The sequence below is a fragment of the Pistacia vera genome, unplaced genomic scaffold (genome assembly GCF_008641045.1).
Source record: "Pistacia vera cultivar Batoury unplaced genomic scaffold, PisVer_v2 Contig757, whole genome shotgun sequence".
Taxonomy (NCBI): Eukaryota; Viridiplantae; Streptophyta; class Magnoliopsida; order Sapindales; family Anacardiaceae; genus Pistacia; species Pistacia vera.
The window spans coordinates 205420-276119 of NW_022196620.1; the positions used below are offsets into that span (position 1 = coordinate 205420).

General features: G+C 36.2%; 7 protein-coding genes and 3 pseudogenes across 13 annotated transcripts; 4 read left to right on the top strand and 6 right to left on the bottom strand.

Moving 5' to 3' along the window:
- Positions 1-1247: 1247 nt before the first annotated feature.
- On the bottom strand, positions 1248-10305 carry LOC116115913 (disease resistance-like protein DSC1). Of its 7 annotated transcripts, none has more exons than XM_031402046.1 (7): positions 9618-10305; positions 8289-9369; positions 7768-8073; positions 6877-7617; positions 6660-6768; positions 6111-6296; positions 1248-2068 (listed from the first exon to the last, which is right to left on the bottom strand). In XM_031402046.1, the coding sequence occupies exons 1-6, from the start codon at positions 10082-10084 to the stop codon at positions 6187-6189; spliced, it is 2814 nt and encodes a 937-aa protein (XP_031257906.1). In that variant the 5' UTR covers positions 10085-10305; the 3' UTR covers positions 1248-2068; positions 6111-6186. The 7 variants fall into 7 exon arrangements, with proteins under 7 accessions (XP_031257906.1, XP_031257904.1, XP_031257903.1 ...); XM_031402044.1 differs by having other exon boundaries at positions 6507-6768; XM_031402043.1 differs by having other exon boundaries at positions 1249-2065; positions 6111-6768.
- A 7685-nt stretch (positions 10306-17990) lies between these two features.
- LOC116115948 (polygalacturonase-like) lies at positions 17991-20831 on the bottom strand. Its single transcript, XM_031402077.1, has 5 exons — positions 20824-20831; positions 19147-19549; positions 18756-19045; positions 18417-18644; positions 17991-18213 (listed from the first exon to the last, which is right to left on the bottom strand). The coding sequence occupies exons 1-5, from the start codon at positions 20829-20831 to the stop codon at positions 17991-17993; spliced, it is 1152 nt and encodes a 383-aa protein (XP_031257937.1).
- A 1801-nt stretch (positions 20832-22632) lies between these two features.
- LOC116115912 lies at positions 22633-24652 on the top strand (annotated as a pseudogene).
- A 5733-nt stretch (positions 24653-30385) lies between these two features.
- On the top strand, positions 30386-32373 carry LOC116115928 (annotated as a pseudogene).
- An 803-nt stretch (positions 32374-33176) lies between these two features.
- On the top strand, positions 33177-34688 carry LOC116115949 (uncharacterized mitochondrial protein AtMg00810-like). The gene is made up of 3 exons (XM_031402078.1): positions 33177-33212; positions 34018-34356; positions 34422-34688. The coding sequence occupies exons 1-3, from the start codon at positions 33177-33179 to the stop codon at positions 34686-34688; spliced, it is 642 nt and encodes a 213-aa protein (XP_031257938.1).
- Positions 34689-35391: 703 nt separating this feature from the next.
- LOC116115929 (probably inactive leucine-rich repeat receptor-like protein kinase At5g48380) lies at positions 35392-37024 on the bottom strand. The gene is made up of 2 exons (XM_031402065.1): positions 36730-37024; positions 35392-36350 (listed from the first exon to the last, which is right to left on the bottom strand). Exons 1-2 carry the CDS (start codon positions 36841-36843, stop codon positions 35451-35453), a joined length of 1014 nt encoding a protein of 337 aa, XP_031257925.1. The 5' UTR covers positions 36844-37024; the 3' UTR covers positions 35392-35450.
- A 1768-nt stretch (positions 37025-38792) lies between these two features.
- LOC116115950 (probably inactive leucine-rich repeat receptor-like protein kinase At5g48380) lies at positions 38793-41504 on the top strand. The gene is made up of 2 exons (XM_031402079.1): positions 38793-39713; positions 40413-41504. Exons 1-2 carry the CDS (start codon positions 38793-38795, stop codon positions 41328-41330), a joined length of 1839 nt encoding a protein of 612 aa, XP_031257939.1. The 3' UTR covers positions 41331-41504.
- A 35-nt stretch (positions 41505-41539) lies between these two features.
- Positions 41540-43733, bottom strand: LOC116115923 (2-alkenal reductase (NADP(+)-dependent)-like). The gene is made up of 5 exons (XM_031402060.1): positions 43333-43733; positions 42989-43166; positions 42579-42745; positions 42326-42408; positions 41540-42214 (listed from the first exon to the last, which is right to left on the bottom strand). Exons 1-5 carry the CDS (start codon positions 43588-43590, stop codon positions 41836-41838), a joined length of 1065 nt encoding a protein of 354 aa, XP_031257920.1. The 5' UTR covers positions 43591-43733; the 3' UTR covers positions 41540-41835.
- Positions 43734-46010: 2277 nt separating this feature from the next.
- LOC116115910 (2-alkenal reductase (NADP(+)-dependent)-like) lies at positions 46011-47649 on the bottom strand. Its single transcript, XM_031402038.1, has 5 exons — positions 47399-47649; positions 47070-47247; positions 46760-46926; positions 46547-46629; positions 46011-46435 (listed from the first exon to the last, which is right to left on the bottom strand). Exons 1-5 carry the CDS (start codon positions 47630-47632, stop codon positions 46066-46068), a joined length of 1032 nt encoding a protein of 343 aa, XP_031257898.1. The 5' UTR covers positions 47633-47649; the 3' UTR covers positions 46011-46065.
- A 6191-nt stretch (positions 47650-53840) lies between these two features.
- Positions 53841-58945, bottom strand: LOC116115952 (annotated as a pseudogene).
- Positions 58946-70700: the final 11755 nt, after the last annotated feature.

Here is a 70700-nt window from a genome sequence, read left to right on the forward strand (position 1 = left end):
AAGAAGTGATAGATGTTTGTTTTTAGCTTCATCTATACCTCTTTTAGTTAATTTATTATCGATATGATGAATTTATTTTACTAGAGGGAACTTTATTTTTTCAACATGACAATGATAAAACTTCAAGCAAAAATTAAAACTTGAGCAATTAAAAACATAGAATGATAATTACTGATAAGTTATTATAATTATAACTATTATTATTTAATAATAATAATAATAATTGTTGGGTTGAAAATAACAGGACCAGATCCGATTGCGAAAAAGGCCCAAAGAAAAGGGATTAGATCCAAATTAAAGGTTAAAGGCCTAGAGGCTTACTAACCAAAGAATTTGGGTCAATAGTCATTACCCAAATAAAAGCGAAGTGGAGACAAAAAGGATAGCATACAGAACAGGCATGCCCGCTGACTTAAAGAGTAATGCTAGCCTTACTCAGTCCCCCTACTCACTTCTCGTACTCACCTGTGAATAAGGCTAGCATTTTAACAAAGGTGATTAAGAGAAGTGAGTAGAGGGAGTGAGTAAGGCTAATATTACTCCTGACTTAAAAGAGGTAGTATGCACCCATGACTTTAAGTTTAGGAATTAAGGAAACCACCCATGACTGCCCACTGGTAGGCCGAGCGGATAAGGGCCAAATAGTTACGAATAACGAGTAAACAGGCACAGGTAAAAATTTTTCACAAGTAGGAAAATGCATGACTTGTGCCCGCCCGTGTGGGTATGGGTCGACCCGTAGGTCACCCGCAAAAAAATGTAAGTTTTTTCATTTATTTTACTAGGTTTTACTGTTACCAATGGCATCTTGAGCCCCCAAAGTCTTCTTTTTAATTCCTTGTTCTTCTATCACCAAAACAAGGAGACATGCAAAAGTGTAAAAAATTTTGAAGAAAAAATTGTCAACCAAGTCTTCAATTTTTCCCATGCTTGAGCATCAACACTTCAATGACTATGGCTTTGACCCTCAAACCGATTACTTTCAAGTCTAATTTACTTGTTTTCTTGGTCTGTCTTTTTCTTATTTGTTGCACAAGCTTTGTAGTGTATTGTTATTAACTCGTTTGTTGAAAACAAGGTGTTAGAAGAAGCGAGGAAGCAGAAGAAAGAGTCATCTGTGATAAAAGCTGCTGTTACGGTATTTCAAAATACCAAATTTTAATTGCTTCGGACTGTTATGTGATTTGGACTGTTATGTGTTAAAAACAATTGAAACTTTAAATGCTTTTGGACTGTTATGTGCAATTGATATTGAAGATTGCTTTTTTGTTGGACTGTTACGTAGTAAAGGCAATTGAATTGTTCCAAGTTATTGCAATTCAAAATGGGCAGTTATGGTTTTAAAAGCCATTGATTGACTTCGGTTACAGCAAGGGAAACGGGCAGAATTTCAAGTATAAAAAGGGGGTGGTTTTCTCATTTGAAAGACACAACTTTTCACTTGAAAATTCTTTGTTTCTCTGTGGTTTTTAACTTTCCAGCTCTCCTTCACCACTGTTATTTTTCTTATATTGTTCTAAATCTCTTTTAGAGTGTGCACTCTAACAGAATATTCGTCATTGTATCCCGGAGGTCAATCCGCTGTTGAGCCTTGTTGCACCACGAAGATTCTTCCAGTAGGGACGGAATTCTGATCTTAAGGACAGTGCTTTTGCACGCCTTGACGCTGCTGTCTTGCTGCTATTTTGTTGTTGTGTTCGTTGCTGTTTCACTGCTGTATTGCTGCTGTCTCTCTGCTGTTCTTGCTGCTGTTTTTCCTGCTTTTTCACTGCTGTTCTTTTGTTGTATCACTGCTGTATCTCTGCTGTTTTTCCTGCAGTTCTCTTGCAATTTTCTTGCTGTTTCACTGTTGTTCTTCTGCTGTTTCGTTACTGTTCTTTCACTGGTTTGCTGCTGATGTTTTGCTGCCAATTTTTTGAATTAAAATCAAACATCATCAAGATCCATAGACTTGTTGCGCTTCAAGCTTCAGAAACCCATTTCAAAAGAAGAGTCCAAGGTCAAGAATACCCTCCGCAATCCACAAGAAGGCCAAGAAATATTGGTGGAGAAATGCTATGTGAGGCTGCTGCAATACGACAGAGGTGAGAGTGAGAGTTGAGTGAGTTAGGTTTTTAATTTTTACATTTATATTTTTCAGCTCTTTTTTTTTTTTTTTTTTTAAATTAAGTGCAAGTAGCTGCAGTTATTACCCGACCCATCCATTTTTTTCACAGGCGAGCTGAGTACGGAGTGATTTTCAGACGGGTAATTAATGATGTTACCCATACCCGCTCGTTTGGACCGGGTACCCGTTTACTCATGGGTATTGGCAACACTTGGCTGGGTCTACCAAGCGTGCCTATATAAAGGAGAATAAGCCAAGGGAAAATGACAGGACGAAGAGACCAATTTCCTTCCATTCTATGTTAATTTCTAGTTCAATATCTATGTTAATTTCTAGTTCAATATTGTTAATTCCTCATTGTCAATATAATCAGTTCTCCATTCTTTGTACCTTCTTTAATTAGAGAGGCAATACAAAAACTACTTATCTTGGGGGTTACAAATTTGACTCCAATAACAATATTAACAATAATAATAATTATTATTATTACATCATCATCTCAAAACAGGACCCATCAAATTCAAAAACCGAGCAAAATAATCGTTAACATAAAGAATCGAATGCCTTTTACGTAGGCAACGGATAACTAATCTCATCATCCTCATCTCCTGAAATTGGCTAAAGTTAGACTTATGTTCAAACATGAACTGAGACACATTAACATTAGATATTTGCAGGTTTCGACTAGCAACAAGTTATATGATGCATTTCAAAGAGTAATTAGTTTAAGATATGAACCCCCAAACAATTACACTGAACAAAAAAAGAAAAGCTTCTTCACATGGCAACAATCAGTCAATCATTTTTCCAAGCAGTACTGATTCAACAGTCGGACGAGCTCAACATCTATGAAAAGAATCACACATACACAATTTTAAGAAACACAACTAAGTAGAAATAGAAAATACAAAAGGTTAACATTGACACAAAATCTGAATGAGTAAAAAGAAAATAAAATTATGAAGAGATGCCACACCAGATGAATGAGAACAAATTCTAAAAAGAGGTTTCGATTGAATTTCACTCTGCGTGCCTTAATTCAGAAAAAAATAAAATAAAACATCAAAACAGTGCTAATGAAGAACTGAACATTGAAAAAATAAATAAAATACAACCATTTCTTAAAGAACTCATGCTGGACACCAATTATAAATGATGCACTCCAGGACACACAAAAACACTCGGACAATAAATTGTCGACTGCCACATGATTATCAAACAATAAAAACTTGGTCCCTTCATTTCAATTTTTTTTTTTTTTTTTTTTTTTTTTTTTTTTTATAGGTGACAAAAGTTCATTATAAATAAATTACAAAACTTCTATGGGGTATCCTATAATCTAAATCATCCATGATTCAAACTTTCACATACAAACAGATTTAAAGATCTGTCATTATCATGCCTTCCCTCATATCATACATTGCCCCATGCACTGGTTGCTACGTGCACAATTATGTTCTTCATTTGGGTAGAAAAACAACAACTGGAAGCTAGAAATATACACCGGGAAAACGCAACCCCTTTGATACTAGATTGACCAAGTTTGGAAAAAGTTTAAAACTATTTTCATTCTGATACTTCTCTTTCTATAAAAGTAATTGGCATCAAATTCTCACAACCCCCCTTTAAATAAAAAAAATAGAACACACCAAGCAAACACCAAATATACATATACCCAGTTTTGCTAGCTAAAATCTAAATATTAAATCACAAATTCACAAGTTCAAACAAGTAAAAGGACTGAACACAAGCCATCCCCACGGCTCACAAATGACTTCAAGAATGCATTCTCGCAGGCCAAAACTTAGCCATTCTAATTATTGCAAATTGTTTCATTCTATTGCATAAACTTAACATTCACCTATAAACAAGAGCAGAACGGATGAAAAAGAAGATATATGTTGTTGATTTCAAATTTGAGAAGAAATGAAATAAATGAAATTGAATCAAGGAACAAAAAGTTTTTTTTTTTTTAAAAAAAGAAGTACAAGAAAAATACGAGAAAGACTTTTAAAATTTTGACTTGAGGAACAGTTGAATCGGATGTTTTCTTGCTAAGCCTGAGATGCTCTAAAATATGGAAAGATTATAATGGTATTTTTCAAATTTGAGAAATCAGGATATACGATTTTAGGTGAACATGTTCATGATTTCAAGTTGAAAGAGAAATAAGAAATAATCTCCATTGTTCTCTATTAGAGGATATAAAAGGAAAATGTTGAAAACAAAAGAAAGTTGTTCTCACCTTTCTTTTGCAAAATGTAAAAGAAAATTGATTATTTTTCCATTTTACACAGAAAAAAAAAATGAAGACAATAACCAAACATACATGTCATAAACTCCAAGGACTAAATCTGGCCAAAAGAAGGAAAATGAAAACAAAACCGAACAAGACCTACTATCTATTAAAATAAACAACTTAAGAATTACATTCAGACATTACAAAAGGAAAAATAAGCATAGTGTAAAACTTATACAATCAAGATGCATTCAATTTTTATTCAAATTCAGACGCATTCAATTTTCAAAAATAAATACCACGTTAGGGATGTAAATACCCCAGGCCTGGGCCGGACACACCTGGCCTTCAGGCCCGGGTTTGGTTACAATGAACAGGGTTTTTTTTTGAAATTTTACTTCATAGTTGGGGTCTGGATGTAACTTTTAGGGAGTTATTAAAACTTTTACAATAAAGAAGGCAGCTGAATATAATTTTTGGGGGGTTTTAAAAACTTTTTAGGGGGTTTTATGTAATTTTACACAGGGCTATATAAGTTTTACAAATCTTATATAATGTACCTGGCCCAGGCTTACTGGCTAAACCCGATCCCGGGGCAGGAGATTATACATACCCGGGCTGAGCCAAATACGAGCCAGGTTTTTTTCACATCCCTATACAACATTAGCTAAGTGCTTAGAATTTTATTTAATTAAAAGCCACCAATTCAACTGGTTGTGAGGTTGGGAACATCCAAATTTACACCAAAATTTTTATAGGTAGTTTAAACTATTGGATGAGGGCTTCTGGAATTATATTATAATCTTAAAATGAAAAAATGAAAAACCTTATGACAATATACAAATGTTTTTCTATAAATATATGTAACCTCATTATTCATAACTTAGGTGGGGTTTGTGACAATAACGATCATACCTATCCAGAAAGTCAACACACATGCACACATCGAGAAGGGGGCTTTTTATCATATCCCACAAGCTCCCAAATCTCTCAGGCAAAGCAAACTTGTGACATCATACTAGGCGAAATGTTCATTATACATGCAAAGCTTAACTCTATCTGTTCTACTAGGCAGAGATCCAACCTAAATAATAGCGGGAAGGCTACACCCTTGTTGATTTGAGAACCATTAACTAACTATTTAATTAAGATATAGTTTCTCTCCAGAATTTCTAAATTTTGACATCATTTTTTTTTTTTTTTTAATATTACTTGTGTTGAAATCACAGATAACTTGTAAACTTATCTACACTACTCCGATAACAAGTACTTTTTTACGTAACGTATGCCCATCTTTTATGCAACTGACCAATCAAGAGGAGTGTGTATGCCACACGTCATGACGTTGTATACTCTAATTGGTCGGTCACACGTAGGACAAGCATATTGAAGATGTTATTCTTATAATCGCTTGATTAATTACATGAAAATGAACTTTGAGTTGTGGTTCGGTAAGAGTTTCAATTTTTGTGAAGGGACACTATTATCATCTTGACAAAAGGCTTTATAAATTAACTATAACATTATCCATACCAATATTTACCAAAAAGAAAATATCAACATAGTAATGCTATCTAGACATTACTTTTACCTTAACTTCATACACAAAATATCAATTGACTTAATTCATGAACTTTTCAGAGAAACAGCAAAGGCACATTAATTCATCATTATGCAAAATCCATTGCTTAATACTCAATACATGAAACAAAAATCATAGAACTCAAATAACAAAATGGAACATATATGAAACGAGTAACTTACCACTTTATATGTTGCGGTGTAACCAGACATACAAAGTTGTGATGCTCCAAAAGGAAGTAAAGCAAGTAACTGAGATCTATAAAGAAGCAACATTTTGCTTCTTGCGTGGTAGTTTCTCTTCCTCATCATCTGATTTCTCACATGGCAATTTCTCCCAGATTGCAACTTTCAAAGGCTTCCTAGTCTCTGGAGAATACACCAAAGAGACCCCGCACTTTATCACCTTGCAACAATCTATGCGTTTATTATTTAAATCCTCAACATAAAATTGCATATACACCTCATTATAGGAAAGGTAATCCCATTTATTAATATTTGAAGAAAGCATATTGGAATCATATCCCAAAAATATGTGATCTGAGTCAATGTAAAGGGATTCAATATCATAGTACCAACCCTTCAAGGTGCCACGGTAAAGGACCGTCATGTCATTTTTACTTCTGAGCTTGCAATCATAGTGAACAACCAAACCATGGCCTTCGTCGTAATAGTTTCGAAACTCTACAACAACGCATATGATGAAACTAACAAAGTCAGGATTGAACCAACCTGATGGCAGCTGGATATTTATAGACGACCCCAAACTTATATAGTTAAACCACTGTGGGATTTCAGTTCCAGGGAAACAGATACAAACACTAGGTCTTGAGTAAAGTTCCTGTACAAAAAGAAAAATCATTCACTTTAACATCAAACTTCTTTTCAAAGAAATTAAATCATGTTAAATGAGCAAGAGTAAAGAGACATAATACTCTTTCAGGCTTACCATTGTCATATGCGGTCCTTTCTGTATAGCATCTTCAACAATATTTTTTACAGCACTTTGATCTAGTTTGAAACAATTGCTAAAGTTAACTCTCACTGATCTTCGATTAGTAGCTGGGAGAACTGATAAACCCGATTCCAATGCCGAGCAACCTGGTGCATCAAGAGATTCTAAACTACAAGGAAGCTCTGGTAAGGATTTAAGCAGCTCGCAATAGCCTAACTCAAGATAAGATAACTTAGAAAGGTGATTGATGCTTGTTGGAATGCTCTTGAAATTATTCCCACCTAGAAGTAAAATACTAAGTGAGGATAACTGGCTGAAAGTATTGGGTAACTCCATGAGACAACAATTAGCAAGATCTAGTTCCGTCAAATAACGCAAATTTACAATGGATGACGGTATTTCTTTTATAGCAAGTGTCTTTGCTTCAAGCACTTTCAATGCTTCTAAATCTCCTACATAGTCGGGCAATCTATCAAGTTCTGCACATCCTGATACATTAAGATGTTCAAGAGACTTCAGCTTAGAAATACTGCTTGGAAGACTCTTAAGACTTTTGCAATGCCTAAGATTCAAGATAGCAAGCTTATTGAGATGCCCAATAGATGAGGAAATTTCAAACAAACTTGTGCACCCTTCTAGAATCAAGTTCTGCAACTTTGGTGCGAATGAGAGATTTGGAATTTGGATTAGATGCTTGGAGTGGCTGAGGTTCATATCCCTTAAGTTATCAAAATGCTGTAAAAAAAAAAAGGAGAGTAATGGAAATAAATTAATTAGCAATTTGATTTTCATAATTAAAACAGAAGAATACCATGTAAAATATCATTAGCACTTTGATCTTTATAATTAAAACAGAAGAATACCATGTAAAATATCAACATATACCTGCACAACAGTCCAAAGTTGTTCAACATTGCTATAAGACATGTCAAGTGCAACAAGATTCTCTGGACGAAAATTTGACTCCAATGACTTCAATGGGCATCCATGCCAACAAAGGTACCTTAAGTTAGAGAAAACAGATTCAAGGCCTTGGGAAACATGCACCTTACTGATATTGTCCTCTTCAGAGTGTGAGTTATATAATTTCAGGAATCTCAGTTTACGCATCCTGGAGAAAGCATGACGATTTAAATGTATATCTCTTACTTTAGACATGTCCAAGCATATGCCTTCAATTGCTTTACTCCCCTAATATTCAAGAAAAGACGATAAGTTAGCAACATAAATTTAAACAATTAAGTGGTAAAGGTGTCAAATAATCTATTCTTTTCAACTTTTCTTTCATTATAATTAAATATAAGGCATGTAACTAAACCTACCCAAACCCTTTATTGCAAACTGATGTATTACTAGACCTGACATAAACAAAACAAGAATGTGAAGTTCATGCCTTCAACTCTTACCGTATTTTTTTTCAATACATTAAATATATCCACATGCTGCCACAAACGACTGCGTTTGCCAGGATCTATTGAGGATTCTCTCCGGATAATTTCTTGACCCATTTCTTGAAGCAAATCATGCATTGTTACCTTGTTGTTTGATACCATTAGAAGACACTTATCAATGAGAACACTAATTCCAATTTCTGCAAAGAAGCCACTTGCATTCAAGAACTTTATTACAAAATCTCTATTCTCCCATTTAAGGAAACATGCAATATCCAAGAATATATTCTTCTCATCATTATCTAGTCCATCATAACTTATTTTTAACACCTCATAGACATCATAACAAGAAGTTCTCTCTAGTGTATTTATTGCACTTAACCATACTGTATTTCTCTTGCCACGTAGAAAGGAACCCAACACTTTAAGACCTAATGGTATGCCTTTAGCATATTTTACAACCATATTCGACAGGTCATCATAAACAAAAGTTGGATGACTTTGTTGAAAGGCATACCAACTAAAAAGGCAAAGAGCTTCACGATGAGATAATGCCTTAAGCTCGTATATATTTTCCACTCCATAATTTGTAAGCAATTGTTTATCCCTTGTTGTTATAATAATTCGACTACCTAGACCCAAGCAATTAAGATCTCCAACTAAAATTTTTATTTGTTCAAAAGATGTCACATCATCGAAAACAATGAGAACCTTTCTATGGGAAAGCTTTTGTTTTATAAATGTGAATCCTATGTTGGAATGTTTCTCCTTTAATATTTCAGAGAAAAGTTCTTGTCGCAAGGGAGTTAACCCGTTAGGACTCTCTGATTCTTCCCTAACATTAAGAGCAAAGTAAGAATCATCAAATTGATCCAAAACTTCATCAAATACAGCTTTGGCAAGAGTTGTCTTGCCTATACCACTTCTTCCCCAAATTCCTACAATGCAAATATCTTTCGACCCAATACGTAGCAGAGAATTAATTCTTTTTATGCTTGGTTTCACTCCAATCAGGTCCTTGTCATCACTTGAGCACATATCATTCAATTTCTTCAAAGATAATTCAACAATTTCCGCTATAGCTTTAGATTCATCCCTAAAAATGTTGAAAACAAACAATATCAAAATATAAAATAAATCAAAAAGAAACAAACGTAGTTTTAATTCGAATAGGTGATTTCAATTAAGATTATACTTATTAACAATGTGGTATATAAGAACTTTAATTTCACAAAATCGGGAATACGAACTATAGAAACGAAAAGTATATGAAAGAGTAAATAGCAAAAAAAAAAAATAATAATAATAATAATTTAAAAGAATCAATTGTAAGTTAGCTTTTACCTATCCTTTACAACAAAGCCAGCTAGATTCCCCACTTCCCGCAAAGCATTCCGCCAACTCTTCTTCTTATGCTCATCAAATGCATCCCCAAATTTCCCAGATAGGTTCCTCACATCTGATGGATCTACATAACAGTAAACTGGTACCACAATCTGACCGTACATGTTCTTGCATTCAATAATCTCTACAAGTTCCTCAAGACACCATGCGGAAGATGCATAGCCTTCTGAGAATACAACAAAAGAAATTTTCGATTCTTTAATTTCATTGAAAAGAGGTTGCGAATATTCATCTCCTCTCTCAATTTGGTAATCACAGAAAGTTTCAATGTGACTGCGACACAAAGCTTCATAAAGATGACTGATAAATTTTTTATGGGTATCGACGCCCGTAAAACTTAGGTAAACATCATACTTCCCTGATGCACGAGAAGAAGAAGGACAATCAGAAGCCGCCATGAAGTTCATTCACTTAAAAGACTTCAATAATCAAAACAGCGGCATCCCTTCTTGAGAGATTCTTCAGGTAGAGAGATTCTTCAGATCGAGCTTCAAAGACTCTTCAAATAATCGAAGACGTTGTCAAGTTGAAAGATTCTTTTCAGATCGAGTCTCGGATCTTCAGATCAAGTCTTCGAGCTTCACATTTTTACCCTTACAAGCAAGACAATATATAGACAAGTTTCTGGAAGCTTAACTGCATTTTGCATTTTCCTGTGGACCATTACCATATATATAATATAAAATCAAAAATATATAATTGATTATCTAATTAATTATTAATATATCCATTTTGTAAAATTAAATATACAGCCGACCAAGTCAACCGTTTGTCATAGACAAGAGGGTTTTTATACCCACCCCAGGGAGATAAAAACAAGTCTTCGATGGCCCATGGGCCATGGTTTCTTAAAATAGGGAATTTTTTTGTCCATTTTAGGCTGCTGCGTACAGTTACGAGGTTACATTTGGTTCCAAGTGATATAAAAGTAATGATATAGGCTTTGCTTGATTGTATTTTGGGAATACTATTTTTAGTATTTTTAAAAAAGTTAAACAGTTAAATACTTAAAAACTTTTAATATTATTTAATTTTTTTAAACCTTTTAAATTTATTAATTTAATTAAATACCCCTAAATATTTTTAAAAAAATTATAAAAACACCCTAACAATCCACATTTATCCGATTTCAGCCACCACTATCGGAATCTGGTAGAATGGCGCACTATCGGCTAAATCTGGCCGGTAATGCTCACCGAAAAAGGCTAGATCTTTGGCCGTAACCAGTCGGTAACGACGGCCAACAGACGGTCGTCGTTGACCATCAACGATGACCGTTTGTTAGCCGTCGTTGACAAGCAAATACGGCCAAATCTGGCCGTCAAGGGCCAGATCTAGCCGATCTGGCCGGAAAAGGCCATATCGGCGCATGACCGGCAAGATCCAGCCGATCATGGGCCGATACGGCGACTCCGGCCACCCTCCGGCGGTGGTGGCCGGCTGTCCGTATTTGAGGGTGGGTTGGGGGTATTTTTGTTAACTTTTAATGTTTTATTATAGGGGGTATTTTGTAAAAAAATAAATATAGGGGGTATTTTATTAATTTATAAATCTTACATAGTAATACCCGCCCAATTCAACTTTTTTTTAACTTTTTTCAAAAAACTTTTCCCAAAAACACAAAATTGTGAACCAAACAGAGCCATAATCTTTGCTTAATTTTTAAAATTCTCTTATTTAGTTATCAAATAATAAAATACTACGTAATCTTTTATTGCAAATAGTATTTATAGTTAGTAATATTGGGAATAACTAGATTACCTTCTCAAGGGGTGTTAATATAAAATTACTAGGGTTATCTTAATTTTGACCCTATTTTGCCTTTAATCTTTTATCATTTCGGACACATTTGCCCTCATATATCTACCAAATAACAATTACTCAAACCCCTTACATTTGAGAATTTAGCCAAAACATCCCAAGCACAAAAAAGTTTAAAATTTGACAAAATACCCCCAATCATCCAAGACCACCACAAGCCGCTAGCCGCCACCATTAGCTGCCGACGAAAGTCGTCATATCGGTGCAAGATCGGCAAGATCTTCCTAGTTGTGTGCCAGTAAGGATGTTTCTGACCATCGATTTGTGATCCATGGCTAGAAACGTCCAGATCTAGCTATTTTATGGCCAAAGATGTGGCCATGAAATGCCATAGATCTTGCTGTGAAAAGGCCAGATCTTTGGCTGTGAAACTGTCAAAGATCTAGCCTTTTCACGATCACATCTTTGGCCGTGAGACGGTCATATTCACGACTAGATCTAGCCATTTTTTATCCATGATCCATGGTCGGAATAGGCCTTACCGACGTACAACCAACCAGATCTAGCCGATTGTGTGTCATTACAGGGGTTGTCGAGAGTGGCTTTGGGTGGATGGGGGTGATTTTGCTACAAATTAAAGTTTTATATAGTTGGGATATTTTAGCAAAATTTCAAATATAGGGGGTTAAAAAAATAATTTAAAAAACAATATTATAATAATAATAATAATAATATTATTATTATTATTTAAAAAGGAAGGCAATTTAGTAATCTACATAACATACCCACTTATTTATCCTCCAAATCAAATATATTATTATAACATACCCACCAATTTATTCTAACCAATTAAACACATTTCTCTAAAGATTCCTTAGTAATCTATCTTTCCAGTGATATAATATTCCCTGAATCAAACGCACCCTAATAGTCTATCTTTCAATTCGGTATATTTTGTCATTATAGACATCGAGGATGGTATTTTAATATTATTGTAGTAATCCTATTTTTGTTCCAATTTTACTCTTAATAAAAATTCAATCCCCCTTTTTGATATCAATAATAATTAAACATTTCAACTTGTTGAATGACTTCTTTAACCTCGTTAATTAATTATTTGGAACAAAATGTGTCGATACTATATATATATATAATATCTAGATATTATATATATATATATAATATCTAAATATTTTGTAATTGTTGCCAACCAAACACCCCACATGAATCAAACACAGTAATAATTTATACATATTAATCTTTAGGGGCCATTTGGATTAGGGGTATAAAAGATAACTAAGGTAATCTTCTTTTATTTTACAAGATTTTTGTGTTTGGTTCACAAGTAATAAAATATTGTGGTAATCTTTTATTGCAAATAGTGTTTACTGTTGGTAATGTGGGAGGTAATCTTATTACCTTATTAGAGGGTGTTATTAAACATTATTGAGGTAATATGAATTTTCTACCTATTTTGCCCTTAATTAAAAACCATTTTAGACACAATTTATCTCAAATGTCTACCAAATAACAATTTATCTAGCCCCCTTATATTTGAGAAATTAGCTAAAATACCCCAACTATAAAAAAGTTTAAAAGTTAACAAAATACCCCTAACCACCCAAGACCACTGCTGACATCAATTGCCGTATTGGTGCACAGCTAGCGGGATCTGGTCGGTTGTGCTCCCGTACCGAAAATGGCCAGATCTATGGTTGTTTGACTGTAAAGATGTGGCCGTGAAACGGCCACAGATCTAGCCTTTTCACGACCAAATTTGTGCCCATTTTACGGCCACATCTTTGGCTGTGAAATGGCCATAAATCTGGCTATTTTCTAGCCATGGATTTGGGATCCATGGCTATTTCTGACTTTGCCAGTGCACGGCCAGCCATACACGACCAGTCGTGTTCCATTTCATTGACTGTCGACGGCGGCCAGCGGTGGTGGCTGGCTGCCGGCAATGGCTTTGGGTAGGTGAAGGTGATTTTGCTACAAATTAAAGTTCTATATGGCTGGGTTGTTTTAGCAAAATTTCAAATGTAGGGGGTTAAAAAAATGATTCAAATAATAATAATAAAAAATACTATTATATTAATAGGCAATTTAATAATCTATATAAGATACTTACCCATTTACCTCCTAACCAAAATATATTATTCACCAATTTATTTGAATCAACCAAACACATTTTTTAAGCATTCCTAGTAATCTTCAAGGTGATCTTTCTTTCCGTTAATTATAATATATCCTTATAATAGAATATTATATGATTCAAACGCCCCCTTAAGGTTATCAATCTCAGTGGTATTCCTATATTTTTGTTAATAAAACATTGTCCGAACCAAATGTCCCTATATACACACACACACACCCCACACGAATCAAACACAATAATAATTTATACCCATTTATCTTTACAATTATCTATCTGAGTGGTATTCTTATATTTTTGTTAATAAAACATTGTTGGAACCAAATGTTCCCAAGGGCAACTAATGATTTAGGGAGGTACATAATATATTTGCAAAATCTTGAGGGGCTTTAAAACTTCCTTATCTCATTGTTGGTAAATTATAAAAACCCCAGATAAGAACAATAAAGCACGTCAAATAATACCTCTAATGAACAAATGATTGACAACAGTTGATCTAGGGTTTTTTTCATGTTGTTTTGTAACTACAGAAACTACCAAAAACACCCATTGACGCTAGTTTTGCTGATTTTCATCTGCATGTAAAATATGAAATGGCAATAAACATTTATAAAATAGCATTTAGCATTGTTGATGCTTGATTTTGACACCAACGACTCGTATGTGTAAAGTGCTAAGTTATTCTTAAAAATTACACATGAATGATTCATGAGAAGTGTTTAGGGTGCTGAGATTATATATGTTTGTAGAAACATAAATAAAAGATTGACAAGAGAGGTTTTTAAAGTGATTCAGATATTTAAAGTGAATTCTACATCCATTGTTATTTTATTATTCTCTGACTATTCCTTTGATATTGTCTGTAAGATGTAAAAAAATGGAGAAAAGCTTTGTTTACAGAAAAAATTAATAAAGTTCAAATCTATGCCCAGCTCTCATATGCCCAGTCCCCCTTTTTGTGAAGAGAAGTGCCCATTTATACCTTTGAAGTCAATGTAATGAGTGATTTTATAAGTTGCTTTGACACATGCATGGGGATCACTCCTTAATCCTTATCTTATAATGAGATAGGATTGATATAAAATATTTATTAGAGACAGTTTGGGTTTTGACCGCTAATAAACTTTGTCTTTTAGGTGCTTGTAAAGCTCTAATTGGTGTTGTTAACATCAATGTGTATTTTTAGCACAACAAACATTATATATATATATATATATATATCTATATAATATATATTATATATAATATATATATATTGTGTATTTTTAGCACAACAACATAATATATTATATATAATATATTATATATATATATTATATATATGTTATATAAAACGCAATTGAAATTGGAACAATGTAACTTTTTATTTCTTTAAATAATCGAACAAATCTCTTTATGATAATATCGAGGCAAGCTTTAACCAAGCATTTAAAAATACAATAATAAATAAGATTAAATTGCAGTAACTATTTTGAATTGCAAAATAATCTTTTTCGGCAACTCAGATGCTTCAATCTCTAAGTTGTGAGGAAACCTCGATACTATTTAACAGAGTCTTTGGGGATACGGGTTACACTAACATTGTTATCAGCATAATAATCAAGACCAAATTTTGCACTATCATCATATAAACTCCAATAGAAATATCATTTCACATTTGCTCCTCTCCTGCATTAGTAATGGACAACATTAAGTATTTATGTGAATAAATAAAACTTAGAATTAGTTGTATATATTAATCTACTTACTTGGTTGCACTATGGACGGAATACAAATGTTCACGAATAAAATCAATCCGAAATTGATCTTTTAATATAACATCAAGGGATAGGTCCGGATTATTGGGAATACCTAAATAGAAAAGGACACAAAAACATATTGTTAATGTTGTTTTAATGTTTTATCATAATAAATTTAATCACATAAAATTAAATACTTTAGAATCCAATATATAATTACTAGAGCTCCATTTACGATTCTCAGTAATGCAGATCTGGCGGTGGTGGTTGGAATCTGGCACTGCGGGTGGTGGGGGTGCTTTTGTTATTTTATAAAATTTTTATATATTAGGATGTTTAGTTAAATTAGCAAACCTAGGGGGTTTTTTTTGAAATTTTTAAATTTATAAAAAACTAAAATATCAAACTTTCAAGGGCATTATAGTCTTTTCACCATTACCAAACAAAAATCACTAATAGGCTAATAGCACATGACAGAAGGTACCTATTTGTCATTTCAAAACTTTTTGGATACCAATTCGTCGTTACGGCAAACCTTGGGTATTTGTAAGTCATTCAGCCTAAATAAAAATGTATCCACCCGCTCCTTCACCCTAAAAATGTGAAGAAGTGCTGATTAGTACAAAAAAAAAAAAAAAAAAAAAAAAAAATTAAAAATTAAAAACTAAAAAATAAAAAATAAAAATGGTTATTAATTAGAAATAATAATATAATTTCATATCCACATATATACCTGTGGACCAATAGGAACTCCATTTTTCTCTCCGATGCCACAATTACACAATATAAAGAAAATAAATCATCCAATTTCTTGAAATTTTTAGATAAATATAATTATTTGAATATAAAGTAAAGTCATTTTTATAATTTAAACTTACTTGTAGTATTAACGAACTGGTCAAGGGCCTCACTGCCAACAGTCATATTGACTAGTGTCGGGGCAATTAAATTTATTGGAATGTTTTTAGCATAGCGACTTGTGTTAAAATTGATTCCGATAAAATCATAAGATTTTTTAATACCATCTTTTTCTCTTCATCGGTGAAGCTTGGTAGCCTATCCCTTACAATTTCTTTCATAATTTTTGGATAATCTCCATATACAAGTGGGTCCATATACCATCCCCATTCAAAGTCCATTCCTCTTTTGGCAGCTTGTTTATCTTCCAATGAATCTGAAAATGGCACATAATATGGTCCTATAATCATAATCCCAATTGTACCCCTTGTTTTGTCTGGAAATGGTCTTTGTAGAGCCTAGCAGCAGGTGCATGGGCAAGTAGAAGGTTGTGAGACACATTATAAGGTTCTATAGATGAATTTCCTTCTTGACATCTTGTTCTATCTGAGCATCTATAAAATTGACCCAATTCCGTATCAAAGCTGAATCTTGCCAAAAAAAAAAAAAAAAAAAATTGGCTCAACCATTATAATCCAATACTATACTCTAGCTCCAAATGCTTTGAAACAAATTTCAGCAAAGTTTTTGAAATCATCCACTTGTATATGGTACCAAAGAGCAATGGACTCTGAATTGGGATGGTATATGGACCCACTTGTATATGGAGATTATCCAAAAATTATGAAAGAAATTGCAAGGGATAGGCTACCAAGCTTCATCGATGAAGAGAAAAAGATGGTTAAAAAATCTTATGATTTCATCGGAATCACTTTTTATACAAGTCGCTACGCTGAGAACATTCCAATAAATTTAGCTGTCCCACCACGAGTCAATATGATTGTTGGCAGTGAGGCGCTTGACCAATTCGGTAATACTACAGGTAAGTATTTAATTATAAAAATCTTATTATTTTATATTCAAATAATTATATTTATCTCAAATTTTCAAGAAATTCGATGATTTACATTCTTTGTATTGTATGATTGTGGCAGCGGAGAGAAACGGAGTTCCTATTGGTCCACAAGTATGCATATGGATATGAAATATATATTGATTTCTAATTAATAACCCTCTTTAATTCTAGTAATTTGTCTTGTGTGCGGGCTACTTCTTCAGATTTTCCGGCCTAAGGGGTTGGATTCATTTTTGTTTATCCAAAAGGGCTCGAAATACTTCTAATTTATATCAAGTAAAAATATCAAAACCCTCCAATCTATATTACTAAGAATAGTACATGGAGCTTTTGTTATTAGATATTGGTTCTATAGTACTTAATTTATGCAATTAAAATTTGTTCTGATAAATTATTTAGACAATGCTAACAATATATATATATATTAATTTTTTGAGTAGGTATTACGATAATTCAGACGTACCCTTGATGTTGCTCTTACATATCAAATTCTAAGTTTTATATTTGTTCTTATAAATGCTTATTGATGTCCATTACTGATGCAGGCCAGGAGCGAATGTTAAAGGGTATTTCTATTGGAGTTTATATGATGATAGTGCAAAATTTGGACTTTATTAATATGCTGATACAAATGGTAGCATAACCCATATCCCCCCAGACTTTGCTAAATGGTACAAAGATTTCCTCACAACATAGAGATTAAAGCTTATGGATTATTTTGTTTCGTTATTATCAGACAATGATTTGTTTGATTGTTTAGAGAAATAAAGATTATTTCCAACTTATTATTAATATTTTAAAACAATACGAATACACAACTCTCAATAAATTCTATAACATTTTCACTACACCAAACAATTATTGGGCTGAATAAAACCAGAAGAAGATCCATCAGCATGGCTACATGAAGCTTCAGCTGGTTCATTCTTATAAGTGAGCTTTACATCTTCCAAGCTTATCCCAGAACATGGATTCTCCAGGCTGCAATCAAACTTCACCGCAACTTTGGTTGCTGATGTTCCATGAATATCTTGGTATGTCACATCATTTATTTTCACCCGTGAAGCCTGTTACATAATCCAAGTACACAGAAGGGTAAAGAGTTATAAGATTATACATTACAAAATATTCTCAGGTTGAAACTTTAAATTTAGGCTTAAAATACAGACAGTTATGTGAAGTGAGAAACAGATAATGAAGACGTAAGTCTGCGTTAGAGAATAACTTTATTATATATAGTTTATATTCGTAATTAAATGTAGCGTTCATACCTGCCAGGGCAACTTTTGTTGTCAGGGCAGTAATTTTGATCGATAACGATAGGATTCTGGACATTGTTCATGGTGGCATGTTGAAAAAGAATGTTCCTAGCAAAACCACTGCTAGGTCTCCCCCAAGATTTTATCCTAACGCCATTTTGAGTGCCTGAAAATGTAACAGTTTTTGCTGTCACATTTTGTACTCCAGCCTCTTCTTGTTCCTTGCCAAGACTACCAATGCTACAATAAGATCATAACATTACAAATTTAGTACCAGATATACAAACAATAATGCTAAAAGCAGTTAGAAATAATCATTTCAGGATGTCTTGTTTTGACAATAACTTTCACCTGATCCCATGGCCAGGGCCACATGCAACATTCTCAATCCACAAATTGGTAGTACCAGGGCCAATCGACACACAATCATCACCAGTGCCAATCCTGGAGTTCAAGATTGTGACGCTGCTCGATGATTGCACATGAATTCCATCGGTGTTAGGACTATCGCCTGAGGCTGAAATCTTAACCCCTTGTGCTTTCACATTGTTGCATTCGTTGATAACAATATGAAACTTCTGGCTATTTAACGATGTTAATCCATTTCTCATAATATTATTGGAGTTGGTAAACTCTAGCGTCTGCACATCAAACACAAGAATAAAAACTTGTTATGAAAATAAATTTACCGAAAAATTCTCTGCAGCAACTCTAGTACTTAAACATCAATCTTTAAACTTACCGTGGCGCCACTGGGGCACCTTTCGCCTGTCTTTATACAAGTCCACAAGCCAGCACCTTGGCCATCAAGAGTGCCACCATTAATGGAAACTCCATTAACATGCTCAAAGACTAACCAGTTATCAGCATTTCCAATAACGTTATAATCTGCTGGAGCCACAAGAGTGCCATCAATACGTAAGGTAATATCATTGTTCTTGCATTGGCCTTTAAACTCAACTTTGCCTAGCAAGAACCTCCCTTGTGGCACATAAACGGTGGCGGCCTCAGTGGAGCCACAGGCTTTAGTCCATGCATCAAGAAAGGCTTGTGTTGAGTCAGTTTTGGCATCGAGTTTAGCTCCTAAGCTGACCACATTGTAACTCACAGGACTCCCTAAAGATGAAGTAATGAAGAGGATTAAACTAAGTAGAAAATGACAGAATTCATTGGTTTTGCCATTTCTTCTTTGATGATTATAAGATAGAAGGATAGAGAATTTGAGGATTTGAAGGTTTTCTGATGGAGTTGAAATGTTTTAGTTCATGGCGTATTTATAAGAGTGCGTGTTGTCCATTTTCAACATATACACATGGCAATTTGTTGAACAGTGTATTGTTGCTTGACAAAATAAATTTCATTAACCACGGGCAATTTAATTCATTGGAAGGTTAGATTACTTCCATTTGAATAGGTTAATTTTTCAACCATAGGCATGTGGACATGGATATGGATTCACATATAACATGCAAATGAATGTGGTTTTACATTATGAATAATCTTTTATCATGTCAAAAATATTTTAATTGTTTAAAATATTTTGATGATGAGAAAACATTTGAAATACTTCTTATAGCAATATTCCACTGTTCAACAATATAGGATCCTCAATTTTTGGGATTATATAAGTTTATAAACATAATTTTTTATAACATTCTCACATATAAGACATAAGAAACTTTTCAAAACATAGATAAGACTTTGCTCTGGAATATTGAAAGTTTCTGGAGGTTGCGTTACCTTTGATCCGAGAAGGGAAGGTTGTTTATCTTGAAGACATTGATGGAGGTCTTGAAAATGCTTCTGCTGCTCTTGCAGGTTTATTTAATGGACACAATATTGGGAAACAAGTAGTTCTAGTTTCCAGGGAGTAATATAATTCAAGCCTTCTTTTAATGTTGTAGAACAAAAAGAATATTTCCAGGGAGTAATATTCTTTTTGTTTTTATTTTTAAGTTTTTGAATAAGTAATACTTTAATTTCAACCATAGGCATGTGGACATAGGTTTACATATAACATGCAAATGAATGTGGTTTTACATTATGAATAATCTTTCAACATGTTGGTGTAAAAAATCAACAGAATTTTTAACTTAAAAATATTTTAATTATTCAAAAATTTTGATGATGAGAAAATATTTGAAATACTTCTTATAACTATTCACGGAAATAGTATTTGGTGTTTTTAGTGGAAAAACAATTATCAATTAGCAAATTTTTTTCCACTGTTCAACAATAAACATAATTTTTTAATATAAGACATAATAAACTTTTCATAATATAGATAAGACAAAACATAGCATAATCAAAACACATAAATATAAATTTTATTATTTTTTATTATAAATTTGAAGCATTATCAAAAACATAGCACAATGTAGAATCCTTAATTTTTTTGGGATTATACTGTACTACAGACTTGTTCATGTAGGAAAAATATTGTTAAATATAGGTTTGATAAACTACATCAAATATAATGATACGAGATAAACACATGCTATGAGAGAATGATTTTTCTCGTAAGCATGTTTAGAAGTTGTTATATCAATACGTGAGTTGTTGTCAAGGTAATAGATTTATCCGAGAATATATTGGTGAGTATCAATGGTTGTTACACCACATTAACTATAATAAACATCCATATCTAAAAACTTTACTGGTTGGAATTTTTGGCCTGGGATTATAATCTTGACGTAAAATTGTGATTTACCCCGATGAAGAGAGGTTTGATTAAGATTTGTAAGCTTATGATTTTCCGGAAGTAACCAAAAATCAAGAATCGTCACTGCTTACTCATTTAATTGAGATTAATAAACAACAATCGTTCAACTGTATAAATACACTTGATGGTCATGAGCTAGCAACAAAAATCAAGAATATTTTTGAGTTGTGAAAAATTAAAGCAAAAACAAGCAATAATGGCCAGTGGTGGTGAAGTGGTGAACAACAAGCAAGTGATATTGAAGCAGTTTGTCAATGGAAATCCAAGGGAATCAGACATGGTGGTGAAAACAAGTTCAATATCATTGAAAGTGGAATCAGGTTCAAATCCTATTGTTGTGAAGAAACTCGTTTGTCTTGTATGTAAATGAAAGTTTGTCCAGTAAAATTTATTTTTAAATATATTTTAGTGTTAAACAATTAGAATATCGCTTGGACTTAATTGAATAAATATTGTTCACCTTAATCCTAACTTTTATGAATTTTTTTTAAGGTTTATAAAAGTGTCATTTACTGAGAACATGTTTATTTATGAACACCACATCTTATAGCCAATTTCAGGGTGGTATATGATACGACAATATCTATTTGGTTGGGTTTAGATTATTATAAATTCATTCTTATATGTTGTTAGTTAATGCTTGCATAGAATTTAATCTATTTTACTTATTTGAACGACTTTTGCATTTCGTCCTAACTTTTATACATCTAAAGAATGCTTTTGCTTATACTATGTGGTTATTATATCTTCATGTTTTGTTTTTTGAAAGCAAGGCTTGGTAATTTTAGTTCGATCAAAATATAAGCTTATAAACATAATTTTTATAACATTCTCACATATAATACATAATAAACTTTTCATAACATAGATAAGACAAAATAGAGGTGGGAATTAAGCTTGGACCCAAAAAGCCCAGCCCAAAAAATCAGTCCTATAAGGATTGTTACTAGGACCGGACCAGGCCCAAGGGAGGAGGGCCCGAGCCCAGGGCCAGTCCGTCCTCCACCCCCTTCCTCAATTTCCTTTTAACCTTGGTAAAATGTTCAAAACTTCCATTTTTAATATAAAATTGACAAAAAGATTTTACTAAAAAAAGTATCCAAACCCATAAGACCGGTCCTATAGGCCCATGATAAATCTCATGGGCCCAGAACCGGTCCTGATTATTTGGGCCCAGGCCTTTCCCACCTTTAAGACAAAACATAGTAAAAATGACCGAGTGCTATCATACTTGCATTAAATATAGTTAAAATGGGCTGGCCCGGTAGTGTTGCCCTTTCATAGGCCTTTAACTGGGCTTTGAAATGAGCTCTGTAGAAAAGTCCAAAACCATTCTTGGAGAATTTCTATTACATTGTGCCAACACAGCAATGAATATTGAAGAAAAATCCAGTCTACAAGCAAGGATGATCGTCATCGATCCCACAAGCAAACGTAAACAAGAACCTAGAAGTGTCTTCCACTGTTTCACAATATAATCGTCATTGCTGACTCAAATCACTTGAATTTAAACGAGATATACATCAATCATGCAACTATAAATACAAATCATAATTTTCATGCTGCAGAACCAAGAAAAAGTAATGGCTAGTGGTGGTGAAGTGATGAAGAACAAGCAAGTCATATTGAAGCACTTTATTGATGGAGCTCCAAAAGAATCTGACATGGTGGTGAAGACGAGTTCAATATCTTTGAAAGTAGAGCCAGGTTCAAATGCTGTTGTTGTGAAGAATCTTTACTTGTCTTGTGATCCTTACATAGGGAGCCGCATGAAGAAGTTCGAACATCCTGATTTCAGTTCTTTCAAACCCGGCTCTGTAAGCATTGTTTAAATATATTTGACTCAAATATTATATTAAGTAATTACAGAATCCGAAAAGTCGAAGCTGTTAGGAAAAATGTTTTTATTTTGTTTTGTTTTGTTTCTTATGCAAGCTTTCTGATGCATTTAAGTTGATGGTGGAAATTATATGCAGCCATTGGAAGGGTTTGGAGTGGCTAAAGTTGTGGATTCAGGGAATCCGGGTTTTAAGAAGGGGGATTTGGTTTGGGGGACTGTTGGATGGGAATAGTACAGTGTTATTGAGAATTCTGAAAAACTCTTCAAAATCCATCATATTGATGTTCCCTTGTCCTACTATACTGGAATTCTTGGTGAGTTCTGTTTCCTCTCTTGATGATCTCAAGGTCTCTCTGAATATTTGCATGCAATTACTATATTATTTTCTGTTCTGTTTATATGGATTTTCCCAGGTTCACACTCCTTTCAGAATATTAATTTGTTGATAATCTCGAGGATAGTATTAATTCTAGTTTGAAGCAATATGAATTGATAAGATCACCTATTTGTGTTTGTGTTTTGTTTTGTTTTGTTTATAGGTATGCCTGGTATCACTGCTTGGGCTGGTTTCTATGAAGTAGCTGCTCCTAAGAAAGGAGAATATGTCTTTGTTTCAGCGGCAGCAGGTGCAGTTGGTCAGCTTGTTGGGCAATTTGCAAAATTAATGGGCTGCTACGTTGTTGGGAGTGCTGGAAGTAAAGAAAAGGTGAGCAAATTCCTCTTGGAATACCTCATTATCGCATCTCACATCAGCAGTAAATAATTCTGAGATTCAGTTTTTAATGCTTCAGTCCGCTTGCCTAAGTAGGTACGTGTAAAGTCCATGTTATCCAATTTGTGGTTATAATTAATCTTTTCTCGTACAAATATTTTAGGTTGAAATTTTGAAGAACAAGTTGGGGTTTGATGATGCTTTCAACTACAAGGAGGAGAATGACTTGGATGCAGCTTTGAAAAGGTGAAGTTTCAGGAAAAGAAGAGTGGAAGCAGGGGCCATTCCCCCCTCAAACTGAAAAAATTCTTAGAATGGAAACTCATTGGACATTTCCATTTTTTTTATTTTTTTTTATTTTTTGCAGGTGCTTTCCTGAGGGCATTGACATTTACTTTGACAACGTAGGAGGAAAAATGCTGGATGCAGTGCTTCTAAACATGAGACTCAAGGGTCGAATTGCGGTGTGTGGAATGATCTCACAGTACAATCTTAGCCAGCATGAAGGTGTGCACAATTTGATGAACACTCTTATAAAGCGGATTCGCATGGAAGGATTCTTAGTCTTCGATTACTTTCCTCAATATTCAAAGTTCCTGGAAGTTGTTTTGCCTTTGATCCGAGAAGGAAAAATTGTTTATCTTGAAGACATTACTGAAGGCCTTGAAAATGCACCTGCTGCTCTTGTTGGTCTATACAGTGGACGTAATATTGGGAAACAAGTAGTTTTAGTTGCTAGGGAGTAATTGAAGCGTTGTCTTGTATATGCTGTTGCCACTCTTCTAATAAATAAAAATCGTAATCTATTTTTATCAAAACGAATTAGTTCTAAAACACAATCAAATTCAAATTCAAATTGAATTGGAACAACATTTATTATTATAGACAGACATGAACCTGTACGAAAGGGATGCCGCTGGCGCTAAGTCTAAGCTAATTAATTTCATTTCTGGTATTTTTCTTTCTCATAATCAACATCAGGATCATTGCTTCCATTGTTATCTTCTTCCCCTTTTTCAAGTGTATCTGAGGCACACGGTACGATATGAAAATAGTTATAACAGAAACTGCAGAAAAAGCATAACGAATTGTGATACCCCTTTTGAATGAATCCATGAATTTCCATAGCTCGTCAAGTTCTTTGCAGGATATTAGATTAGAGCCCCTCCAGAAAGTTCCTTGTTAAAGGCGTAGCCATCTCCTGTTAAACTGATATGGACAAAGTGAGGCACTGGTCCAGGTAAGTGATCAAGAGAAACAGTGAACTTGCTGATGTGTCGAAGCTGGCCAAGTTTCCCTGGAATTCGACCTGTAAAACGGTTGTTGTTGAGTGCAAGCTCTTTCAGATTAGTGCAGAGAAATATTTTTTATGGGATTTTACCCGAAAATCTGTTGTTGGAGAGGTCAAGTGCTGAGAGAAATGTTAAACTTACCCAGATTTGAACTGGGACCAAGCCAAAAAGGTGGCTCCCTGAAAGGTCTAAACTTACCAAGGTTATGCAATTCTGAATTCCTCGAGGGAACTCTCTCTTGAGCCCCATATCTGTGAGGTTAATACTGAGTCTGAATAACCTGACGTCATCTTCGCCCAACAAGCCACCCGCTCATATTGACAGAAGGAACCTGGTGTAATGTCGCGAAAGGTCCATGAAGATAAGCCATTGAAAGTATCTTCTAAAGAATCTTTATAGAACGAAGGCAGTACAAATCGAGGGTTAGGCCATTGCTAAAGCTGGAAGTACTAGCAAGATAGCAGACAGAGTAGAGAACAAGAACAAAAAACTGTTTCACTAAATGCCATTTGCTTATGTTTACAAAGAATATACAGAAATTGACTGAATTGACAAATGATGCTTATTCCTAACCTGCAAAGAACATACCGAAATTAATTTGGAAAACAAGCATAAAGCGAGAGCCATTTTCTGCATTTCCAAACCAATGTGCTGACATAAGGATAGTTTGGGTTGAAGGGATTTACAATTTCTGTGGCTTTTAATATCCAATAGTTCAGGAGACTTCACATTGAAAAACAGAGGACTGATGTGGGCTAGAAAGAAAGATGACGGAGAGAGCTTAATACGTTAGATTTGTCAGACCACTATTAGATAATATTATATTTAGGGTATTTTTGTACTTTTCCTTACTGATTACTGATTAGCTTTGTGTATTTTGGTGATTAGCTATGTGTAGACGCTGACGCTTATCATGTTAGCCTCTTGTACCTATTTAACTTGTATTCTTCTGTAATCATTACTCGAACATATAATATACCAGCTGCAGAATTCCCCTGGCATCAAAGCGGTTATGTTGCTGGTTTATGTGGATGATTTGGTTCTCATGGAGTCGTCATCCTTGGATCTTGCTGATTTTGTCATTGGCTTATGTTCCATCTTTGCCCGCCATGACTTGGGTTCTCTTGGTTTCTTTTTGGGTCTAGAGGTTACTTAAGAACTGCACATGTTGTATCTCTCGCAACGCCGGTATATGGTGGATCTACTTCGCCGTTTTCAGCTTGAGTCTTGTGCCCCATGTGCTACACCTATTAGTCCATATAAACTAGTGCTTCCTACTGATGAGGACCTCCTCTTTGACACTACTTTGTATAGAAGTAAGGTTGGGGGTCTACAGTACCTTACTCTTACTTAGCTTGGCTTGATATTGCTTTTGCTATAAATTAGGCTGCTCAATGGTTGTCTGCTCCCACTCACCATGATCTGTGTGCCCTTTAACAGATTTCCAGGTACATCAGAGATACTCTCACTTGTGGTCTCACTTTTCATCATGCCTCTAGCTTTCATCTCTTGGCATATTCTAATTCTGATTATGCCACTGACGTGTCTACTTGACACTCTGTTAGTGGTGGCTGTGTGTTCCTTGGTCGGAATCTCATCTCTTGGACTACCAAAAAGCAAGCTACTATTTCTCACTCTAGTGCCGAATTTGAGTATCGTGCTCTTGCTCACGTTACCGTTGATCTGCGATGGTTTTGTTTTCTTTTCCAGAAGCTTGGCCTACCTTTGACTTCTTCTCCATTATTGCTTTGTGACAATCAATCCGCTCTCCACATGGGCACAAATTTTTTCTTTCATACTCGTACTCGACATATTAACATTGACCTTCACTTTATTCGTGAGCTTGTTGCACGAGGTGCTCTTTATCTTCGGCATGTTCCCGCAGCCTCTCAACTTGCTAATCTTTTCGCTAAGGGCCTTTCTCATGAGCCTTTTCAATAGCTTTGTTTCTTATTGCGGCTTCGTGATCTCCCACTTTAATTGTGGGGGAGTATTAGATAATATTATATATATAGGGTATTTTTGTACTTTTACTTGGTGATTAGCTTTGTGTATAGGCTGTCACTTATCCTGTTGGTGATTAGCTTTGTGTACAGGCTGACGCTTATCATGTTAGCCTTTTGTCACGACCCACTTGCTTGGTGACTCAAGTGGGCTGCACGTTGCTTAGTGGCGAGCTTGTTAGTTGTGTGAGCGTTAGGCTGCTTAACTTATTTCCGAAGGGTTAAGGCCGCACGAACTTAGCAAAGAAGTTAAGTGCGTGACACTTTTGTACCTATTTAACTTATATTCTTTTGAAATCATTACTTGAACATATAATATACAAGCTGCAGAATTCTCAACTACTGGGCAATCCATTTTAAGGAAATGATTTAGTATACAATTAATTGATTTATCAGAAGTACGAAACAATTAAAGGAAATCTTATCAGAAATGAGAAATCAAATTGGACAAATAAGTTTTATTTGATACACTTCAGTCCATATTTGTCACTGCATTAATGTGACTTACATTGAAAGTACATATTTCAGGTCTTTATTTTCTTTATCCTGGTTCTGTTATTTCATGATCAACTTCAACAACTTCATCTTCCATGACCATAGCACGCAGTGTTTTGTAAACTTCAAGCATTCTCGGCCTTTGATCAGGGAAGGGCTGAACACACTGACATGCGAGTTTAAGGAATTGAAGGATTTCACCGTCGAATCCTTGACCTATTAGAGACTTATCAAAGTCATAACCAGGAAAGATAGAAGAGCCCTCTGAAAGATGAGTCATTTGATCAATTTCACTAGGCTCCTTTCCGGTGACAAGCTCAAGAAGCACGAGTCCAAAGTTGTGGACATCCTCCTGAAAGAAAACAAATTGCCAAAACTCTCTATTGGCACAAAATCTCTTTGTTGAATCACCGAAATCATTTGGGTTCAAGTGCATCGACTGAGTGAAATTCCCCCCCTCAAACTGAAAAAATTCTTAGAATGGAAACTCATTGGACATTTCCTTTTTTTTTATTTTTTTTTATTTTTTGCAGGTGCTTTCCTGAGGGCATTGACATTTACTTTGACAACGTGAGAAAAATGCTGGATGCAGTGCTTCTAACATACTCATCAAGGTCGAATTGCGGTGTGTGGAATGATCTCACAGTACAATCTTAGCCAGCATGAAGGTGTGCACAATTTGATGAAACCTCTTATAAAGCGATTCGCATGGAAGGATTCTTAGTCTTCGATTACTTTCCTCAATATTCAAAGTTCCTGGAAGTTGTTTTGCCTTTTGTCCGAGGAAAAATTGTTTATCTTGAAGACATTACTGGCCTTGAAAATGCCCTGCTGCTCTTGTTGGTCTATACGTGGACGAATATTGGGAACGTAGTTTTAGTTGCTAGGGAGTAATTGAAGCTTTGTCTTGTATTGTTGTTGCCACTCTTCTAATAATAAAAATCGTAATCATTTTATATCAAAACAATTAGTTCTAAAACCACAATCAAATTCAAATTCAAATTGAATTGGAACAACATTTATTATTATAGACAGACTGACCTGTACGAAAGGGATGCCGTGGCGCTAAGTCTAACTAATTAATTTCATTTCTGGTATTTTCTTTCTCATAATCAACATCAGGATCATTGCTCCATTGTTATCTTCTTCCCCTTTTTCAAGTGTATCTGAGGCACCACGGTACGATATGAAAATAGTTATAACAAAACTGCAGAAAAAGCAAACGAATTGTGATACCCCTTTGAATGAATCCAGAATTTCCATAGTCGTCAAGTTCTTGCAGGATATTAGATTAGAGCCCCTCCAGAAATTCCTTGTTAAAGGCTAGCCATCTCCTGTTAAATGAATGGACAAAGTGAGGCACTGTCCAGTAAGTGATAAGAGAAACAGTGAACTTGCTGATGTGTCAGCTGGCCAAGTTTCCCTGGAATTCGACCTGTAAAACGGTTGTTGTTGGTGCAAGCTCTTTCAGATTAGTGCAGAGAAATATTTTTGGGATTTTACCCGAAAATCTTGTTGGAGGGTCAAGTGCTGGAGAAATGTTAAACTTCCCCAGATTTGAACTGGGCTAAGCCAAAAAGTGTCCCCTGAAAGGTCTAAACTACCAAGGTATGCAATTCTGAATTCCTCGGGGGAACTCTCTCTTGAGCCCCATACTTGAGGTTAATACTGATCTGAATAACCTACTCATCTTCGCCCAACAAGCCACCCGCTCATATTGACAGAAGGAACCTGGTGAATGTCGCGAAAGGTCCATGAAGATAAGCCATTGAAAGTATCTTCTAAAGAATCTTTATAGAACGAAGGCAGTACAATCGGGGTTAGGCCATTGCTTAAGCTGGAAGTACAAGCAAGATAGCAGACATTTATTTTTAAATATATTTTAGTGTTAAACAATTAGAATATCGCTTGGACTTAATTGAATAAATATTGTTCACTTTAGTCCTAACTTTTATGAATTTTTTTTAAGCTTTATAAAAGTGTCATTTACTGAGAATATGTTTATTTATGAACACCACATCTTATAGCCAATTTCAGGGTGATGTATGATATGACAACATCTATTCGGTTGGGTTTAGATTATTATAAATTCATTCTTATATATTGTTAGTTAATGCTTGCATAGTATTTAATCTATTTTACTTATTTGAACGACTTTTGCATTTCGTCCTAACTTTTATACATCTAAAAAATGCTTTTGCTTATACTATGTGGTTATTATATCTTCATGTTTTGTTTTTTGAAAGCAAGGCTTAGTAATTTTAGTTCGATCAAAATATAAGCTTATAAACATAATTTTTAGAACATTCTCACATATAAGACACAATAAACTTTTCATAATATAGATAAGACAAAATAGAGGTGGGAATTAGGCTTGGACCCAAAAAGCCCAGCCCAAAAAATCAGTCTTGTAAGGACCGTTACTAGGACCGGACCAAGCCCAAGAGAGAAGGGCCCGAGCCCAGGGCTGATCCCTCCTCCACTCCCTTCCTCAATTTCCTTTTAACCCTTGTAAAATATTCAAAACTTTCATTTTTAATATAAAATTGACAATAAATATAAGGGTTAAAATAAAGTTTAAAAAAAAAAAAATTGAAATTTCATGGACTCAGACTAGTCTCTGATTATTTGGGACCGAGCCCAGGACCGACTAGCCCGGGCCTTTCGCACCTCTAAGACAAAACATAGTATAATTCAAATATATAAAAAATGACCGTATGCTATCATTCTTGCATTAAGTATAGTTAAAATGGGCTGGCCCGGTAGTGTTGCCCTTTCATCGGGCCTTTAACTGGGCTTTGAAATGAGCTTTGTAGAAAAGTCCAAAACCATTCTTGGAGAATTTCTATTACTATTACATTGTGCTTTGAGATTGTAGCAAGTCTTAGAATCAATCCAGCGATGAATATTGAAGAAAAGTCTAGTCCACAAGCGAGGATAATCGTCATCAATCACACAAGCAAACGTAAACAAGAACCTAGAAGTGTCTTCCGCTGTTGCACAATATAATCGTCATTGCTGACTCAAATCACTTGAATTTAAACGAGATATACATCAATCATGCAACTATAAATACAATCCATAATTTTCATGCTGCAGAACCAAGAAAAAGTAATGGCTAGTGGTGGTGAAGTGATGAAGAACAAGCAAGTCATATTGAAGCACTTTATTGATGGAGCTGCAAAAGAATCTGACATGGTGGTGAAGACGAGTTCAATATCTTTGAAAGTAGAGCCAGGTTCAAATGCTGTTGTTGTGAAGAATCTTTACTTGTCTTGTGATCCTTACATAGGGAGCCGCATGAAGAAGTTCGAACATCCTGATTTCAGTTCTTTCAAACCCGGCTCTGTAAGCATTGTTTAAATATATTTGACTCAAATATTATATTAAGTAATTACAGAATCCGAAAAGTCGAAGCTGTTAGGAAAAATGTTTTTATTTTGTTTTGTTTTGTTTCTTATGCAAGCTTTCTGATGCATTTAAGTTGATGGTGGAAAATATATGCAGCCATTGGAAGGGTTTGGAGTGGCTAAAGTTGTGGATTCAGGGCATCCGGTTTTTAAGAAGGGGGATTTGGTTTGGGGGACTGTTGGATGGGAATAGTACAGTGTGATTGAGAATCCTGAAAAACTCTTCAAAATCCATCATATTGATGTTCCCTTGTCCTACTATACTGGAATTCTTGGTGAGTTCTGTTTCCTCTCTTGTTGATCTCAAGGTCTTTCTGAATATTTGCATGCAATTACTATAGTATTTTCTGTTCTGTTTAGATGGATTTTCCCAGGTTCACACTCCTTTCAGAATATTAATTTGTTGATAAACTCTTGAGGATAGTATTAATTCTAGTTTGAAGCAATATGAATTGATAAGATCACTTGTTTGTGTTTTGTTTTGTTTATAGGTATGCCTGGTATCACTGCTTGGGCTGGTTTCTATGAAGTGGCTGCTCCTAAGAAAGGAGAATATGTCTTTGTTTCAGCGGCAGCAGGTGCAGTTGGTCAGCTTGTTGGGCAATTTGCAAAATTAATGGGCTGCTACGTTGTTGGTAGTGCTGGAAGTAAAGAAAAGGTGAGCAAATTCCTCTTGGAATACCTCATTATCGCATCTCACATCAGCAGTAAATAATTCTGAGATTCAGTTTTTAATGCTTCAGTCCGCTTGCCTAAGTAGGTACGTGTAAAGTCCATGTTATCCAATTTGTGGTTATAATTAATCTTTTCTCGTACAAATATTTTAGGTTGAAATTTTGAAGAACAAGTTGGGGTTTGATGATGCTTTCAACTACAAGGAGGAGAATGACTTGGATGCAGCTTTGAAAAGGTGAAGTTTCAGGAAAAGAAGAGTGGAAGCAGGGGCCATTCCCCCCTCAAACTGAAAAAATTCTTAGAATGGAAACTCATTGGACATTTCCATTTTTTTTATTTTTTTTTATTTTTTGCAGGTGCTTTCCTGAGGGCATTGACATTTACTTTGACAACGTAGGAGGAAAAATGCTGGATGCAGTGCTTCTAAACATGAGACTCAAGGGTCGAATTGCGGTGTGTGGAATGATCTCACAGTACAATCTTAGCCAGCATGAAGGTGTGCACAATTTGATGAACACTCTTATAAAGCGGATTCGCATGGAAGGATTCGTAGTCTTCGATTACTTTCCTCAATACTCAAAGTTCCTGGAAGTTGTTTTGCCTTTGATCCGAGAAGGAAAGATTGTTTATCTTGAAGACATTACTGAAGGCCTTGAGAATGCTCCTGCTGCTCTTGTTGGTCTATTCAGTGGACGCAATATTGGGAAACAAGTAGTTTTAGTTGCTAGGGAGTAATTGAAGCCTTGTCTTGTATATGTTGTTGTCACTCTTCTAATAAATAAAAATCGTAATCTATTTATATCAAAACAAATTAGTTCTAAAACACAATCAAATTCAAATTCAAATTAAATTGGAACAACATTTATTATTATTGACAGACATGAGCCTTGTACGAAAAGGGATGCCGATGGCGCTAAGTCTAATCTAATTAAGTTCATTTCTGGTATTTTTCTTTCTCATAATCAACATCAGGATCATTGCTCCCATTGTTATCTTCTTCCCCTTTTTCAAGTGTATCTGAGGCACACGGTACGATATGAAAATAGTTATAACAGAAACTGCAGAAAAAGCAAAACGAATTGTGATACCCCTTTTGAATGAATCCATGACTTTCCATAGATCGTCAAGTTCTTTGCAGGATATTAGATTAGAGCCCCTCCAGAAAGTCCCTTGTTAAAGGCATAGCCATCTTCTGTTAAATTGACATGGACAAAGTGAGGCACTGGTCCAGATAAGTGATTAAGAGAAACAGTGAACTTGCTGATGTGTCGAAGCTGGCCAAGTTTCCCTGGAATTCGACCTGTAAAACGGTTGTTGTTGAGTGCAAGCTCTTTCAGATTAGTGCAGAGAAATATTTTTTATGGGATTTTACCCGAAAATCTGTTGTTGGAGCGGTCAAGTGCTGAGAGAAATGTTAAACTTCCCCAGATTTGAACTGGGACTAAGCCAAAAAGTTGGCCCCCTGAAAGGTCTAAACGTACCAAGGTCATGCAATTCTGAATTCCTCGTGGGAACTCTCTCTTGAGCCCCATATCTGTGAGGTTAATACTGAGTCTGAATAACCTGACATCATCTTCGCCCCAACAAGCCACCCGCTCATATTGACAGAAGGAACCTGGTGTAATGTCGCGAAAGGTCCATGAAGATAAGCCATTGAAAGTATCTTCTAAAGAATCTTTATAGAACGAAGGCAGTACAAATCGAGGGTTAGGCCATTGCTAAAGCTGGAAGTACTAGCAAGATAGCAGACAGAGTAGAGAACAAGAACAAAAAACTGTTTCACTAAATGCCATTTGCTTATGTTTACAAAGAATATACAGAAATTGACTGAACTGACTAATGATGCTTATTCGTAACCTGCAAAGAACATACCGAAATTAATTTGGAAAACAAGCATAAAGTGAGAGCCATTTTCTGCATTTCCAAACCAATGTGCTGACAGAAGGATAGTTTAGGTTGAAGGGATTTATAATTTCTGTGGCTTTTAATCTCCAATAGTTCAGGAGACTTCACATTGAAAAACAGAGGACTGATGTGGGTTAGAAAGATAGATGACGGATAGAGCTTAATACGCTAGATTTGTCAGACTACCACTAGATAATATAATATTTAGGGTATTTTTGTACTTTTCCTTAGTGATTACTGATTAGTTTTGTGTACTTTGGTGATTAGCTTTGTGTGTAGGCTCACGCTTATCATGTTGAATAATAATAAACACTTACAAAGTCCTCATACAAAGATGTGTGTACAAAATGATGTGTCATATTATGATTAAGAAAGTGAATTTATAAAGTCAACTTTTTAACTAAAGTTAAATTCATTGTCTAATCATGGTATGACACATTATTTTATACATATATCTTTGTATGGAGACTTTGTAAATGTAGTATTACTCATGTTAGCCTCTTGTACCTATTTGACTTGTATTCTTTTGTAATCATTACTCGAACATATAATATACAAGCTACAGAATTCTCCTGGTATCAGAGTGGTTATTTTGTTGGTTTATGTGGATGATTTGGTTCTCACCGAGTTGTCGTCCTTGGATCTTGCTGATTTTGTCATTGAATTATGTTCCACCTTTGCCTGCCATGACTTGGGTTCTCTTGGTTTCTTTTTGGGTCTAGAGGTTACTCGAGAACTACACATGCTGTATCTCTCACAATGCCAGTATATGGTGGATCTCCTTCGCCGTTTTCAGCTTGAGTCTTGTGCCCCATGTGCTACACCTATTAGTCCATCCAAATCAGTGCTTCCTACTAATGAGGAGCTCCTCTCTGACATTACTTTGTATAGAAGTAAGGTTAGGGGTCTACAGTACCTTACTCTCACTTGGCTTGGCTTGATATTGCTTTTGCTGTAAATTAGGTTGCTCAGTGGTTGTCTGCTCCCACTCACCGTGATCTGCGTGCCCTTAAACAGATTTTCAAGTACATCAAAGGTACTCTCACTTGTGTTCTCACTTTTTATCATGCCTCTGGCTTTCATCTCTTGGCATATTCTAATTTTGACTGTGCCACTAACGTGTCTAGTCGACGCTCTGTTAGTGGTGGTTGTGTGTTCCTTGGTTGGAATCTCGTCTCTTGGACTACCAAGAAGCAAGCTACTATTTCTCACTCTAGTGCCAAATCTTAGTATCGTGCTCTTGCTCATGTTACCGTTGATGTGCGGTGGTTTTGTTTTCTTCTCCAAAAGCTTGGCCTACCTTTGACTTCTTCTCTGTTATTGCTTTGTGACAATCAGTCCGCTCGTCGCATGGCCATAAATTTTGTCTTTCATGCTCGTACTCGACATATTGACATTGACCTCCACTTTATTCGTGAGCTTGTTGCACGAGCTGCTCTTCGTCTTCGGCATGTTCCCACGACCTCTCAACTTGCTGATCTTTTCACTAAGGGCCTTTCTCATGAGCCTTTTCAATCGCTTTGTTTCTTATTGCAGCTTCATGATCTCCCACTTCAATTGTGGAGGAGTATTAGATAATATTATATGTAAGGTATTTTTGTACTTTTTCTTAATGATTAGCTTTGTGTATTTTGGTGATTAGCTTTGTGTCTAAGCTGACACTTATCCTTTTGGTGATTAGCTTTGTGTACAGGCTGACGCTTATCAGGTTAGCCTTTTGTACCTATTTAACTTATATTCTTTTGTAATCATTACTCCAACATATAATATACAAGCTGCAGAATTCTCAACTACTGGGCAATCCATTTTAAGGAAATGATTTAGTATACAATTAATTGATTTATCAGAAGTACGAAACAATTAAAGGAAATCTTATCAGAAATGAGAAATCAAATTGGACAAATAAGTTTTATTTGATACACTTCAGTCCATATTTGTCACTGCATTAATGTGACTTACATTGAAAGTACATATTTCAGGTCTTTATTTTCTTTATCCTGGTTCTGTTATTTCATGATCAACTTCAACAACTTCATCTTCCATGACCATAGCACGCAGTGTTTTGTAAACTTCAAGCATTCTCGGCCTTTGATCAGGGAAGGGCTGAACACACTGACATGCGAGTTTAAGGAATTGAAGGATTTCACCGTCGAATCCTTGACCTATTAGAGACTTATCAAAGTCATAACCAGGAAAGATAGAAGAGCCCTCTGAAAGATGAGTCATTTGATCAATTTCACTAGGCTTCTTTCCGGTGACAAGCTCAAGAAGCACGAGTCCAAAGTTGTGGACATCCTCCTGAAAGAAAACAAATTGCCAAAACTCTCTATTGGCACAAAATCTCTTTGTTGAATCACCGAAATCATTTGGGTTCAAGTGCATCGACTGAGTGAAATTCGACAACTTGGGTTCGAAATTCTGATCAAGTAAGATGGACTTGGAGCTCATGTCAAGATGGACAATTCCAAACTTGTGGTGGAGCCAAGACAAGCCTTTTGCAACTCCAGTTGCAATTTTAACCCTCAAAGGCCACTCCATGTTATGAACTGGCTCACCTTCTGCTGGATGAAGCCAGTCATAAAGGTTGCCATTTGACATGTACTCATATGCTAGAAGCCTTTCGTTCGATTCCACGCAGAAGCCAAGCACTTGAACTATTTTATCAGATCGTCTCAATCTCACCAGAGTTTTTAATTCCAACATCAATTGCTCTTCTAAGTACCGAGAGTCATGAAACTTCTTTACTGCAACGGACAGACCAATTGAGATATTTGCTTTGTACACTATCCCAATTTGTCCCACCCCAACGACAGTATCTTTGCCAAAATTGTTTGTTGCCCTACTAATATACTCCAACCTCAGTCTTGGAATCAGTCTCTCAAATGTAGCTATCTGTGTATAAAACAACTTTTTTTTAAGTTCTGAAGTGTAGACAACCATCAAAATCGAGCTAAAACTTGAATAAAATAGAGATAAATACGAAAGCAATATAACAGACAGACAAATCATAGACGATAAAGAGAGAAAATAATACACATAATTTACCCTGCTTTATCCAGTATAAGCTTCGTCCAACTGAGATAATATTATTGCAATATTTTTTCACTTCTCTCATTTACAATAAATGAATTATCCTATGACTGCTATCACACTCGTAATAAAAGAAAAATATGTTTATTTAGTAAGTTTAAATGAGTAATTATTGACATTTTATGAGAGAAATGTGAATATCCGTAACAGAGACTAACTGTATATGGAGACAAAAGAATACCTCTTTTCGTTCTTGATTCCCTTCTTCTATCTTCACCTGCCTGCACAGATGTGGCAATTTACTCAGTTGATCCGCTCCACTTCTCTTCATTCTCTTTAACATCAAAATGGCCATTGCTGCTAGAGTTATCTTCTTCTTCCGCTTCTTCTCTTGTATCCAAGGCAAGCAGTAGAACACGAAAACCGTCACAACTGAAACTCCAGAAAAATCTCATAACTAACCACAAACCCAATTTTGAATGAGTCAAACAAAATTTCGGTCTATCTTTGCAGGGTTCCAATGGCCCCCCGCAAAGTCCATTGTTGTTGGTGTAGACGAAATTTCAAATTAAATGAAGTAGAGAGATAGACGACTTTCTAAGTCAATTAAGCCTCCAAAACAGGTCAAGTAGTATTCCAAAGCAAGAGAAGAAAAAAAGAAAAGGCCATAATAATGTTTAATTATATATTTGACCCTATAAAATTAACATAGTACATGAGAAAATATGACAGACTGAAGCTGCTGTAATGTTGCTACAGTCCAGGTTAAGCGATTGAGAGGGTCTTCTAAGAAATGTTTAACAGACAGATGCATGAATCTAACTTTCTAAGCATGAATTTATGGGCCCTGTATGATGGACAATACAGAGGAAAATTTGTGAAGATTGTCCTCTTTAGAATTGTACTATGACTTCCAATAAATTTCTTAGTCAATCCCCAGTAAAGGAGTTTACACGTTTTATACTGGCTGCATTTTTCTTAGACTTTTCCTAGATTATACTTTCTTTAAAGCATTTTAATCAACATTCAGAGAAAAAACCAGCATTCCACAGGGTCATCCTGAATCCCCGAGCAGGGGATCGAGGCGGGTCTTGTACTTTAGCAAGAGCACTATAGAACTTGGAGAAAATCAGTAACCATCAATCTAAAAAATGGCTGATAAGAAACGTTAAAGACCTCTTGACAGATTATTATTATTATCAGAAACAAGATTCAGTACAGGAGTGGCAACAAGAAGCAACTGCAAGGACTTGTTTTCCACCATTGCGTCCACTGAGTAGACCTATAAGAGTAGCAGGGGCATTTTCAATCGAACTTTAAGATATATATGCAAACAAGGTTTATACCTGTCAAACTACAGGATTAATTTTCGTCCACTGTCAATTTGTTTTATTTGCCTGTCAAAAGTTTTAAAATTTTTATGTTGAACTTTAGAAGAATGCTATGATTTTTTCTTTAGTTGTCGATCTGCAAATTTATCTGTTCTCTATTAAGTGATCTAAACTTTATCATATTAAGCTGCAAATCATGTAAAGAAGATAACCACACTTGAATCTGAGACTGTCAATCATTTACCAGTACTGATGAGACAGCAGAGAGCTGTACTGAAAATTGTTGATTGTTCACTGGCTTCCAACCTTTTCCAGAATGTTTGTTGTTGTTACAAGAGGAGTTATGTCAAGGTTAACATGTCCTGTTAATTTGTCTCCGTTCTCATTCAGGATAATCCCTGGTATGTCAATGCGCATTCGAAGAAAATGTCTTAAGAGTACAGAATTTCAGATCCTGGAACGGTGTGAAACGGATACCCAATTTAAAATCAGTCAACAGAATTTCATACTAGATCTGATCGATACATAGACAATTATGAGGGGATGGACTTTTGCGTTGCAATATCTCTTGGGAGATACTATTAACTTGTATAGTCAATTACGTGTAAACCGCTGTTACGGGGCTGGACTTTTGAAATTAAATTAAATTGAATCATGTGGTGTCTCCGTAAGGAAAAAAAAATTTCTCTTGTACTGTTAATTTCAGGGGTCCCTATAAATTAATATTATTGTAGACTTTTTTCTTTTCTTTTCTCTTACTTTGGAATACTACTCTACTTGTTGCAGTGTAATTGGGAGCTTGACTTGGAAAGTCGTTGATCTGTCTACTTCATTTAATTTGCAGTCTCATCTGCTCTTTTTCTTAGTAATTTGTAGAAACATGGCTCTCTAGAATCAAAAGTTTGTTTATATATAATCTTTGCTCACTCTTTGTGTGTTATATATCTTTATTAGCTATATTGCATGCACGCAAATGGCTTTTAATTCAAGAGTTTTTTATGTTATTTTTATCTACACGTTAGTCTGGCATCTTGGTTGTGTAACTTTTAGCTTATGCTCTGAGGAAGACATTGCCTGCCTAAGAGCTCTTAAACATTCCTTTGAAGACCCATTGAATCGCTTAACATGGAGCTTTGACAACCTCACGGCAGCTTCATTGTGTAAACTTAATGGCGTTGAATGCTGGAATGATAATGATAATGATATCAGGCTAAACAGACTTTCCTTGGTGGACATGGGACTCAAGGGACTGTTTCCTCGCGGAATTAGGAATTGCTCATACTTAACACACTTAGACCTTTCAGGTAACAACCTTTTTGGACCAATCCCAGAAGATATTGCCTATTTACTACGGTTCTGTGTAAGATTGGACCTCTCCAACAATAGATTTTCCGGTGAAATCCCATCAAGTATATCTAACGTAACTTATCTGAACATCCTAATGCTTGACAACAATCTTCTAACCGGTCAAATTCCTAAGGAAATTGTTTACCTTCGATGGATCAAGGAGTTTAGTGTTTCTAATAATATGTTGTCAGGACCGGTGCCAAACTTTGTCAATCTTAATGTCTCGGAAGAGAGCTACGCCAACAACAGTGGACTTTGCGGGGGTCCGTTGGAACCCTGCAAATATCATCGGTGGAAATTTGACTACTCATTCAAAAGTGGGTTCCTGGTTGGTTATGTGATTTCTACAGTTGTAGCTGTGACGGTTTTCATATCATACTGCTTTCCTTGGGTAGCTGTGAAGGGGAAGAAGAAGATTACTATAGCAGCAATGGTGCTTTTGATGATTAAGAGAATGAACAAGAAATATGAAGCCGATCAACTGAATCAGTCGCCACCTCTTTGCAGGCAGTTGAAGATAGCTGAAGCGGATCAAGTTGGAAAAGAGGTACTCTCTTTATTCATATATATATAGTACCGTGATTTCTATTATAGATATTTCATATTTTCTGTAAAATGTGAATTCTTTAGATGGTATTATAAACATTAAATGACAAACATTCAATCACTTTCATATATATGTGTGTGTGCAAGCTGTTGAAGTTGCCGACCACTTTAACATTGATGGGTTATGCAACCGCATTCGGGGTTCCCGCTGACCGGTCAATGGGCAGGAGTCCCACTCCCCGGTGAGCGGGTGAGGGTCGTCGGGGCAGCACCCCAAAGTCCATAAGCAGTTTTGGGCTTTTTTCCATGTATAACCGTTAAATGATTTCTTTCAAGTTATTAATTCTTTATTGGGTTTGGGCTTAAAAATATGAATTCTTGTAAAACTAGGTTTAATCTCTTAAACCTAGTATTTAAACACACTTTTCTCTTGTAATGAGTAATAACAAACTTCGTTATAAAATGAAAGATGTGAGACAATATTGAAATAATATTGACTCTGCTGGACGTAGCCTACATTGGGTGAACTAGGATAAATTGTGCCGATTACTTTCTCTCTTGATTGTTTGTGTTTGTTTGTTTACTGTACTCTCTATTTCGCACAAACAAGGCGTATACATCCATGTCTTTATGAAGCTAGAATTAAGCTTAAAATGGTAGTATGCGCTTCAGTGCTAATGAAAAAATGTTTTATACACAGATTGCTAAGTTGGAAAATCTGATTGCAAGAATGAACTTAGCATTTATCAGCAACGCAACAAACAATTTTAGTGAAGATAATGTAATTGGGATGGGACAAATGGGTACAATGTACAAGTCAACTCTCTCTAATGGCCAGCCCCTTGCAGTGAAGAAGCTACATGACTGTCCGTACTTAGAAGAGCAATTTATGTTTGAGCTAAAGACTCTGGTGCGATTGAGACAATCTCATAACTTAGTTCAACTCTTAGGCTTTTGCCTGGAGTCGAACGAGAGGCTTCTTGCATACGAATACATGTCAAATGGCAACCTTTATGATTGGCTTCATCCAGCTGAAGGTGAGCCAAGACGTAACATGGAGTGGCCTTTGAGGGTTAAAATTGCAACTGGAGTTGCAAGAGGATTGGCTTGGCTCCACCACAAATTCGAAATAGTCCACCTTGACATTAGTTCCAAGTGCATCTTACTTGATCACAATTTCGAGTCCAAGCTGTCGAATTTTAAACAGTCGATGCACTTGAACCCGAATGGTGAATGTGATTCGACTAAAGAATTCTGCGGTAATAGAGAGTTTTGGCACTTGGATTTTATTAAGGAGGATGTCCACAGTTTTGGACTAGTGGTACTTGAGCTGATCACCGGAAAGGAGCCTAGTGAAATTGACAAGTCCTCGTACAGTTTTGAGCGGATTACTCATCTTTCAGAGAGCTCTTCTAAGTTTCCGGATTATGCCATTGATAAGTCTCTAATTGGTCAAAGATTTGATGACGAAATCCTTCAGTTACTTGAAGTTGCATCTCAGTGTGTTCACCCCTTTCCTCATGAAAGGCCAACAATGCTTCAAGTGTACAAATCACTGAGTAAGATGATCATGGAAGATGAAGTTCCTGAAATTGGTGAAATAACAGAAACAGAATAGAAAAAATAGATAACAGGTTACTTATAGTGGGAAAATAAAGACTTGAAATATGTACTTTCAAGATACTAAATACAATACTGATCATCGGTTATCCAATTTTATTTCTCTTCTCTGCCAAGATTTCTTTTACTTGTTTCATTCTTTTGAGACAGCATTGTATATTGAATTTACTATCTAATATAGCTTTAAACGGCTAAAGATCCATTGTCATTACAGTTTGCATACCTTGAGGTTTGCTTTTAACTTATTAAAAGCAAGTTTATCTCCTGGTCATGGTTGACATAAGTTGAGGATGGGCATGAGCCCCTCCAGGGGACCTGGACCTATACTCAGTCTACCTTTCTAATACAATAAGGATAATGTGTACATATCAACCGGTTCAATGTTTCTCATAATCACTAGTCTGGAACAGTGCCCAACTTTGCCCATATCATTTTTATAAGAGATCTTAATTGTTTAACAACAAATTTATTTTGATATGAACATATACAAGACAAGGCTTCAGTTACTCCCTAGCAACTAAAACTATTTGTTTCCCAATATTGCGTCCATTGAATAGACCAACAAGAGCAGCAGGAGCATTTTCAAGGCCTTCAGTAATGTCTTCAAGATAAACAATTTTTCCTTCTCGGATCAAAGGCAAAACAACTTCCAGGAACTTTGAGTATTGAGGAACGTAATCGACAACTACGAATCCTTCGATGCGAACCCGCTTTATAACAATGTTCAACAAATTGCGTACACCTTCAGGCTGGCGAAGATAGTACTGTGAGATCATTCCACACACCACAATTCGACCCTTAATTCTCATGTTTAGAAGCACTGCATCCAGTATTTTTCCTCCTACGTTGTCAAAGTAAATGTCAATGCCCTCAGGAAAGCACCTGCAAAAAATAAAAAAAATATGGAAGTTTCCAATGAGTTTCCATTCCAAGAATTTTTCCAGTTTGAGGGGCAAATGGCCCCTTCCATCTCCTCTGTTCCTGAAACATCACCTTTTCAAAGCTGCATCCAAGTCATGCTCCTCCTTGTAGTTGAAAGCATCATCAAACCCCAGCTTGTTCTTCAAAATTTCAACCTAAAGTATTTGTACGAGAAAAAATTTAACTATAATCACAAATCAGATAACAGGGACTTCACCCGTATCTACTTAGTCAAGCGGACTGAAGCATTAAAAACTGAATCTCAGACTTATTCACTAGTGATGTGAGATGTGACAATAAGGTATTCCAAGAGGAATTCGCTCACCTTTTCTTTACTTCCAGCACTTCCAACAACGTAGCAGCCCATTAATTTTGCAAATTGCCCAACAAGCTGACCAACTGCACCTGCTGCTGCTGAAACAAAGACATATTCCCCTTTCTTAGGAGCAGCTACTTTATAGAAACCAGCCCAAGCAGTGATACCAGGCATACCTATGAACAAAACACAAACACAAACACAAAAAAGTGATCATTATCAATTCACATTGCTTCATTGCCATCTCATTGTCAAGGTATTCAAACTAGAATTAACACTATCCTCGAGTTTATCAACGAATTAATATTCTAAAAGTAGTGTGTACCTGAGAAAATTCATCTCAACAGAATATAAAATAATATATTAATGGTATGCAAATGAAAGACCTTGAGATCATCAAGAGAGGAAACAGAACTCACCAAGAATTCCAGTATAGTAAGACAAGGGAACATCAGTATGATGGATTTTGAAGAGGTTTTCTGGATTCTCAACCACACCGTACTCTTCCCATCCAACAGTTCCCCAAACCAAATTCCCCTTCTTAAAATCCAGATGCCCTGAATCCAAAACTTTAGCCACTCCAATCCCTTCCAATGGCTGCATACATTTTCCGCCATTAACTTAAATGCGTCAGAAAGCTTGCATAAGAAAAACAAAAACAAAAACAAAACAAAATAAAAATATTTGGCCTAATAGCTTCGACTTTTCGGATCCTGTAATTACTTAACATGATATTAAAGCCAAATATCTGAACAATGCTTACAGAGCCGGGTATGAAAGAATTGAAATCAGGATTTTCAAACTTCTTCATGCGGCTCCCCATGAAAGGATCACAAGACAAGTAAAGATTCTTCACAACAACAGCATTTGAACCTGGCTCTACTTTCAAAGATAATGAACTTGTCTTCACCACCATGTCAGATTCTTTTGGAGCTGTATTAATAAAGTGCTTCAATATCACTTGCTTGTTGATCATCACTTCACCAACACTAGCCATTATTATTTTTTGTTGCTGCAACATGAAAATTATCGTTTGTATTTATATCTCGTTTAAATTCAAGTGATTTGAGTCAGTAATGACGATTGTATTGTGCAACAGTGGAAGACACTTCTGGTTTTGGTTTACGTTTACTTGTGTGATCGATATCGATCATCCTCGCTTGTGGACTAGATTTCTCTTCAATCTTCATTGGTGCATTGATTCTAAGGCTTACCACATTCTCAAAGCACATTTTAATAGAAATTCTCCAAGAATGGGTTTACACTTTTCCACAAAGCTCATTTCAAAGCCCAGTTAAAGGCCCAATAAAAGGGCAACCCTACTGGGCCAGCCCATTTTAACTATACTTAATGCAAGAATGATAACATATTACATTTAGTTATTTTCATTTTAGTAAAGATTGGTTTAAAACCCAGTCTTACAAATTTTCTCTCATAATCTTAACGTGGTAGTTTGTAATTAGTCAATTAGTAATTGGATAGACAAGACCTATTATTAGACAGGTGAGATCCATTACAAACTGACTAATTGTAAACTGTCATGTCAGAATTGTAAGAAAAAGTTTGTAAAGTTGGGTTGTAAGTATAGTATTACCCTTTTTGTTTATATTTCCTATCATAATATAAACAAATTTACTTAAATATAATCAAATTTATATTTATATGTTTTGATTATACTATGTTTTGTCTTATCTTTATAATGAAAAGTTTATTATGTCTTATATGTGAGAATGTTATAAAAAGTTATTTTTATCGAACTGAAATTACCAAGTCGTGCTTTCTGAAATCAAAACCTGAAGAGATAATAGCCGCATGGTACAAGCAAAAGTATTGTTTAGATGTTTAAAAATTAGGATGAATTGCAAAAGTTGTTCAAATAGGCAAAATAGAATAAATTTTATTCAAGCATTAACTAACAATATAGAACAATGAATTTATAAAAATCCAAGATATTTTATATAATTGTCTGTATTTTAAGCCTAAATTTTAAGTTAATTCATAAATTTAAAGAACTCATAAAGTACTTAAATAAAATATCATGCATTGTAATAGATGAAAGGAAGTGTTCGATTTAAAAAATATGACCGTCATCATTCATATATTGAGTTTTTATGTAAGTAATGCTTGCTATAACTCATATTATGGCCATATTCGGATTAATCACTTATATATTATTTTTCAAATTGCGGCATGAGGTAAAGTGGGAGAATATAAGATTTGATATGACTACATATCACAATTATACAGTTGAGAAAATGCAGTTGAAGGTGGTTTAACGAGTTGTTTAACTATCTCTCTTAATCATTGATGGAAGGTTAAAGGTAGTTGATGGGAGTAATCTTAATCTCTAGCCTAGCCATTATAAATAGATCATCTTCTCCATCAAAGTGATGTAACATAATACAGAATTCTAGAGACATAGGTTAGAAGACAACTCTTAAACACTCTCTCACAAATCATCTATATTTGGCTTTCTATAACACTTGAACAATATGACTAGAGGGAAGATGTAAAGCTTATGAAGGACCTCGGAGCAAATTCATATGAATTCTCTATTGCCTGGCTGAAAATTCTACCAGTAAGTACTTTTTAACCAAACATTAAATTTTTTCTTACTAAAGAGCAGTACTAAAATTTAACAAAGAAATTTAATTGTGTACATGGAAGCGTGGGTGGTGGAATAAAGCAAGAGGGTATTATTTTTAATTTTTGCTTATATATATAATATTAATGTAACTTATAGCAAATTGAAATACAAAGACACAACACCAATCAATAAATTCTATAACATTTTTTCGCCAATGGTCTATAAGAAAAAATCTATTAATATTTTTCACTGCACCAAACAGCCATTGGGCTACAAATGCTTCGGCCGGTTGGTTCTTATTTATGATTATGAGGAGTTTCCAGTTAGAAGGCCCAACGAGAGGCATTCCCACCAGGCCAGCCCACTTTTACTATATTATTATATTAGCAGGATCGATACTTTCTACTCTTCAAGATCTGATTTTTTTTTTTTTTTTTAAAAAAAATAGAGGAAAAAATCCAGATGGCATAAATTAGTGTTCGTCAGATTCTAATATATATTTTCTACGGTAAAACTATAATTAAAACCTAATATTACAAACTTTCTCTTACAATCTTAATATGGTAGCTCGTAATTAGTGAACTTACAATGAGTTTTATCTACTCAACAATAGGTTTCGTCTGTCCAATTGTAAACTAACCAATTACGAGCTGTCACATAAGATTATGAGAAAAGATTTGTAAGATTGAATTGTGAGGTTATCTTTATTGTATTTCCTATCTGGACAAAATCAAATCCAACTTTATATGTTTTGATTATACTATGTTCAATTTGTATGTAATGGAAAATTCATTGACTATATGTTATGTGTAAGAACATTATCAATGAGATTATTATTATTATTATTATTAATGGGATGTAATACACAGAGTGGAAAAAAAATACAATTAAAAAAAGGCTTGAATTATTTTACTCCCTAGAAACTGAAACTACTTGTTTCCAAACATTTTCCGAACCTGCAAGAGCAGCAGGAGCATTTTCGAGACCTTCAGTAATGTGTTCAAGATAAACAATTTTCCCTTCTCGGATCTTAGGCAGCACATCATCTAAAAACTCTGAGTATTGAGGAAAATAATCGAAGACTACGAATCCTTGCATACGAATCCGCTTATGAATAATTATCCTCAAATTCTGTACCCCTTCAGGCTCTTCAAGATTGTGCTCTGCACTCATTCCACACGCCGCGATTCGACCATTCAGTCTCATGTTTAGAAGCACTGCATCGAGCATTTTTCCCCCTACGTTTTCGAAGTAAATGTCAATGCCTTCAGGAAAGCACCTGGAAAAAAAAAAATGGAAGTTTCTGATGAGTTTCCTTCTTGTTACAAATTTTTTCAGTTTGTAGGGGCAACGGTCCCTGCTTCCATCTCCTATGTTCCTGATACTTTACCTTTTCAAAGCTGCATCCAAGTCTTTCTCCTCCTTATAGTTGAAAGCATCATCAAATCCCAACTTGTTCTTCAAAATTTCAACCTAAAAGTATTTGTAAGAGAAAAGATTAATTATGGATAACAGGGACTTCAGCATTATAAACTGAATCTTAGACTTATTCACAAGCAATGTGACATGTGACAATGAGATATTTCAGGAGAAATCGGCTCACCTTTTCTTTACTTCCGGCACTGCCAACAACGTAGCAGCCCAATAACTTCGCAAATTGCCCAACAAGCTGGCCAACAGCGCCTGATGCTCCTGAAATGTAGACATATTCTCCTTTCTTAGGAGCAGCTACTTTATGGAGACCGACCCAAGCAGTCATTCGAGGCATACCTATGCATAAAACGAAACAAAAAGAACAAAAAATTCGCTATCAATTCATATTACTGGATTCCCCTTTAATTGCCAAGTTATTCCAAATAGAAAATCCTGAGATCATCCACAGAGGAAGAAAGAAAAAAGAAGGAAAAACTCACCCAGAATTCCTGTATAGTAGGACAAGGGAACATCAGCATGATGGATTTTGAAGAAGCTTTCAGGATTCTTAATCACACTGTATTCTTCCCATCCAACTATTCCCCAAGCAAGATCCCCTTTCTGAAATTCTGGATGCCCTGAATCCATAACTTTTGCCACTCCAAACCCATCCATTGCCTACATGTTTACACCATCAACTTAATTAGAGAGCTTTCATATGTACAAATTAAACAAAACAGAACAATACAAAATCCTTCATCAAACATCTTTTTAAGTTTTCGAATCCTGTAATTACTTAACATGATATCAGAACTAAAGTAATGCTTACAGAGCCAGGCGTGAAGGAAGAGAAATCGGGATGTTCAAACTTCTTCATGCGGAGTTTCACGTAAGGTTCAACAGACAAGTAAAGATTCTTCACAACAAGACCCTTTGAGCCTTCTTCTACTTTCAAAGATATAGAACTTGTCTTCACCGCCATGTCAGATTCTTTCGGAGCTCCATTAACGAGTTCCTTCAATATCACTTGCTTGTTGTCAATCACTTCTTCTCCACCTCCCATTATTGCTTGTTTTGCTTTGCTTTGCTTTAATTTTTCACAACTCAAATCCGTTATGGTTTTTTTTTTTTTTCTTTTCTTCTTTTGTCTCTCTGGGTTGCCGAAAAATGATGATTGTCTGTCTCTTTATAGTTGCATGATATAGTTTTTTATATCGTTTTCGTTTTGTATTCTTGTTTAAGTTCATGTCATTCGAGTCAGCACAGTTAAATAGATGAATTGATCTGGTTTCAACAGTACACCAGATATAAGAATGTCATTAATATTTATAGTAGTTACATGATAGAGAGAAGTTCAAAATAACAAACAGAAAGATTACATAGAGATCTACGTAACAGACTTATCAGATAAGCATTTCAAACTATTATTGTTACAGCAGACTTGTCCTTCAATATCTCCTTCAATATCTGACTGTTGAGTATCATGCATGGGGATGGACTCTGTTCTNCCTTTATGTTTGTTTTTTTACAAAATACCCCCTATAATAAAACATTAAAAGTTAACAAAAATACCCCTAACCCACCCTCAAACACCCCCAGCCGGCGACCACCACCGGAGGTGGCCGGAGTCGCCGTATGGGCGCATGACCGGTTGGATCTTGCTGGTCATGCGTCGATATGGCCTTTTCCGGCCAGATCCACGATGGATCTGGTCGGAAAAGGCCAGATCTACGGTCAGATCTGGCCGTCAACGGCCAGATCTGGCCGTATTTGCTCTCAACGATGGCCAACAAACGGTCGTCGTTGATGGTCAACGACGACTGTTTGTTGGCCGTCGTGACCGAGTGTTACAGCCAAAGATCTGGCCGTCAACGGCCAGATCTTTGGCCGTAGATCTGGCCTTTTCCGGCCAGATCCACCGTGGATCTGGCCGGAAAAGGCTAGATCGGCGCACTACCGGCCAGATTCAGCCGGTAGTGCGCCATTCTACCAGATTCCAGCCATTTTCCGGTGGTGGTGGCCGAAATCTGGTAAATGTGGATTATTGGGGTGTTTTTGTAATTTAAAAAAAATATTTAGGGGTATTTAATTAAATTATCAAATTTAAGGGGTTTAAAAAAGGTTGAATAATATTGGGAGTAGTATTCCCAAAAATCTGAATTTTTGGGAATTTTACTGTTTAACTTTTTTGGGAATACTAAAAGTAGTATTCCCAAATGTGAAACAAACGCAGCCATTGGCTGATGTCTATCCTCGCTTGATTAAAATATATATTAGGGAGCACGACATTTTTCCACCCAAGGTTTGATGAAACGACACTTTCCCACCCATCAAGTTTCAAATGACACTTTCCCATCCTTTGTTAGGTTTTGTTAGTTTTTTCAGTTAATATTTGATCAAAAAGATGAAAATACCATTAAATAGTTTATTTCTTAATTAGTTTATAATAAATTAAAATTAGTTAATTCAAAGTCTTTATTCGATTATTTATTAGTCCAAGTATAAAGATACATTTTTTTCTTTATTTATTTAATTAATTAGGAATATTAATTTATTATGTTAATTAGTAAAAATGAAAAACATTATAAATAATAGTGATGTGATATTAATGACATTACAAATAAATATTAAGATTATATAATTTTAAACAATTTTATAGCATTACTCATAACTTTTAAGGTGAGGTTAACTATTTTTCTTTTTTGAATTTTTAATATTTGACTTTTTGGTTAATTAAAAAATAATAAAAATTTTATAAAGTAAAATATTTAAAGGTATTTTCATCTTTTCAGTAAAATATTAATGAAAAACATAACAGAACCTAACGAATGGTGGGAAAGTGTCATTTTGAAACTTAATGGGTAGAAAAGGGTCGTATCACCAAACCTTGGGTGGGAACATGTTATTCTCCCTATATAGTATACCATAATTTAATATTAATTTTTATAAGAATTGTCTGGGGAAAAGAGTTGGTTGATTTAATATTTAATAAAATACACATGGGAATCTGCCGTTAGAGAAAGTGGGTGGTTGATAATGACTATAAAAGGGATTTGCTTATTTCATTGTGATAAATAATAAGCCGCCGTAATAATGTTATAGTTTATTCTTTTATTATACCAGTCAAATTCTAACTAATCTTTATCATTTTATCGGTCAAATTCATTTTTATTTTGGTTTTTGAAAGAATAAGAATATTATTGATAACAATCTTACTATAGTTTGGATTAATTTACGCGTATCTCAACTAGCCTCTTGACCTCAAACAAGACTCCTTGACCCCTAATAAGGATTCGAAAACAAGGCAAACCTTGCGGTCTATAACCAATAATATTAACAACTATTTTTGTGATTCGAACCTGAGACCATATGAGAAAACAAATCTCTTGGTCCTAGCCTTTACCACTTTGTCAACTCTTGTTGGTTAATTTAAACCAAATCTTTCTTCATTGCTCTATTGATTCTAAAACTTGCTGCAATTTCAAAACATTTTGTAATGCAAAGCTGATTACAAGCCCAAGTTTCAGGCCCAATTAAGGGGCAACACTGCCAACCAGCCCCTTTTTACTGTACTACATTTGGAGGACTGGTACTTCAAGTTTTGATTTATTTTCCTATTTTAATAAGAAAAAAGAAAAGACAAAAATTAGGGTAGAACACATTAGTATATGCAAGAATATATTTATAACCATCTAGACCAAATTAAGTAGATATCATGTATGATATTTCATAGCACTTAGATAGAAGAGTAAAATTTTAAATATTATATGAGTTTTTAAACTGTCAAAAATGTGTTTGGGGTTGAATCCCAAAAGCAAAATCTTGAGGATAAAAACTAAAGCTGATAATAACTTAGGCTTCGTTTGGTTTATTATTGGGTAGTTTTTAGAATAATCTTTTGAAAAAAGTTAACTTGGGTGGGTATTACGATGTAAAATTTTAAAAATTAACATAAATACCCCCTATGTTTATTTATTTACTAAACACCCTTATAATAAAATATTCAAAGTTAACAAAAACACCCCCAATCCACTCATAAATACGGATAGCCGACCACCACCACCGGAGGGTGGCCGGAGTCGCCATATCAGCGTATGATCAGCTGGATCTTGCCAGTCGTGTGCCGATATGGCCTTTTCGGGTCGAAAAATGTCAGATCTACTGCTAGATCTGGCCATTGACTGCCAAATCTAGCCGTATTAGGTGGTCAACGACGGCCAAAGATACGGTCGTCGTTGATGGTCAACAACAACAATAACTTGGCCGTCGTTGACGACTGCCTACGGCCAAAGATCTAGTCGTAGATCTGGTCGGAAAAGACTAAATCGGCGCACTACTAGCCATATTTAGTCGGTAGTACGCCATTACATCAGATTCTGGCCAGCTTTCGGCAGTGGTGATCGGAATCTAGTAAATTTGGGTTGCTAGGGTGTTTTGTCAATTTAAAAAAAAAAAATAATTTAAGGGGTTGTTTAGTTAAATAAACAAATTTAGGGGTTTTAAAAGAAATTGAATAATTTAAAATTATATTTTGAAAATAGGTGAACCAAACACAAATTTTGTATTAACTTTTTTGGTATATGAACCAAATGGAGCCTTAGCAACTTTGGTTAATTTTCAAATACTATAAATGGATGAGTAAGAAACAAATTAAAAATTACAAACTATAGATTATACTACCAATGTGTAAGTAAGAAATAAATGCTAGGTGATCTTTTAATTTAAAACTTTATTTAAATTAGGACACAAATCCCGGTAAATGTGAAAAAAAAATGTAGAGATAATACATTAAATAGACAGATAATACAATTAAAGAGTGAAAAAATGATAATACAATTGAAAGAAGGCTAGAATAACATTACTCCCTGGAAACAACAACCACTTGTTTGCCAACATTGCCTCCACTAAATAGACCAAGAAGAACTGCAGGAGCATTTTCAAGACCTTCAGCAATGTCTTCAAGATAAACAATCTTCCCTTCTCGGATCAAAGGCAGCACAGCCTCCAAAAACTTTGCATATTCAAGAAACTAATCGTAATTGAATGTTTAACTGCAACAAACCAGATAACTCTGGGCAGGAGCTAAGCCACTAAGGGCTCAATGGGGGTATGAGCCCCCACTGACCTTGGAGAATTCTTCGTCTATTCAAAATAAAAATATTAATTGATGCCTCACTTTCCATTCATGAATCATGAACAAATCTTGTCTTCTTGAAGAGCAATTATTATAACTTCACTGCTCAAGGAAGTATACAAATGCTTAGCTTTAGGGGTAACATATAAAAGTATATGTCGACAAATATAAAGGGATCGGTATTGAAAACCTAAGTGTGCCGTATGTCAATCAGCTGCCATTAATTGCTCATCTTTGACGTCTTGCCATGCCCTTGAGCAGCATCGACATTTGTTTCTCGACTCCTTTTAGTTGCATCACTTGATCATGTCATAATCAAGTACAGGACATGAATATTTTAGACATTTGAATTGTTCTTATGGCTCATATTACATTAAAGGCTGCCCCGCAATTTTATGAAAAGAGTCTTTCAGTAACATAAAATGTTACAATTATAATATGAAACGTTGAACTTCTATTGTAGAATGTCAACTTAAAACAAAAATGACTTGCACAAGAATCACTATGTTCCATCCTAAAACTGTAAAGCTTCATGTTACCAAAAAGAAAATTGATTCTGTAGTGTTACAGCGCTTAAATTGTACCAGAAGCTATGCTATATATAACAAATACGTGTTATGTAGATAGAATGCAAAATTTCTAGTTAATGATAAATATTACCATCATTAACTAAAGTTTCTTGAGCAAAACATGGAGCTTCACTACCATTTGGTTGCTATGCAGGAGACAGCAGAATGGGTAATTGACAAGTACGAAGTGCTCATTTGTGTCAATGCTTGGAGGCTCAGCTTTTATCATGCCTATCAATTACATGCACTAGTAATACACATTCATGTATGAAGTACAACAGCTGACTTTATCGACATGTAAAAAAAATTGGCCAAAAAACCGATAACCTTTCACTTACTTTTTGGATCCTGCCCAACCTCCATTCAAAGATTTCTAGTAGGCCTGTAAAGCATGATCAGATTTACACACAAAAATGACTTTTAATTCCATTTTTACGTATAACCAATGACTTCACCACCAGCTGAAGGCACGAATCTCAAGACAAGTCGAACAATATGACAACATTTACACCTTTTGTATCCTCTTGAGCAGACTCTTGTTGAAAACTTCTTCTCATATTATCTTTATCAAAAGTACCAAATCTAGTTTCTCTATAAAGTAAATTTTCATTCGCGGTATCTCCACCTCCTATAAAGAAGATATGTTGAATCCCGGTTCTAATACTTGATCACAAGAGCTTACGAAACAAACATCAAATCCTCCTTTTGTTACATAGCAAGTGTTGGTAGTGACAGAGTCCAACACCAAAACATAGGAAAACAAAATTTGTTGTTTGAATAATGGGGTAAGAATCCCACACTATTTGATCTTCATAGTGGACAAAAAAGTAGAGCTCGTTATGAAATACAGTGCCTTTGTGTTTTACATAACACAAGAGATGCTAATTTTCACGGCTACGNGACTCTTGTTGAAAACTTCTTCTCTTATTATCTTTATCAAAAGTACCAAATCTAGTTTCTCTATAAAGTAAATTTTCATTCGCGGTATCTCCACCTCCTATAAAGAAGATATGTTGAATCCCGGTTCTAATGCTTGATCAGAAGAGCTTACGAAACAAACATCAAATCCTCCTTTTGTTACATAGCAAGTGTTGGTAGTGACAGAGTCCAACACCAAAACATAGGAAAACAAAATTTGTTGTTTGAATAATGGGGTAAGAATCCCACACTATTTGATCTTCATAGTGGACAAAAAAGTAGAGCTCGTTATGAAATACAGTGCCTTTGTGTTTTACATAACACAAGAGATGCTAATTTTCACGGCTACGATATTTTGAGATCTTTCTCATTTCACATACAAGATCAAGTCGTTTCAACTCAAAATATCACAAAACCGTTTTTTATAATTATTTTCACGGCTACGGTATTTAAAAATCTTTCATTCATGGCTTTACTCTTGGACTAGAAACTTTTGTCAAACGAACTATTCCTATTATAATGTTTTTCTTTTTCACAATATGGAAGCCCCACAAAATGTGTGTAACAAAGAGGAGCCCTGCAAACCTGTAGTATCTGCTAAATCATTCATGTAGCGAAACTTTTTTTTTTTTTTTTTTTTTGAAGTAAATTGTATTAAAAAGAAGGATTTACAAAGGCCTACAAAAAAAGGTGGCCAACCTACATCGGGATATCCCCCGCAAAGGGTGTAAAAAATAAGCAAATGTCTAATAAGCTTGATGCTGCACAATTCTCTTGGAACCTATCTAAACCAACATGGCAGATAAGACCCAAGAGAATGAATCTAGCTAAAAATCAACAACAAAACACCACCCTCAGGACAATCCCCTAAGCTTGACACTGTCCATTGCCTGTAAGACTACAACTAGTATCCTTCGAAGCTCTTTCAGGGAATCATTCTGGTGAATCATCATTATGTTCTTGCTCAGTTTTTTCTGTAGATTCCTCACAAGCGGGTTCAGGTTCTACTTCGTCTGGAATTACTTGAGGAGCCTCATTTTGTAACCGTGCTTGCTCTGATGGTGTCTGAAGCAGCAGCAGACTATCCATGTACTCGGCAAGTGTATACAAAAGATGCATGTTAAGGATCAATAAAGAAAAGTGGTTTGGATATGATGCATCATTATATATTAGGATGAAAACTACGCAATGGAATAAGAAATAACACCATCAAAGGATATTCTCTCCTCCATCCCTTTTCATTTGCTCTATCAATGCGGTTTTGTAATGAAACCAGCTCCCTTGTAATCCACTATGTTTTCACGGAAATTGCCAAACGGGAAAAAATATATCAAAAGCAAGTGAAGGAAAAAGATAGAAGTTCACATGATCTGGAAAATAAAAGATATTGAGGAGCATTTAAAAGTACAATGAAATGTGATAGGAACCCACTCCAATAACTCAACAATTTGGGCTGGGCCATAAGTCTTTCATGGGCTTAGGTAGAACTCTCCTTGGAAAACCGGCTTGCCAAGGGAGGGTGCCCAAGCCTTTATAACCCACATGCCCACCCTTTTCCCTTTCAATGTGGAATCCCAACATTCCACCACGATTCCGCAACTGACGTCCACGTCGGCCTCTTTACCCCTTGGGTGACTACGCGGATCCCCTTTTCCCTCGGGTCTCTATGCCCTTTCTCGGGGTAGCAGCCCGAGCCCAAGGTCAACCTGCCACGGGTCAGCCTGCCACGCGTACGCTGCCACATAGGCACAGGATCATGCTCTGATACCAATTGATAGGAACCCACTCCAATAACTCAACAATTTGGGCTGGGCCATGGGTCTTTCATGGGCTTGGGTAGAACTCTCCTTGGAAAACCGACTTGCCAAGGGAGGGTGCCCAAGCCTTTATAACCCACATGCCCACCCTTTTCCCTTTCAATGTGGGGCTCCCAACAAAATGTAATCATTCAAAATAATTTAGAAAGCATATCAACATTCAAATGGGGCATCAAAAGTTACCAAAAAAAAAAAAAAAAAAAAAAAAAAAAAAAAAACAGTGACTATATTTAGAAAGTTGACTAAAAGTTACACACATGTTTAGTTTATCCTCATGCAAGCTTCTCGCTTATGGTCAAGTTCCACCTGCAGTCAACACATTCGGTCAAGAGGCTGCATAAAATGCTTTACTTTTCTGTTGATTTACTCACACCTTATTATGAGAAAACGTTGCACATGATATTTAAGTTCAAAACAAAATGTGAAGCCCTAAGAGACATGAAGGACAATGCTCCAAGAAAAGTTAGCAGAAATAAATCTATGATACACACAAATATTTTACCAATGCACATTGGTGTGCTGCCAGAATGAAGTTAAAGATTGCAAATCAAATTGCCGAGAGTATGAAAAAACTTACAACAGTTGGCCTTTTCAAAAGGCATTTATCACTCTCTGCCGCAAATCCTCACACTCATCCTGCAAATAATAACACTAATAACTATATATTATTATGATTTTCGATAGTTTCGTATGGATTCAAAGAACTTCTCTTTTTCTTCTATCTTTGTTTTCCTTTTGGGGTGACAATTGACAAACTAGTTGTTTTATCAGTTAAAAAAGACTGAAACTTTTAATTGTGTTCCATAGTTTGTCTTATATGCGTTAAATCTTTTGTTTGTACATATCAAATCTTTTGGAAAAGAATACAAACTAACATTGTCTTTACCTCATGGAAGTCATCATCTGACAGCTTGGAAATGGGTAACTCTTTCACCCTATTGGAAAGTTGAAGAAGAATTTCTGATTTCAAGCTGAAGTTCTTAGTCTGTAATAATTTAAGATGATAATGTGCAGAATGTCAATCATCTAAGCCAAAAGACACTAGTACAATATAGAGTAGCTTCTGGGGTTAAAGAATTCAAATAAACTGATTATGGAGGAATCCATAGTGGGATAATAATAGTTGAACTATTATAGTTGTTGCCGAGACATTACTAAATTGAACAAGCTGATGAGAATTTTTCTGCAAATAACATTTGGGTCCGATTTCATCTCACAAAAACTTCCAATTACTTTAGCATTGAAAGTCTCTGGTTGCTTTGCTAGATCCCCACTAAACTCCTCTCTAAGTAGACAAGCTTGATATTCTTAGGGACTACAGAAGCAAAACAGCTTTTCTGGACTTCTGCAGCTACTTCCTTGTGATCAGATTTTTTAACTGAGCTTAACTTTTCCGTTCTTTTTTCCACCACTGAGTCACAATCATCAACAGTTTCAAAAACTTTCAGATCATCCTCCGAATGATCTATGTACTCAGAAAGGTGGGCAGTCAATCGGTTATATATACGTTTCTATTCCCTGACTTCCTTCCCAAGAGAGGCTGCAGCCTTGCATCACAATGATAATTTTCTTTCTTTCCGGGTGAAAAAGCCGGTTTCTTGCAGTGATTGGGTAACAATATTTGTAATATCAACAGCGAGAGTTCACAGGTTGTATCTTTACCCTGGAATCAAGAAAGTCTAGTAGGGTTTTTGATCCCACCCAATGAACTCCCTTTTCTTTGAACTCGCCTTTCTTTTAGTGGCAGATTGCTTTCTTTTTGATCTATTCCTACATCTTTTGTCATCTGCTGTGTCACCTAAATCATCATAATCAGATACAACGAGTTGATTCATCTACAAAATCTTCAATATCTTCTTCCCCTTCGTCATATTATATGAATCAGGAGACCTATGATTTTTCCCCTTCTTCATAGATTATATGCTGAAATAACATGTTCTGAAGTAAGCCTTCTTTTTCCTTTATACTGCCAAACCATTAAAATAGAACTCTATGTGTCTTCAGCATAAAAAATATTTTTTCTGTTGATAAAGAAACACACGGAAAACACAAATTAAGATTGGTTAAATTCTATAGGCCAAGCCATAACTGGTCTCTTCTACACAAATTATTAATAAGAGTAAACTAAATTAACCCAAAGGCTAAAAATTAAAGATCACAATAAAACTAGAAAGCTTGGACTGGAAGCAATCACAATGTTAAAAGTACTTTCCACACGAATATTTACAAACTATCATACCCCATTTGAGTACATCTTTCTTTTCTTCTATAAGCACCACAAGCTCTAAGCAATTATCGCAGAATCCTTTACTCCCTCTAACTACAGCGAACCCAGAATCACAGAGGCAGTGTCCACATACGGCAGACGGGCAGCAGCAATAAAACTTCGGAGCTTTCTTGCATTCATAGCAAAAATGCCAACCTGAAATAAGAAATATCATTCAAGCTAGCACAGAGGACTACTACAAAATGATGCAAGAAAGAAAAGGTAAAAACAAATGAAGAAAGAGAAAATTCTATCAAAAAGTAAATTTGTCTGTTGTCAATAGTCTATTTCACGAGAGTAAGCAACAACTGTTGATGTTAAAAGTACACTACATATCAAATTCATATGGATGAAAGGGAAGGAAGTCTTCTCCTAGCCATAGTATTTTTCTTCCGAACCATGCAAGACTATAATTTACACATTGCTAGGAACCTTAAGCGATGTTATTATAAACTCAGGCCTTGTGCATGTACATATTTTACATTCTTTTTACATGAAGCGAGAAACATTAAATAGAGGAAAATAGAAGTATGGCAGAAGATTGGCAGTCCAGCACAATGCACATACGCAAAACTATGTTATTCTTCACTTGGAAAGGCAAATGGTCCAGTGACTATATTAGAATAAACATAGAAATTATTACCAATGATAACAGTAACTTACCGCAAGCCCACTGATCTTACTTTCCAGTAGAGATCATCCTGGCCTAAACAGTGGATGATAAGACTTAAGACAGTCCCTGCAGGCAATGGCTATGACAGGTTAATGGGATACATGGCATCCTCTATCGAGGCATGAAAGTAAGAGGAATAGCAAAGAGACATCATTAAAATAGCATAAGATATCCATGTGCATTGTAATGACCAAATTTATTGCAAACTTACTTTCTGAAGGGCAGATAATGTTTTAGAAGTTTCTAAAGCAATTTCTTTCTTGTCAATAAGGGAAAAAAATTGAATATTCAAACCTTCAAATAAAAGTCATTTTAGGCTTATCACACTTATAATAAGGATTTTGACAGCATAAACTGCCATAATACATATCTTTGCTTAATACATTTTTCAAACTCAACACATTCTTATATTTTCAGTTTCCGATTTATAAAAAGAGAGATATCACCATGTTCAAAACAATAAAACAAAAGAGAATAATGTACCTCAAAATGACAGGATAGAGCTATCTTTTTTGTGAAATTAACACCACAAAACACTTGTATATATGTTAGGTACATTACATCAAAAGTTTTAAGGAACCTTACTCTTAACAACAGCTAAATACGTCACAAACTGGAAAGTAAATGCAGCAGATGCCAAGTAGAGGGAAATATACTTAAAAAAATAAAATAGTGTCCGAAGAGAAAATAATACATAAAACAAAAACAAATCTCAGAACCAGCATCAGCAACCTCATTATCACACAGGTGACCAAAGGCACACAGTGAAAAGACAGAACTATCCCTTCATTCCTAACAAAAAGAAAAAAAAAAAAAACGCAAGACATTCATCCAGAAGACCAACCAAAACTGGACCATTTTTGTTCTGAAAATCTGATATAAATGCTTTAGAATGTTCTGAAACTTACCTGTAGTCACAGACCTGAGAGAGCCGCCATCCTTGCAGATGAACACCAATCCTCGGCTATTCTCCTTCTTTAATTTCTTTCTTCTTCCCATCTTTCAAAAGCTCTAACTTTAATCCCAAAATGCCATTTCAAGACCAACCCGAGGGATTGATTGCAAGAACTTCTCCTAAAACGGCAAAATCAAGAAAAATCAATGAGAAAATTTGCAATTCTTGAAATTCACGAAACCAGCGCGTAAAAAAAAACCCACCTCAACAAAGAAAAAAAGTAAAAAGTTAAGGACTTTTAGGAACTTTGATCATTAGCTTCTTTTTATTCATAATCTAAGCTTCATTTGACTAAAAAGAAAAAAAAAAAAACCAGAACTTTGAAAGCATTAATGTAGAAAAATCTCACTAAAAATACCAAAAATCCCTTTAAAAAAAAAGCCTAAAAACAAAGGGAAACTTTGAACTTTTACAAACAAGTTCAGTTTTGCATGTGATTGTCAAATGGGTTTTTGATAAATAATCAAAAATCCATATGAAAAAACTCAAAAATAAATAAAGTCGCCATTTTTCAAATGCAAATGCCATGATTCTCTGTCCAAAACTAGAACAAAATCAACAACAAAAACACAAACCCATTTGAAAAGAGCAAATGACAACCTTGGGGCTGAAGAAACCGGAACACAAGCCAAAAATGAGCTCTTGAGGCAACCCTTTAGTTATAGAGAAGAAGTTGAACAGTGAATGGAAATAGTTTATGAGCATTTAATGACGTTTGCTCGGGGTATGTTTTTCTGGAAATTATTCTCTAGAAAAACCCAAAAAAATGAAATAATCTGGCTCGAAAATTTAATGAAAATTTAAGCCTTTACCTTTTTTCGAAATAAATAAAAACTCTTATAATATTAAAGTAAGGTAATCTAGGAAGTAATATTACCTTTTTAGATCCTTGAAAATAAAAAAAAAAAAAAATTAGATTAGAACATAATTAATGATTAAATGAAAAGTACCGTTAATTCATAAGTTGATTATTGTTTTAATGTTTATTCAAATCTGTTTTTAATATTTTGGTTTAAGAAAATCATAGATTAAAAATTTTAATTATAGTGATAGACCTTAAATGTATTGCACCTTCCAAGAGCATAATAACACCAGCCTTCGTGTAAAATACAGCAACAAATATTCCCACCCTAGGTTTAGTGAAATGTCAAGTTCCACCGGTTTCATAAATTCAGATTCTCACCTTTAATAAACACAGTTAATTTTTTTTAATAATTTAAGGTTGAAATAGTCATTAACATATTTTAATATTTTCGTTTTTCCAAAACCTCTCTCTCGTTCACCTCTACCCTCACCTTGTTAATGCCGCAAATCGTCGGCCACCGCAACATTTTGCTTTGCGCGACTGTTGCTCTTGGTAGATTTCGGCCAATTGAAGGCACCAAACACCCACCTGACACTACTGTCGGCATCATCCCCCCACCCTCATCAAATCCCCATAACCCCCTAGTCGACCAGCTCGTTGTTCGCCAGTTGCTATAGCTGTTTTTGCATGACTGTCGTGCACTTGGAAGCCTTGCCACCACCAGTTTTCACTCAAATCACACAATTAACACCTGCTTCTAATTGCTTTTGTATTTGGTTGATTGTTGTGGTAATCCGGCGTGGCGACCCCCTGTCACGATTTCTGCACTCCTAAGCCACGTCCACAACTTGCTGAAGAAAAGCACGCCCAGCAATACACCAAATCTATTTTTCTGGGAAAAAAGAATATAGATTCTCTATTTATACTATGAACTTTGGGTCCTAGTTTGACATCGAGAAATCTGATTGCTTGATATGAGTTGTCTGTTGCTTGCTTTTTGAGGTAGAAGTAGAGGCGGTTGAGCTTTTGCTTATGAGGCTAGGGATTTACTGCAGCGATTGCTCCATGCATGTATTTAATAAAAAAAATTAACTAATTAATAAATTGATGAAAACAAAGCTTGGATGGAATTATAAATGAAATGTTAACCCATAGTGGTCTTTGGCTGGATAAGTTCCAGTAAAAGGAATGGGCTTGGAGCCTCTCCTTAGTCTTCTCTCGACTGCTTCGCTGGTGACTTGTTGGTGGAGTTTGATGGGATGAAGAACAACAAACGCTACCAAAGGGAGAGAAGTTAGAAATGAAAGATGTCATGGTGATTGGTGAAGAAGCTGAAAGTTAAAGAATGGCTTCATTCGGACCAATTTTATATATACAAGATAATGCAATTACTTCCCTCTTAATTTTTACTTATCTTAGTTTTAAGTCATACTGAAACTTGATCATTGGATATTTCTGTAATTGTAATATGGAGGAGGAGGAGGTACTGAGAAGAATTAGGAAGAGTTTTGGGATGGGTGGCGGCGACGATGGTGGCCATGGCTTTTGAGGATTTGGAGCTGGTGAGATGAAAAAGAAGAAGAATGGGAGGGCAGTTAGTAATAGTATCGTTTACATATGTGTTAGAATCTAATGGTCACTAACGGTGTTACTTTAAGTGTGGGATTCTGGAATTTATGAATCCACGGGTGGAACTTTCCATTTCGCCAAACCTTGGGTGGGAACAAGTCGTTACTTTGTAAAAATGATGATACAAATAAGACCGAACGACATCCTCCCCCAAAGTTTGCTTTAAAGACAATTCATTCCAAAAAGTTTCAAAATAACAATTCACTACCGAAAAGTTTGTTAATACTGTTAATGAAATCTATTGACTGATATTGATAATGACTGTGAAGACAAAAACACTCTATCCTTTAAATCCAAAACTGATTAGGCAAGAATGCCTCCGATCGGTTCTGGCCACCATCTCCGACAGCTAAACTTGTCGTCCCCACAGCTAGCAAGCAACTGCCAACATCCTCTCTCCTGTAACAACACTCCACTCTGACACTTCCATCCTTCCACACCACATAATCAAAATGAAACAGCAAAATGGCAAAGCTTGCTACTACAAATAAGTTGCTGCCCTCACCAACAAATCCTTAAACCCCTAAGAGCAACGACTGTATAAGAAAACCAGACTGATAGAATAGGACAAAAGCAAAACACCCCTGCCAACCTCGACAATCGAAAAACATAAGCCAAAACCCACACACTGAACCTGCCATAGCAAACATTAGCCCACATCCAAAGCACTCTCAACTGGACAAAACACATTCACGATCTACTCCATTCAAACAACAAAATCATAAATTCGTCGTCATCTCACAACATTAATGTAAAATCATAAATAATTCAACACCATAGTCATCCCATAATCCAAAGCAAATTATATTAGAAAAAACATCTCACGCTGTAAATGTATTATTAGAACAAAAGTTGAGGAATAGTTTTGAAGAAAATGGGATGAAGAAGAAGTGGAAAAAATTGTGAGTGTAGAATATACCAGTCAGTCCGGCCAAACTTCGAAGGGTTTTAAAGAATTATTCCAAAAAGGAGAATATTCTAAATAGAGTACATGACATATTCCCACCCAAGGTTTGATAAAATCTCAAGTTGATACCCCAAGTTTCATTTATTACAGATTTTCACCTTAAAGTGACGAAAAATTGTTGGATATAAGGTTAAAGGGTAAATTGGTCATTTTGCAGGGAATGCGCACATTAGCAGATCGTTGCCCCAATGTTTTTTGTCCTTTTTTCGACGCCCAAAATCACCTTGTCACCACCATTCAAAAGCCTTAACCTCGCTTCTACAAAACCTTACCCTTCACAACCCCACATCACGCGCGATCGCAACCATGACAATTGCACATGTGACTGGTTTTTATCAGTCTCCATCAATGAATGCGATTAAAAGGTGTTGGGGATATGGGGGTTTTGTAGAGTTGGAGACGCTGGTTGCAGCGGTGATGTCCAATGGATTTTCATCGCCAGATAGACCAGAAATCCAGCGAGAACAGCGAAACCCAAAGCCTAACGACACTGGCTATTGGAGTGGGCAATGAGTCAGGAACCAAAGGCGTTTTGGATGACAGACGATGGGGAAGGTGATGGAGGTGACCAAGAGGTTCAACGGGGTCTGAAATAGCCTAGATCTGGCAAAAACTGAGAGGGTGCGTGATTATTGAGAGTATAATGAAGTAATTTAAAAATAAGATGATTAATTAAAATTTTAATAATTTAGGGGTTAAAATATAATTTATTAATTTAAAGTTAAAGGTATTATGTATACACCCCTTCCACAAAAAAATTCTAAGTGTTATTTTATGGATGGGAATTATACAAATAAAACTGGGTGTCGAACTAAGATTTCGTCACAGGAATATGTCGTTTACTCTTCTAAATATGAAAAAGAACAAATGATATTGGACATATGACATGAGTCTTGACTCTTGAGTAAGCATTAAATGGCGTCTGGGTCAAAGCACGAATTGATGAAAAACATTCTTGAAATTATTCTCTATAGAAAAAATTAAAAATAAAAATCAGCCCGAAAAGAGAAAATTACATTGAGACATTACGCTTTTCCAAATTCAGGAAGGACTAAATTATTAAGGTATACCGGCGCATCCAATTAGTAATCGAATGTATTTATGACATAACTTATGCCGACATTTTAGAAATTAATTACCCCTAAGCTAATGAATGATTGCATAATGTAGGACCAAAAATCGTCCTTGGCCCAAATAGGGAAATAGGACCATTAGTGAAGATGGACCAGGCCCAGTCCGCAAGGCCCAAAGCATGTTAGTTCTTCTAAACATGAAGTCCAAAACGGCCCAAGTCAAGCGGGCACAAGCCTCTCAAACCTAGCCATGTCCTAGGCCGGACGAATCCAGAGCCCACGCCCTGACGTAGTACTTTCCTATTCCTAATCAACCTCAATCAAGGACGCCTTCCTAATTTTGACACTTTCCTACTTAGCGAATTTCTAACAGAGTAACCTTCCTATTTGGTACAGGTAAGACAAACTCACCACGACCCTAATTCTTCTAGGGTTTACGTCAGAGTCAGATGAGGACTCCTGATCCCACCAGGATTGGGAGACCAGACGACCACTATATAAGAGAGGCCTGCCCTCTCACAAAAGGACATGGACATTACACCCTCACACCCGATCTTCACTCGAGAGTTTCACTAATTCGCCATAGTCACAGCCCCGACTAGACTTCCGTAATCCCTTATCTTTAGCCCTCAAAATTAGCCCCTTTAGCCTTGTGACTTGAGCGTCGGAGTGCCTACGGCAAACACCACCCGGTGTTCCCGTTCGCTTCACGCGTGGTTCTCTACGTGTGCAGGTGCAGCAGATCGCTAGTGGCCTTGACCTCACAGGATCAGACCCCCTTTTCGTACAGGTAGATTTTTACGTCTACAGTTTGGCGCCCACGTGGGGCCTCTAGCAATCATTCGGCGTGACGAACCCTGCTACGTGGAGGAATACATGGCTGACAATCGGAGGACGTTAACTCAGGCATCGAGACCAGACTGGAGGCTTTGACCGCTCTCATGCAACAGAACTTAGACAAGGTGGCGCACGGGAGCCGAAAACGCGTCCATCCGGATCGAGAACCAGTCGCGTGAAAGAGAAAGTAAGTCGATTCTATGAACTCGAGTTCTCCCCGACCAAGCACCCCCCAACGGTTCTGCACCATTATCCCCTCCAGCAACCCTCTCCCACACCAGAGCACCAACCCACGGATTTCGGTAAAGGGCCGCGTCCGCTTGCAGCATTGGCGGCTGACTACCCGTTTGACTAACAGAGATAAGGACATAACGACGTGCGGCCCAGTCGACCCATCCCAGCCTCATGATCAGAACGATCTAACGATAGAGAATCCTAAGGATCATCCATTCCACTATGCCACTCCCCTCCAGTCAACTCAAACACAAACCCCCTCATGCCTAGCCATCCTCGCGGGGTGAACGGCCAAACCAAACCAACTCCAGCTCTTGAAATCATCCATCGAAAGACCGAACGACTACCAGACAACTCCCCTGACCATCCATGTCGGGAAGAACAACAGAACAGTGAGCAATGGGAGTCACCAGCCAGAAGAGGGATGAACGAAGACATATGCTACCAAGGAACTCACGACGGACGATCCGTCAGTCTACCCCCGGGGGATGACCCCACGAGGCGTACCAGACCCGGTAAGACGGATGACCCGATAGCATTTCCTCCCCCGTAGAACATATTGGCTAAAAGACTGGCCGACGTCGAGCAGGCAGAGTAATGAGGCGTATCCCAGGAATGCCAATCCCAACCAAGAAAAGCAGACCGAATTGTTTGCGGAGTCACCTTTTGCGGACGAAACGCCTGGCTGACATGCCCCAAAAATTCAGTATCCCCAACATGAAACCCTACGACGGTACCACCGACCCAGACGACCACATAGCCTCGTACAACAGCGGATGTTTACTGTTTCAATACCCCGACGCTCAGAGAAGCCTGTATGTGCAAAAGTTTCGGTTCTAGTTTGTCTGGTCCGGCACTCAATGGTAACAGAATCTCCCGAACGGATCCATCGATTCGTTCGCTCAGCTTACTGACACTTCTGTGGAACAGTTCGCCAGCAGCAAGAAGCTAGAGAAGCTGTCGGCCGACTTGTACCGAATATACCAACGGAGAGGGGAACCTTGAGAGAGTAAGTTAGCAGGTTCAACAAGGAGGAAATCTCTATTCATTCCTGTAACCCGAGACTGCTGTGGACGCTTTCAGGAAAGGCCTCCTTCAGATGGGGAACTATACAAGGAGCTCACGAAGCTAGGCTGTAATACCATGGAAGACGCTTGGCCCGAGCCGTGATCCAGATAAGGTGGGAGGAAGATGAGATGAACCGAGCCGCCATTCCAGATACGAACCTAGGAGAACGACAGAAAAACGGAACCTAGACCGGCAGAGCACCGCTACCAACCCCCCTCACGGAATATGAGCAGAGCCAGGAGACCATATGACCGCGCAACCCTCGAGAAAACAATAACAGCAATCGGGATCGAATCAATCAAAATACCAGAATATAGTCTCAGCATCGAACCAACCCAGGTCGTAGCGATAATGAAAGGTATGGGATCCGCTGTCAGTGGCCTGGTAAGTCAATCCCGAGGCAAGAGAGACACAACCAAGTGGTGCGAGTTCCACAACGACCATGGGCATAATACCGCGGACTGATCGCCTTGCGGCTCGAGGTTGCGCACTCCTAAAGAGAGGACACCCCGTGACCTGCTCACGACAAAGGAAGAACACCATTAGCCAGAAAAGCTCCAACAACAGTCGCCCCCTCCGCGAGAATGACACCCAAGGGTTTCTGCTCGTCATCTCGGAGGACAGATATCAGTGGGGTAAGTTACCGTCGGCCAGCGATACGCTAGAAACACCATCATGAAGTACAGTCTGTTCATCGGTCTCGAGGACATACTCCCAAAGTGATTCAGGTCGAGGATGACGAGCCGTCACCCTGAAAGATCTAGCATGCATGAAGAGGGTGGAGATGGAGAATGAAAGCATGAAAGCATGGATTAAAAAAAAAAAACGTTACATGCAAAGCTTGGATATGGATTATACTACCCTTTGCTTGGATTGATGAAGATTAGCTTCAAAAGGATGAACCTCTACACTTTAACACCACCTTGAGAGGTTTAGAGAGTGGGTCGGCTTTTAGAGGAGAGTTTTGGTTTGTTTGAGTGAACAATGGTGTTATGAACAAAAAAGAAACTTTGCATTTAAATACTTGGGCAATTTTGCAATTATTTATTTTCACTTCAAAGCCAATAAATTTATTTTATAAAGGGACCCATGAATTTATTATATTACCTACCCTGAATAATCAATATATTCAAGGGGCCATGTAAACTAAACTAGTTTACAATGAAACCCATAAAGTTACCCTTTTACCTTTAAACTATTAAAAGGTTATTTTGTCATCTCATTAATTCTAACACTTTAAGATTTAATCTTAACACTTTAAGATATAATAATTAATATAATTAATATGCTTGACCTTTTAATCCTTAAAATGTCACAAATAATTTTATGTAACTATTACCATAGAAATCCCGTTATTACCCGGAAGGTGCTAGCCCTCTTCGAATAATCATTTCTCTCTCTCATCCTTCTCTAACTTTCAAGGCTATGGTGTGACCATGTAGGTCCACCGTGGATTAGCCGTGGGCCGGTTCTGGAGAATCCGGAAACCTGTCCGGAGGCCCAACGACTATGGTAAACATCTAGCAGTGTGCATAGTCCCTAAACCACGATGAAGAAATACTTCATCGAACCCTTTCAGATCATACGTACCATGCAGGTAAAGTCCCTCCATTGAGATCCTAATCGAGTATGGATTCATGGAACGTCAAAATCCTAAACTCGATCTTCACCGAATTATCGATCAATAGTCCGAAACTGTCATCACAAACTTACTTTTGTAGACTAATAATAGACTCTGGCCAGAGATTTAGTTTTCTGACATTATCGATGTTCGTCTAGGAACTCGAATCCGGATGGAGGCAGCGGTACTCCGATCCTATATTTTCGAGTCAATGGATCCCCCTTGACCATCGTTCGTTTCCGCATATGACAAAAGCATGACCAAATAGGCTTTATTGTACGAAACATGATTAGTCTCATACTTATACATCGTATGAACCATACGCATCCATATCGGATCCGACTACAATGTCTCAGGTCAAAGGACTACATCGTGCACTGATATAACCAAACGATAAATCATTGACTACATGCTTTTCCAAGTGATTTGTCGTTATTCGGTCACGTTCGAAAAACAGTTCACCAACCGTTAATCCATACCAATGCCCAGTGACATGACTACATGTCATCGTACTTATATCAACTCATGATATCTTTCGGAAGCATTCGGTCCTACTGTGCAATATAGTTGCCCAAATTTATATTGCTTCGTAAGGAACCCTTTTCGATAACTCATTTACCTATTAAATGAATCATCTGGACAATTCATATACAACTTTATTTTAAATGCATGACTGAATAAAGGAAGCAATTTACATATATGAATTGAAGAACTCTTTCCTATTATTTATGATATATATATAGATACAAGACAAATGCTCTGAAACCGACAACACGAATGGTTTCTAGGGCATACACTAATATACACTAACAAACTCCCACTTGCACTAAAGCCATTCGATGTTGTATCTCATACACCATCTTCTCAAGATGATGGTCCAATGCTTCAGTGTCATCGCCTTAATCAGTGGATCAGCTACAATTTCTGCTGAAGGAGTCTTCAGAATCAAATATCTCCAGCTCCAACGAATTCTCTCAAAATGTGATACTTACGCTGAAGTGTTTGGATTTTGGTGGCCTTGGTTCCTTTGCCTGTGCAAATGCTCCAGTATTGTCACAGAACATGTTATTGGGTAAGCCAGTTCGGAACCACACCAAGTTCAATACGAACTTTCGCATCCAAACAAGCCTCCTTCGTGCTTCTGAAGCAGCAATGTATTCAGCTTCTGAAGTGGAGTCAGCTGTGGTTGTCGTTTGGAACTTTCCAACTAACAGCACCTCCATTACATATAAAAATGTACCCGACGTAGACTTTCTATCATCAATATCTGGTGGAATCAGAATCTGAGTATCCGTGGTTAACTCGGAACATCCATAACTCAGAATAGATCCTTAGTTCTTCTAAGTACTAAGGATCGATTTTACAACCGACCAATGTTTCTCCCTAGGTTTGACTGATATTGCTCGAACATTTACAGCATAAGCTATATCAGGTCTTGTAATAGCATGCGTACATTAAGCTACCTACGGCAGACGCATAAGGCACATTACGCATCCGCTGCCGCTTTCATCGTCTTTGGACCCATCTCCTTAGAAAGATGAGACCGCGAGTGAAGGGCAAAAGACCTCTCTTAGAGTTCTCCATGCTAAATCTTTTAGCATTTTCTCATGTACAATTTTGGGATAATCAATTACCCTTTTCGTTCTATCTCTATAGACACGAATGCCAAGGACATATGTCGGTTCTCCTAAGTCTTTCCTCGAGAAGGTTTTGGACACAACCAACAACTCTGTCATCATGCCTATGTCATTCCATCAAAAGTATGTCATTACATATAATATAAGAAACAGTGATGGCATGATCTTTAACCCATTTGTATACGCAGGGCTCATCCGGATTCTTGACAAAACCAAACGATTTGATTATGTCGTCAAATGAAAGTTCCAGTTCTTGAAGCTTGCTTCAATCCATAAATGGATCGATGCAATTTGCTACCTTATGTTTTTCAGTAGAGGATACAAAACCTATCGTTGTTCATATAGATGTTTTCCTCAAAAACCCATTGAGGAAAGTGTTTTCACATCCATCTACCAAATTTCAAATTCTGGTATGCTGCGATGGCTAGCATTATCGGATGGATTTAATCATAGCTACAGGTGAGAAGGTTTCCTCATAATCCAATCCTTGTTTCTGAGTATAACCTTTCGCCACCAGTCGAGCTTGAAGGTCTTACCTCCCCATCCTTGCCAACTTTTCTCTTGTAGACCCATTTAAAACCTATAGGAACTATTCCTCAGGTGGATCAACGAGACCATACTTGATTGGCATGCATTGATTCTATCTCAGAATCCATTGCTTTCAGACCTTTTCCTGAATCTCTATCCAGTATTGCTTTTTCGTAGCTTCTAGGATCATCACCATGATCATCTACTCCCACTAAGTAAGATTCAAAATCTTGTCATGTAGGAACCCATATCTCTCTGGAGGTTTGACATTCTAGAAGACTTTCGTACTGGAACCACAGTATTGATAATGAGGTTCGCTGAGTGGACGTTCCACCTCAGCAATCTCGGTTCTGGCTCTTCGAACTCTTCCTTAAGTTCAATATTTTTCAACGCCGCCTTCCCAAGAACTCGTTCTCGAGGAAGCGTGCATTTCTACTAACCAAACTTTGATCACTGGGAAGTAAAAGCAATATCTAAACTATTTTAGGATATCCAATGAACCGCCCTTCTCGGATTAACATCAGCTTATCAGAATTTAACCAATTAACATAAGCTGGGCAGCCCCAAATTTCATAATTCAGACTTGGACGTTTCATACATATCTCATCTCACGGTGTTTTCTGGACAGTTTTAGACGGGACCCTATAAGAATGTGCACAGTGGTCTGGAGAGCGTACCCCCACAGAGAAATGGTAAGTCTGTAAAACTCACCATCGATCGTACACATATCCAATAAGGTACGATTTCTCCTTTCAGACACTCCATTAAGCTGGGGTGTATAAGGAGGAGTCAATTGTGAGATGATCCATTTTCTTTTAAGAACTCTTGAAACTCTGTACTCAAGTATTCACCCCCACGATCTGACGTAGTATTTTAATACTCTTTCCAGTTTGATTTTCTACTTCATTCTTGAATTCTCTGAATTTTTCAAAGGATTCAGATTGTATTCATTATACAAATACCCATATCGTGACATATCATCTGTAAAGGTAATGAAATATTCAAATCCTCCCTAGCTAAAGTACTAAATGGTCCACACACATCTGTATGTATGAGTTCTAAAAGTTCTTTAGCTCGCTCTCCTTACTCTTAAAGGGGACTTGGTCATCTTTCCTTAGAGACATGATCACAGGTTGGATAGGGTTCAGAACCCAATGAGTTTAGGATCCCACTTCTCCAAGCTTGTATATATCTCTCTCTTCTATATGACCAATCTATGATGCCATAGAATTTTAGGATTGATTCAAATCGAGTTCTTTATTAGAAATGGTATGATTGAAGCATAGTCATTCAATTCTAAGACATAAAACCATTTGTATTCACAGCTTACCAACTAAAACATTTCCAAAATGTATTGAACATTCATTTCCATTAAACAGTACATAATAACCGCTTTACAC

Excerpts from the sequence above, each read along its gene's own strand:
- LOC116115913 (XM_031402043.1), bottom strand. The coding sequence starts at position 10,084 with ATGAACTTCATGGCGGCTTCTGATTGTCCTTCTTCTTCTCGTGCATCA. Across the intron at positions 8,074-8,288 it reads ATGTATTGAAAAAAAATACG|GGGAGTAAAGCAATTGAAGG; the intron begins GTAAGAGTTGAA and ends CTTGAATATTAG. Across the intron at positions 6,769-6,876 it reads AAGGACCGCATATGACAATG|GAACTTTACTCAAGACCTAG; the intron begins GTAAGCCTGAAA and ends CTTTTTGTACAG.
- LOC116115923 (XM_031402060.1), bottom strand. The coding sequence starts at position 43,590 with ATGTTGCAGCAACAAAAAATAATAATGGCTAGTGTTGGTGAAGTGATG. Across the intron at positions 42,746-42,988 it reads TTACTATACTGGAATTCTTG|GTATGCCTGGTATCACTGCT; the intron begins GTGAGTTCTGTT and ends TTTTGTTCATAG. Across the intron at positions 42,215-42,325 it reads TTGGATGCAGCTTTGAAAAG|GTGCTTTCCTGAGGGCATTG; the intron begins GTGATGTTTCAG and ends TATTTTTTGCAG.
- LOC116115949 (XM_031402078.1), top strand. The coding sequence starts at position 33,177 with ATGTCGCGAAAGGTCCATGAAGATAAGCCATTGAAA. Across the intron at positions 33,213-34,017 it reads ATGAAGATAAGCCATTGAAA|CTACAGAATTCTCCTGGTAT; the intron begins GTATCTTCTAAA and ends ATAATATACAAG. Across the intron at positions 34,357-34,421 it reads TTACTTTGTATAGAAGTAAG|GTTGCTCAGTGGTTGTCTGC; the intron begins GTTAGGGGTCTA and ends GCTGTAAATTAG.
- LOC116115929 (XM_031402065.1), bottom strand. The coding sequence starts at position 36,843 with ATGGCCATTTTGATGTTAAAGAGAATGAAGAGAAGTGGAGCGGATCAA. Across the intron at positions 36,351-36,729 it reads GGAATCAAGAACGAAAAGAG|ATAGCTACATTTGAGAGACT; the intron begins GTATTCTTTTGT and ends TTTTATACACAG.
- LOC116115948 (XM_031402077.1), bottom strand. Across the intron at positions 19,046-19,146 it reads GGTGCCCCAGTGGCGCCACG|ACGCTAGAGTTTACCAACTC; the intron begins GTAAGTTTAAAG and ends TTTGATGTGCAG. Across the intron at positions 18,214-18,416 it reads AACAAAAGTTGCCCTGGCAG|GGCTTCACGGGTGAAAATAA; the intron begins GTATGAACGCTA and ends GATTATGTAACA.
- LOC116115950 (XM_031402079.1), top strand. The coding sequence starts at position 38,793 with ATGGCTTTTAATTCAAGAGTTTTTTATGTTATTTTTATCTACACGTTA. Across the intron at positions 39,714-40,412 it reads CGGATCAAGTTGGAAAAGAG|ATTGCTAAGTTGGAAAATCT; the intron begins GTACTCTCTTTA and ends TTTTATACACAG.
- LOC116115910 (XM_031402038.1), bottom strand. The coding sequence starts at position 47,632 with ATGGGAGGTGGAGAAGAAGTGATTGACAACAAGCAAGTGATATTGAAG. Across the intron at positions 46,630-46,759 it reads GTGCCGGAAGTAAAGAAAAG|GTTGAAATTTTGAAGAACAA; the intron begins GTGAGCCGATTT and ends AAATACTTTTAG. Across the intron at positions 46,436-46,546 it reads TTGGATGCAGCTTTGAAAAG|GTGCTTTCCTGAAGGCATTG; the intron begins GTAAAGTATCAG and ends TTTTTTTTCCAG.